Source organism: Aulonocara sp. 'chitande type north' Nkhata Bay, linkage group LG3 (genome assembly GCF_057382095.1).
Source record: "Aulonocara sp. 'chitande type north' Nkhata Bay isolate Kocher_YH1m ecotype deep benthic linkage group LG3, A_spYH_male_GT1.1, whole genome shotgun sequence".
NCBI classification, from domain to species: Eukaryota; Metazoa; Chordata; class Actinopteri; order Cichliformes; family Cichlidae; genus Aulonocara; species Aulonocara sp. 'chitande type north' Nkhata Bay.
The window spans coordinates 28,633,315-28,705,403 of NC_141346.1; the positions used below are offsets into that span (position 1 = coordinate 28,633,315).

Below are 72,089 nucleotides of genomic sequence, written 5' to 3' on the forward strand. Positions count from 1 at the left end.
TAGCACTTTGGTCATGCTAGCTGTTCTTAAATTTCACTTGGCTTTGCTTTTGACCTCCAATCATGGAATGTATTATGGTATCCAAAGAGTTCAGTTATGGTCTGATCTGACCAGACTATAAATGCTGTTTCCTTTCCTTTTTCCTCACTAATGGAGTCTTGCCTGGTGACCATGCATATAGGCTATGGGGGCATGAAACACCAGCTGATTCCAGTTCTTTCTGTAGCTCTCCACAACTGCTCCTTGACTCTTGGACAATTCTGGTAATTCTTTCCACCCCTCCATCTAAAATGTTCTTTACACTTCTGGATTATGGTTCAGGAGTTCTCACATGAACCTTCAGTAGTTTAGAAATTCTTCATTAACCAATGCCATCAGTATGTTTTATAGAACCAGATGATATTAATTTTCTTTAAGTGTCATGATTTCTTCCTGATTACCGACAGATTTCAGCTGCCGTCATGACTTTCTACCTTCTTTTCTTCATGTGTTCAACAATTTTACCTGTATTATTTCACATGTTTACATATAAATGTATGGAAATCTATGGTTTGATTTCTTTGTGTATGTGGATTGAATCGGTTGCTACTAGTGATAATTTCATCTTAATAAATATCTTTAGAAAGATATTTATTTTCAAAATTGGTAATGTGTTCAACATTTATTTATTTTGGTGTGTGTGTGTGTGTGTAATTGTGATTACTGTATTTTCAGCACTATAAGGCGCACTTAAAATCCTTTAATTTTCTTTAAAAATTGACAGTGCACATTATGTATGAATTCTGGTTGTGCTTATTGACCTCGAATCGATTTTATGTGGTACATGGCGCTCAGAAATCTGTCAAAAAATGTTTTAGTAAGACTTTGGTAAGCTACAAAGCCGCAGTACTTGATGGATAGACTGAGCATTACAGCTACTGAAGTCAGGAGCCTCGCGGAGTGATCTGGGTCTTATAACATGACAACATTAGTGAATCAATGGTACGGAAGTGGAGGAACCAAGAAGAATGGGTTGAGTAAAATTTGGCTTATCTGACTGTTTTGTTTCACTTAATGCGCTTTATAATCCGGTGCACCTTATGTGTGAAAACAGACCCTTTCATCGACAGTCCGGTGCGCTTTATGGTCCGAAAAATACAGTATATTAATATTATTGACAAGCTAACATCTCATTTTTTGATGTATGTCCCCTCTCTTTTGATTTTTCTCCTTCTCATATTTTATGTCTCCTTCTCTTCTTCCTCCTCTTTACTTTAAAGTTATGTCTGTCAACTCCTCATCCCAGTCTAACACCTCATCCGTCTTTGATTCTTCACTAGTTTGTTTTTTTAATAGACCTAGTACTATTACCTTCACTGCTTTCTGTATTAGTGACATCATCATCATCCTTCCTGTCTGCATCGTGGTCATCTACCTGGGTCTACAAAGATGGCAAAAGCAGCGCTCTGCCTCCAGAGCAGAAACCACAAGCCACTCTGACATCTTCACCTACCACATGGTTGCTGTTGAGATGATCTGCATTTGTGGTGGCGCAGTCGTCTGTGGTGGAGTCTTCTGCAATATTTTCTTCATGATAGTTGCTGGAATGCTTCTTGTCAATTCCATCTCAATTGGGCAGATTTTTATTCATACGCTCACCTGTGTTGAGCGGTACCTGGCTGTTGTTCATCCAATCACCTACATGGGCCTCAAAAACAGGAATGGGGTCAAAATCAGAAATATTTTACTCGTATTCACTTGGCTGCTTTTACCTGCAACAGTAGGTTTAAAATGTCTGCCTATTTCTTTAAACCTTCTCACAGAACTTTCCATCTTGGTTTTTGCTGCAGCTGCTGTCTCTTTCTGTAGCTTCTCTGTTCTTTGCACTCTGATTCGTCCAGGACCTGGAGATGGTAGCAAAGACAGAGAGCGAGCTGACAAGTCAAAGATAAGGGCATTTCACACCATTGTAGCCATAACGGCAACTTTGATGTTAAGGCTGAGTGGACATGTGCTTGTAATTTCAATTTACTTCTCCCCAGTGGTGAGCATGGGCATCCGGTGTACAGTGCTGATGTCAGGAATCTGGTTCTCTCTGCCAAGTAGCCTGGTGTTACCTCTGCTCTTTTTGCATAGAGCAGGCAAACTACTGTGTTGCAAGAGTAATGCAGGACCAGAATGAAAGTAGATTAGGAATGTTACAGCACTGAAAATTCCGCAGTCATTTTACAGTTTGACAGAAGATTATGTATATTTAAGCATTTCTTTCTTGCCCTTGCGAGTAGTTTATCCTTTAAGTTCGGGTACTCTAACAGAGGCCTGGGAGTTAAAGGCTTCTGTGCAGTATCATTGATAATACTAGGACTGCACTCTCCTGGAGAAAGATCTCGGATGTTGCTCCTAGGATCTGCTGGAGCCACTCATCTAGCTTGGGGGTCCCTGCACAGAGCACTCTGATTACTAAGGGGACCACTGTTACTTTCACCCTCTACATTTTCTCAAGTTCTTCTCTCAGCCCTTGGTGCATTTCCAGCTTTGCATGCTTCTCCTTGCTTTCATTCAGTATTGCTACATCTATTACTACGGCCGTCTTCCTCTGCTTGTCCTACAAGTACTATATCAGGTTGGTTGGCCTTCACCAGTTTGTCTGTCTGTATATGGAAGTCCAACCAGAACGGGTTACATGAAGAGGATGTGGGACCTTTGGATGTATAAATATATATATAATCAACCAAACCAACAACAACAAAAGAAGAACTGCACAAAACATGTGCTGACAGACATTTTGGATTTTTTCAGATTGTCATAACAGTAACCTGCCCTTGAGACTGTTATATTATCAAACATAGGCTAAAATGTCTATGAACCTGATACAAAATTTGCATCTCTCTGAATACCGAATAACAGTTGGTTATTGTGTACACTGGTTATATAACATGCAAACAGATGCGCGCACACACACACACACACACACACACACACACACACACACACACCCAAGTTGATGTATAAACTCCTTGAACGGTACACTTGTTTATATCCAGACTCACACAGGTCAGAAGACCAGAAACAGAAGACCTAGTGAGTAAATTCTGAAGGTTTTGCATGGTAAATCATGTCATGTATCATTATGTAAACACAGTTTATTACAGTAACTTTGCAGTTCCTAATTAATTTCTAATTTATTTTTAATGGTTGTTGTATTGTATAAATACAACTTGAAAGAAAATACACAAGAAGTAGTGTAGATCAAGCCATGGCTTTTTATCATCATCCCTTACAAAACTGTTTTATGTCGTTATTATACATAAGATATTTGAAATTTGTGGAATACATTTTCTTTGAGCAGTTTATATTTAAATTAATTTATATTCAGATTACTTGTGCTTTGTATAGAAGAACATTGATTCCTCATGTTGTATAAGATTTTTCCTTGTAAATAATGTTTTCTGTTGTCTTGAAATGTTTGTGCAGTTTGTGCTGTATGAATAATATTTGCTGTATATCTTAATTATAGATATACAGCTTAAAAAATGACCTTACACTGAATTAAGAATTCCCAAAAAGTTGTATATGACTATATACCTTGTTGAATCATTCCGGATAAATAAATTGGGATCAAATGTTTAAGGAGGGTTGGTTTATCTGCTTTATTAAAATGAGAAATCTCTATGATCGAGATTGACTAGTGTCATCAAAACCCTCCAAGCTAAAAATTGGAGGTGCTTAAGTGCTAAAGGTCAAAGGAAAAGACAAAAAGAAAAAAGACAAATTTAATAGCATAGATATGTTACTGTACATGGCACATGTAATACAAAGAATAGCCTTAGAATCACCTCGGCAATCACTGAAGTGTCACATTGAAATTGAGAAGTTGATTTGATTAACTATCAAATCTAAATTTTCTATTAAAATGAACATCTGACAACCAGGAATAAACTGACAGTGTCAACAACTCATGCTGTACATTCAAATTAATTTATGGCAACACCTGCCTTAGGCATTAAGACTCAGAAGCTTCAGCCTTTGCTTGTGTGCATAACATAAAAATTTCAGCCAGATACAGAACAAAAAAAGTGGAAAGTGGAAATGAGCTGATATCAAAAGGTGACTGTTTTACTGTTTTATGCAGTTTTCCTCCTCTGTTTAGAAAAGGCACAGGTATTTCTAATCTGTGAGTCATGCATAGCACTGGTTAAAGAAATGTTTTATCAAATCCTGAACAGCATCATTACCAGAGATGGGCAGTAACGCGTTACTTGTAACGCGTTACTGTAATCTGATTACTTTTTTCGAGTAACGAGTAAAGTAAGGGATTACTATTGCAAAAACGGTAATTAGATTACCGTTACTTTCCCGTAGGAACGCTGCGTTACTGCGTTACTAAAACCGTGATTTTTTGCGAGAATGTCTCACGACAGTGACGTAAGCGAGTGCGCCGTTAGTGACAACAGCTGTGTGCAGATCAACAATGGATCACATATCGATTGTGGGAGAGAGTATGAGCATGCAGCGTTTAAAGCGTGGAAGCACTGGGAAACTCACAGAGACACTGCCGTATCCTTCCACTGACCGCTGCACACCTGCACCAGGGTAAACCTCCGCCTACCGCAGTCCTGCTTTACAGGTGAAAATAGAGCAACAGGACCGCTGAGTCTTTGACTTTATTTATGTTCTGCTGTGTTTTACTTGCATCTATTTGAAAGAGTGAGTGTAAACAAAAAAAATATTTTATTTTATGTGCTGGAATGTGCAGAAAATAGGTTTAAATGTTAAACTCATTTATTCAACTCAGAGAATGTTGCATATAATTAAATTTTTGCTTGATGCATAAAGTTAAAAGATTAAAACTGATAAAACAAGTTAAAAAAAAGGGACTTTTCCATTTGATTACATTTTGTATGATGGATTATGTAGAAAAAGTAGAATTGGGCTGAAAGATCTATCACTTTATCACCTATTCAGGTTGTAAATCGTGTTTTTAAAAAGTAACTAAGTAACTAAGTAATTAATTACTTTTGAAAATAAGTAATCAGTAAAGTAACGGGATTACTTTTTGGGGGAAGTAATCAGTAATTAGTTACTGATTACTTTTTTCAAGTAACTTGACCAACACTGATCATTACTGTGTGATGCTAGAGTGCCCTCAAATTTACACCTGGCCCGGACCAATTAGAAAGCAGAAAACCAGCCAAACCAGGCAAAAGTTTGAGTTCTTATTTTAATGCCATTTAGAAATAGAGATGGCACGATACCACTTTTTTATGTCCGATACCGATATCATAAATTTGGATATCTGCCGATACCCATATGAATCCGATATAGTGTGTTTTTTAATCAATAAACTTTTTTTTAATATCTTGCTGCATTTTGTATAAGTTCATACTCAAGTTAAAAAAAACAAAAAACACTAAAGCTATTCTATTATACCTGTATGTAAAAAATACACTGGACCCAAAATATTTCATAGTTCAGCAATACTGATCAATCTAATAAACTTAAACCTACACCATCCTCCCTATTCTGGTATTTTAAAGAGTAAGCAACCTAACTAATAGGGTTCTAAAACTCCCAGCAAAAAAATAAAAAATACAATAAGGAACCACCCACCCTCCACCTCATGATGCTTAATCGACGTAATCAACTTTAATTTGATGCGGTGTGAAAAAAAAATGCACAGAAATCAATTATTTTTCAAGAATAATTAAATAGATTCAACATCTTTCTTCAACAGAATTGCAGACTGCACAGATGGTACCTTCCCAAAGGAAAAAGTACTATAGCTTACTAGGGTATATTAGACTTAATAGTTACTATATACAGTAATGGACTTCTATACATTTTGCATCAGATTAAAACTTTGGGTGTAAGAGTCAGATAATTATCTATTGAAAGCTTGACATTTTAAATGAGAATAAGAAAGAAAAGTATGTCTTTGTGCCCCCTTTTCCCTGTTAATGCCCTATCGGCCCCCTGCATAACTTTGCTAGATCCGCCCCTGCACAGTTACCAGCCGTCAGCTGCGTAGAAAAGGATCCTGGTGTAGAAAGTAATATTAAATAAATTCTAACAACAGCTTATCAAGCTTAAACCTGCTGCTGTTATTCAGCCGCTGGTTTCCTCTTTGGGGTGCGAAGTGGGCCAAAAACAAACAAGAGAGACGGACTCGCGACAGAAAAGCCGATCAGCTGATCATTGATCAGTTTCACGATTGAAGTAGCAGCAGGAGAGGGAGGGAGAGAGAGGCAGTCGCTCCATATATAGGTTGTTAAGCTTAACGTGGGAATGCTTTACAAACATTCAGAGATGAACTTACACACTTGCTTTGTCTGTGAAGGTTCTCAGTCATCCAGGTCATCGTAGGAGCTTTCTTTGCAAGCTCCTTTGATTACACACTTGCTTTACTTCTCTCTGGGATAACTTTCTTGGAGATGAAATGCCGGTTTGGTACCGAGGCTCCAAATGCTCAACCAGACTGCCCACAGGTCTGGCACGCCACAGCTGCTCTATCACATGATGCATACTGCTCCAACGTGCTACGGTTATGAGCCAAGTTACGCCATGTCGCAAGTTTTGTGAGGTGCTTGTTTGATACTTAATGGATCGGATTACATTTTTTATTTCTCTCAGATATCTGATCCAGTAATTTAGGTCAGTATTGGACCGATACCGATACTTAATATCAGACCGGTCCATCTCTATTTAGAAATAATAATAAGATGCCCTAACTTTGTTACCTTAGCTATGATTTACTTAGTTTTTTCTGAGGCAACTAGTTTGCACAATTTTTGCTTAGGTTTGGGGAACTAATTTGATTTTACAGTGTGTCCTCTGGCCCAGCTAAATGATAGAGAAGCAAATTAAACCTTGTGAAGTAATGTAAATGAATATATTTAACACATTTTTGGTAGTGTTCATATTATTATGCCAATGATATCACACAATTTAAGAGGAAATAACATATTTTATTAATGCAGTTTAAATAATTAGTATTATATCTATTTTGGCCTAACTGGCAACAACTTTGGCAGATATGATACAGGTGATAGTAATGATTGCAATGCAGATCATTACAAAGATAAGAAAACAAAACAAGAAATTAATTTGATAAAAATTACAAGATAAACCAAGAAAAACAAACATCTCATATCTTTCACAGCTAAATATGAAACTTACATACGACATGGAAGTGTGACCAGCAGGAGGCACTATTTAAACAGGAGACACACCGTAGACATGCAGTCAGTTTACAAGGTTTAATGTTTTTGTAAGAAAGACATTTCTATATACGTAAAAAGCAGCACCAGATAAGACAAGATACAAGAACAACTTCCTTATTAAACTGTAAAATAAATTGTGCTTCACTATATTAAGACAGGATAATTGCTTTTTTTTAAAAATATAAACACTATTTGTCACACATCAAATGCCCAGTGATCTAAACTTCAACTTGAAGGGAAAACAATACTTAACAAAAAACAACTAATTACTTGCACCTGTGCTTATAAATGGAAAAACAACCAAGCCCTGCCTACAAGGGGCGATTTCCAGACTAAGGTCTCACCTGTCATATTTGCATGCTGACCATGTTATTTAGCTCAAAACGCAGCTAGGTCTGAGAACAGCAGCTCTTCATATATGTATGCAAATCACCGCTGCTGGGTTTTTATCTGTGCAAGAAAGAGCATGTCACTCTAATTTTTGCTTCCCTTTGATTTCAGCCAGTTTGTTTACGATTCAATTTTAAAACCTGCTATTTATCTTTAAGTCTCCTAAAGGCTGTGCCCCATTTTATCTATTTTATTTTTATCTGAGTTGCTGCACCCTTATGTCCTGCCTCATTCTCACAGGTCAGCAGATGCTTTTGCTCGTTCCAGTGACACAACGTCAACTCGGAGGTGACAGTTCTTTTGTAGTTGCAGCTCCGAAATTGTGGACTGATTTTCCACCACACATCAGGCAGGCTCCTTCACACACTGTTTCTAAATTTGTTTGAAAACACAATTTTACTTCCTGACAGTCGACCCAGTTACTTTTATTTACTTGTTTAACTTGTACAGCTATTTTGTGTTTCCATATCTTTTACCTTCCGGGATGTCTTTTTCTTTTTATTTGGTGTTATTGTAAAGCATTTTGGTCAGCCCTGTTGTTGTTGTTTTTTTTTTGCATTTCTGCAAAATAGAAAAAAAAAACACTTTACTTAAAAGACCCTGAACCTCTTTGTATGATTTTCTTGCACCACAGCAGCTTCCCTGCCCTATGTAGAAACAGCAAGGGTAACACCAGACTGCTGGGAAGACTAAACCAGACTTCACATGTTATTAGCACACAAACATCACTTCTACCTGATGCATTCAGAAAAGCTCGAAAAATACTCCAACTAAACCTTAACACCAGCACTGCCAGTATGATTAGAATAGTGTAAAATGCCCTTAGCTTTGATTTGTCAACTCTTTCCCTGTTCCTTTCCCGTTCTCCTGGGCCTCGATGGGTCAATACGCGCAAAACAGAAAGGCTGCAGAAAGTGGTGATGATTAAAGACACTACCAACAGGAAAAAGTCCACAACAGTGGAAGCAAAATTTGTGATCATGGAAACAATTGCCACAAAGGAAAGTATCCAGACACAGAAAATGGTGACATTTCTTATTCTGACCCCTCTCTCATTTCTCAGACTTAGGTAAGTGGTGGGATGAACAACAGCCAGGTAGCGCGCCACACAGGTGAGGATGTCAAAGAAAATCTGTCCATACCAAGTGAAATAAAGACAGAGTGCCCCTGCTGCTATTATGCTTAGATTAACCCAGTAGATACCAAAACAGTCAAGGAAACACGCAAGGACACCAATCAGTTTTATGATCACTGCATGGTAGGTGAAGCTGTCACAGTGTGTCATTGTTGTTGCTGCTGAGGAGGTGGAGTGCCTTTGAGACCACTGTTGGAAACCATGGTAGAGGACAAGGATGCAGAGAGGAAGGAGGAGGATAATGTTGGTTAAGCTAAATGAGACAAAGACATAGGAGCTTGGTGTGATGAAGAGGCATTTCATGTTAGAATACAACTGAGGATTGATAGAGGAAAGGTTTGGATGATCAAATGAGCCATTGGATGCCATATCTGCAAAAGAAAAAAAATCAAATAGTTGAATTTTTATCACAAAAGGGGTTTTGCAGCTGATGTCTGCTTTTGAAAGGATAAAATGAGAAGATTACAATAAATCAAAAGTAAATATAGTTGCATTGAAATGCATACAGTACTGTGCAAACGTTTAGGCAGGTGTGGAAAAAAATGCAGTAAACAAAGAGTGCTTTCAGAAACATAAATTATTGTTTATTGGCCCCAAATGTATTCTGCAATAGGACAATGATCACAAACATACAGCCAAAGTCACTAAGAACTGTCTTTAGCCTAAAGTAGAACCAGACGTACTTGTAGTGATGGTATGGGCTCCACAGAGCCCTGATCTCAATATCATTGAGTGTTTCTGGGATTGCATGAAGAGACAGAAGGATGTGAGGAAGCCTACATCCACAGAAGATCTGTGGTTAGTTCTCCAAGATGTTTGGAACAACCTACCAGTCGAATTCCTTCAAAAACTGTGTGATCGATGAAAAAACAAAATTAACACTTCCATTAAAACATTCTTTGTTTACAGCATTTTTCTCACCTGTCTTAAAGTTTTCCACATTACTGTATATATATTTTTACCTGCATAAGTAGGTTGTTTAAAACAAAACATAATCTCAAGAAATATGACCCCTCATCTTTCAGATTTTTTGAGATTAGTTTATATATATATATATGTATTAGGGGTACAACGATACTCGTATCGATATTGAACTGTTCGATACAGTGCTTTCGGTTCGGTACGCATATGTATCGAACAATACAAAATTTTTAATTTATTTTATCAACTTTCCTTCTGACGATGCTGTCTGTATTGAGCGCTCAGTGGATCTGCGCTCGACAGTGCAGCCTAGGCAGAGTAGTCGAACGCGGATTCACTGAGCGCAGGGCAAGCTAGCGAGACAGAAGTTAAGCTCTCCTTGCAACATGGCAAATTGAACCTCCCCCACCCTCATTCAGATCTGGCGTTTGGAACTATTTTGGTTTTCATGTGACGTATGACCCTGAAGGTAAGCGCGTCATGGACTAAAGTAAAACAGTATGTTGGATGTGCCACTCAATGCTCAATTACATGGGTGGGAGGTAGTGTGTTAGCGCAGTTAGCTCGTTAACCTGTTGGCCGTCCAGCCCCATCCACGGGGCGATCCGCGGTAGCTCGTTAACGGAGATTTGCCGTGTTGTGGCGTTAACGTCATTTCAACGAGATTTACGCTGACAGCACTAGTGGGAACACAACGAATATGACTGCACATTTACTCTGACATCATCCTAGTGCAAAGACAAGTGGAAGCAGACAAAAACAACAAGCACGCATGCTACAAACTTTACCCGAGTCATTTAGACAGCCGTTAGCACATGATTCTCCTTATGGGGACCTGATATGTTTAATATGCTGCTGAGAATATAGCCCCGAAGAAGCAGATAGTATAGCTTTTATTTTGGAAAGAGCCATTTCTCTGTAATAAACTCTCTTTTCCAAAGATGAGTGATTCCTCAATCAGATACAGGGCTCGCAAAATCGCCTGCCCAACGTCCCGGGGCTAGCGATTTTTCCAGTCGGGCTACCAAAATCTATCTCTGCCCTGCCCGTCGGCCTATCATAGGAAGGAAAAATATATGTCAATGCTTTTGCATTCTTTCGGAAATGTAGCTGGGTAATTATGTCATTGGCATCGGTGAGCCACTGTCAATATGTGACATATTGAAATCGCGTTTGAATTTGCGCTTGTTTTTTGCTTTCACTTTGCAATCGCGCTAACTGTGTATAGAGAGCGACAGCACTGATTGGTGAGTGATGATAATTTGCGCACCAATTCCTCTGACATCGTCTTATCAATCATTAGCTTACTATGCAAACATGACAAGTGAAATCTCCCGGAGCAAGCTGGGCCAGCAGGGAAATTAATAATTAATAATATAATCTACAGCATTGATATTACATTCAGATGTTTAAACAGTGTGTGTCTTTCAGAAAGACTAAGTTGCAGGCTGACAGGAAATTGCAGGTTTGCAGAGTGTGCCTTTTGCAGTGAAACTAAAAGCAGAGTGTAAGTGCAGGTTATTCTGAGGAGCTGTTTGGATGATACTATTTGAGTAACCAGGTTGTTCATTATTATCTTTTATACTTTTCTATTCTTTTATTAAGCTTTTAGTAGAGGTTCTTGATTAGGACATTTATTCAATATATTACATATATAGGTTTGGTAAACTGCTGACACATTTGACAGTGGCTTCTGTTTGACTGCGAGCATTAGTAGGTGAGAGGTGACATAGAGTGCCAAGTGAGGTCGTGACATATCATGTTTGCTTGTAATTGTGGGCGTGCAGAAGTGCTAGCGCACTGCAAAACATGGTCTGCGGTTTTGGAGAAGCGGTAGTCAAAAGGTTGACAGGAAACATCTGCCATGAAGACAGAGATAATGTTCTTTTTTAAAACTTGTTAAAAGTCATTGTGGTTTTGATTTGATGTATGTATGAAATGTATCTGACGTTGAAGGGGCGTCATTAAATTCAAGCCCTGATGGTATAAAATATCTGCTTATGCTTTGATTAGTCGGAGATCAGCGCTGTCTGCGAACACCGCTGGTCCCCCCACGCGTGTATTTCATTAAAATCAATTGTTTGACCAAGCTCTTCTGGACCACCCATACGGAAAAGAAATAGTAAAAACTTATATGTGATTACTCATGAAAGTGGCCACTTTCATGAGTAAATCATATAAGGCTTACATGATTTACTCATGAAAGTGGCCACTTTCATGAGTAAATCATATAAGCCTTATATGATTTACTCATGAAAGTGGCCACTTTCTCATTACTTTCATACATTGTTTTAGTAAGTATCCAAAACATACAAGTTTCATTATATAATTTTTCAAGGGATCTTATATCTGTTTTCACTCTTATATGCTTTTCATACAAGTTTCACACAAGACAGATACAAACTTTATAAGATTTATATATATCTTTTCCATATGGGCATGGTTGTTTGTACTCTTTAGGAGTATATATATATAAACATGTAGGTACTTTAAACCACAATGTGGTGCAAATGTCTTTTTCTCAGACTTTACAGATCTTTTACAGAGACAGTGACATCATTACCATTTTTTGGTACTGACCATTACAAAAATAAGTTTTCATATGTAAAATCTCGTAATGCTCCCTTCTATAATGTTGTCTTTCTAAAACATTATGTTTTAAACATTTTAGTTGTCATCAGTTATTTGAGAGGATTCTGATTGAAATAAGTATTAAAACAAACCTTATTCTCAATGATTTCTGAGCTTCTTTCATCTGTCTGCGCTCTGTGGATCGTACTAGACTCATACTGCAGCCTCACTTCACTTTTGTCAGTCTCACTTTATTCAAATTTATTGTATTTACATAACTAAACATCAAGCACGTGATAACAAAATGCACTAAGCTCAGATTTTATTTTTGTGTATGTGTTCACCTTTTTGAGAGCAGTATGATCAAATTTCTAAATTTAACACCACATTTTTTAGTGTCCCTATAAATGCATATGGAGTTTATTTATTTGTTCATTTGGATGCACAGTGAAAGTAATCAAATCGTGTACAGCCAAAGCTGTATATTCAAATCAAACAAAGTCCCTAACACTGGGCTCTCTGGGTGTATCTCTGTGCGTGGCTGTGTTAAACTCAAGAATCCAAATTGATTGTGCTTTACATTTATACCACAATAATCAATTTCTTTCTAATCGGTGGAGTAAATGCAATGGCAGTTGTCTGAAAGAACACATAATTCTCAAAAGAAAGAAAAAATTTTCATTTTATAAACTGATATGAAGAATAGCAATGACATCATTTTTTTCAGATCCGCAACCCTGGCCAACCATCAAGGCTCAATATTAGGGTTTGGCTTGGAGTAGAGTTTGGATAATGTTATTTTCAATAAAAACACATTAAAAAACTTAAATAATCTACATTTTTGATAGCGGTTCTTATTTTAAAAAGGTTCCACCAACCTTCACAGGCAATTTCTTGTTGAACTTCCTCTGCGGACTCTTGTGGATATTTACTTCAAGTAAACTGCACTGGCTCTATAATGTGGTCCCATTTTATCCCTGTCGCTGTCTCTCTACATGTTTTATTTGCATAAAGACAAATGTTTATGTACTGACATAGAGATTAGTAATTGATTATATAACAAGTATAACTTAACATGGAGGCTTTCACAAACACTTATGACCACTGCACATCAAACAGACCACAAAATAATTGTGATGAAGTGTTCATAATATACATAATACGTTCTTTTATTTGCTTCTGTATACTCTATCAGCGTAGCACTAAAAGCACTTACACAGATTTATTTCTTAGTACACTGGATCAGAACATTTCATGTTTTATCAGTGCTGCATTTGAATAATTAACCTCCTAGGACCTGGCGTCCACATATGTGGACATCACATTTTGGGTTGTTTAGACCAAAATACTCAATTTTGCTCTACAAGGGCCTGATATCCACTTATAAGGACATTATACTGCTACTGTTCTATCAAAATATTAGACGAATATCCTCATATGTGGCTCTCATTTTTCTCAGAAACAAAAATCAGGTTTAAAAAATCTGGTAATTCTTTGTTTTTTACATTCATTGGGTCCCAATATGCCCAAATATCAAAGAGAAATTAAAAATGCATGCCATGGAAGAGTTTGGGTCTTAGGGGTAATAATTACTAATTACTATTACTATTACTAATAATAGTGTAAAATGCCCTTAGCTTTGATTTATCTAAAGGTTTTTGACATACTACTTAACAATACATCAAGTCACCTATAGTTCATCATTCTATTGAAATTATGTACATACAAGTTTTGTTTTGTTTTTTATTCAAATCATTTATTACCTGTGTGGCCTCAGAAAATTTGTGTGTGCCATTAGGCATTTATTGGAAAAGCCTTATTTTTCACAGTAAGTAAGACATAACACCTGCTAAATGTCAAATCAAGGATTGTAATGTTTGTTTCAGATCTTACAGAACTGCGAAAACAGAAAAACTGTTCTTTCATTGCAGAACAATTTGAGTTACTTATTGCTGCTGAGGAGTTAGAGCAGTTTTTCAACAATTCTTCAAGGCCATAGTTTAGGACAGTCTCTCCCAACCTTTAGGAGCCACAGCACATATTTTACATTATTGCCGAGTGATTAGAAAAATCACATGGCACACCACCAAACAAAACTGTCACAAAAAGCATATTGATAATTTTCCCCTGCGTACCAGGTATAGCAGAATTGGCCCAGTTTGTCCACAGTATACCTTTTTCGCTTTCTTCCTAGCACTACTCGTGCTAGGGCCTTCATCTGGGTCGGAATTTTCTCCAGGACCCAGGTTAGATTGACTACTTTTTCTTTTCTAATATTTATCTATTGCTATGTAGCTGCATCGCCTCACAGCATCACTATTATGTAATTTCTTCTCCATCATCTTCTGTTTTACTGCCAGTTAGCAACCCATTTAATTAGAGGTACTCCACTGGGTAAGGATCTGTTTATTTCGCCTATGCTGTCTATGACTTCATTAAAATTAGTCTCTACTACCCTGCAATTTGAAGTTGCATATCCAGTGGTTTTTGTGTACTTTTTTTTTTACTACAATAGCAACAGGAGTATCATCCCACATTGCAAAATTGGTATGGCCCCGATCTGGCCCACACAATGTGCTTACACATGGCCCGCATACCGCAAAGAATGACGGCCCTTTGGTGGCCCAGAGCTGGTTTGCCAGAGGTGGCCCACACACGTGCCAGCACCAGACACACTGCTGGCCCTGTGCTGGTCCAGATGTCAGCCTAATGTATATCTTAATCAAGCCATGTAATAACAACATGTGCCGGAACATAATAGTGAAAAAGTAACATGACGAAACTTTGGACTGATTCTTATATAGCACTTCTCTACTCTCCTGGATTACTCAAAGTGCTCTATACAACATGCCACATTCACCATATCACACACTTTCCCTAGACTGAGTGCTTTTTAACTACATTCACACACATTCATACTCTTGACATGCAGATCAGTAGGTGACGTGCTCTACCTCCTGAGCTGCAGCAACCCACTGGCACAGATGAGTAAACCCTCACTAGGATTTGGATGAAGTGTACACTCACAAACCTGTCAAATCTGCATTTGAAACGTGTGCTACCATAGCAGTATAATATTGCAACATGGCATTTGGGTCTTCTAACTAAAATAGGAAAATAGGAACATAACTAGTGCCATCATTGCCAGACCTGGCCCACGTCTGGTTGACTGACACCAGTCAGTCAGAAGTATCAGCTTGATGCCAGATCCAGGCCAGACCTGTTTTCTATGGGCCTGGGCCACATAACCCAAACCACAATCGAGCCAGATATGGCATGCCATCACATAGACAGTGCCATTTATGCCAGGCCTGGTCCATATCTGGATGACAGTTGTCTTATCATGCCAGAAGTCAACCAGCAGTGCCGGCTTGATACCAAATCTGGGCCAGACCTGCTTGCTATGTGGGATGTTGATGTGTGTAACAGGCACCCAAACGCACACTCCAAAGGCACCAAGTTACATTCAAAACAACTTTATTTCAGTACCAATAAAAATTAATATACAAAATAAAATATAACCCAGACAAGGCAGAAACCAGGAACTCATGAACTAGACTGACATGACAGAACATGGAACACACAGCACACATGACAAGAGAGAAACAACCTAGAGGGAGAACATGCCGAGGAGCAGACAGAGACTCAGACAATATATAGACACAAAGGATAAAAAGGAAGTAGCACACACTTAGAGCTTGACTGAGACACGTGAACATGACTGTTAGAATTCATTTTATGGTAAGAACCAATCAGCTAAGTAAAGAGAAATGACAGTCCATCACTACTTGTGGGCGATCGTGGCTCAAGAGTTGGGAGTTCGCCTTGTAATCGGAAGGTTGCCGGTTCGAGCCCCGGCTTGGACAGTCTTGGTCGTTGTGTCCTTGGGCAAGACACTTCACCCGTTGCCTACTGGTGGTGGTCAGAGGGCCCGGTGGCGCCAGTGTCCGGCAGCCTCGCCTCTGTCAGTGCGCCCCAGGGTGGCTGTGGCTACAATGTAGCTTACCATCACCAGTGTGTGTAAATGTGTGTGTGAATGGGTGGATGACAGGTTGTGTAAAGCGCTTTGGGGTCCTTAGGGACTAGAAAAGCGCTATACAAATACAGGCCATTTACCATTTTACTTTAAGAACTGAAGGTCCGTCAGTCTGGAAAACTGCTAAAACTTTGAACGTGTCCCTAATTGGTGTCGCAAAAACCATCAGAGAGTCAAAAATGACCCCACGGGTTGTTTTTCTTCAAAATCTTTAAAATGCAAAGTTGTAATATATTCTTATTCCAGGTTTTCCTCATAAAATATGTTTGTAACATGAGTACATTTGCATTTTTATTTCTTTTTTCATTAATTAAAAAAAAAAATGCAGTTTTTGTATCAATTCCCCACTCTTCCACAAGTGGGGTCAAAAATGAATTCATTTTTACACAGTAACATACATGATTTATAGACAGGGCTGCACATAAGTGGTCCGCAGGTGCACATTCACTGTCAAAATAAATGTATTCCGGGAAATTCCGAGAATGCGTGCTTCTTTTTGTTGTGGAGGAACACCAAAGTAATTGCTTACGGAGCTTGCTTCTTCAACATCTTTAGAGTTTTGAACAAATGTCTGTCCTCCTCCAGAATATTTAATGTACGCAAACCTGCCTTCCAACTTCTTATCTGGTATGTGTCTTTTATTTTGACCATTTATGTGCAGCCCTGTTGATAGTTTCCTGTGCATTTCAAACATTGTCTTTCTGATGTTTTTCTAAAGTAACATGGCTGCAATGAGGCCAGCTAGGATCCCTGTGGCCCTACAAATGATCCAGGACGGATGTGATGAAGAGCCCATCGGAGGCATTGACTCAGAATCGGACATCTCAGATATGGAGGACCCAGACTATTGTCCCCCCCACTGGACAAGGCCAGTCAGACACAGAGGAGTCCTCTGATGAGTCCTCTGAAGAGGAAATGGATATTGAGTCTAACAGAATGAGCCCCTCTTACTGCTCTAGCTACAATATTCTGAATTAGTCGGCCAGGGCTTGCACCTGGGTTTAGTACTTTCTCCCCAATAGATGTATGGAAGATGTTCATGTCTGATAATATAATAGAAGAGGTGCTGACATGCACAAACATGGAGGCACAAAAGTAGCCACAGACAGGGGAAAAGAGTGGAAAAATGTAATCAAACGTAAGCTCATGGCCTTTATTTGATTGACCATTCTTGCAGGAAGTGAAAAAATAAATAAAAATGCAAAGGGTCTCATGTCACAAACATGTTTTATGAGGAATAACTCAAATATGAAAATATTACAACTCTTCGTTTTAAAGATTTTGAAAAATAACAACCAAGCTTATAACAAAAAGCATTGATTTTGTTTGGGGTCATTTTTTACCCCACTCGTGGAAGAGTGTAGGTATTGGTAGGTTGTGCATCTGAGGGTTAAGGCATCACTCTCAATGTATACATTAATTGATCAGTTTTAACTAAAATGAAAAATGGAAAAAATGCATTTTAATGCATTCTTTAATAAACAGGAAGAAACTGTCACAATTACATAATTTTCTACAATAGGACCATCATTATTTTTACATAAATAAAGACTGCAAAGAAAGATAAAACTGCAAATAAGAAAGCAATTTATGAGTGTAGGTAGGACTGATGTTGATGTTACTTTTTTATGTGCGTATTATGTTCTATGTGGACTAGTCAGTCTTGTTCCTGCCCTCATCTTGTGGGCCTAGACAGATCAAACAAAGTAAATCGAAAAGCCACCAACTCATGTCTGCAAAGAAAAGCAATCACAAACAACCATTGATTATATTTTTGGTTCCTACCCCTTTTTCTTTTCTTTCAGGTTTCTGATTGGATGAACCTTTTTTCTTTTCTTTTTTTTACATACACAGATATTGCTCCACCTGTACTGTATTTGCTTTGTCCACTAGGATGAACAGTGGAATAAATGCAAACTATGCACATGTTTGTTTTGTTTGCCTCCAAATCAAAAGGTCATTAACTGTGTGGTTTGTCCGTGTTTCTATGTGTGCGTGTGTGATTAATGACACCTGTGACCTGCACTACAAATCAGGATTTCATCTTATGAAGTTAACTCAAGGATTAACTCAAGGTTTTATGTACAACCAAGGTGGTTCACTTCTTACTGGGGTACATGCACCAATTGCTGTGGAGTAGATTATGTTTGTGGTTACAGACAACGTTGGAAATCTCTGCCTACTGACCAATCAGCTCTCCAGAAAACTTTTTTTTTTTCTGTCAAGACAGTTTTCAATATCACACAATGTCTTTATTTTTTTTCTAATGATCAATGGGAAACGTAAATTCCTGGTAGCATTTTATATTACAGCTTAGTAATATAGGCAGAGACAAGAACATAATATTGCGGTAATTTCTAGGTTATTACTCATCAATTAAAATGTATTAACTAGTTAATATTCAAGTAATTTTAAGGTAGCAACAATGGTTAGATTTGAGTAATTAGACTGAAAAGTATGTAACTGGATAACATGAGCCCAAAAACGAGTTGGGAATAATTTGGAAATAAAGACATCCGCATGAGACAAAACCAATTAACAATATGATATCCTCATAACAATAACAAGGTAATGTTTGTGAGTTTGATCCATCCATCCTCCATCCATCTTCATCCGCTTTATCCGGGGCCGGGTCGCGGGGGCAGCAGCCTAACCTGTGAGTTTGAATTTTCATATTTTTATAAAGATTTTAAATTGTAATGATCTCATAATAATAAGGTAATATTGGCATATGTTTTAACTAGTGCTGTCAGCGCTCATCTCGTTAAAAATATTTTTTAATGACGCATTAACACGGCAAATCTCCGTTAGCAAGTTAATGCGGATCACCCCGTGCATAGGGCTGCATGGCGCCAGAAATATGGAAACTCAAAATAAAGAATATTACACATGAATGCATTAGATTTGAATGGATGTTTAGAGGATTATCTTTCAAAGCATATTTATCTGGATGACCATAGATAATATGGTAAAAACATTTTAGATAGAAAGTGGGCATGGAACACATACTTAAAATGTCCAGTATACAAAAATAAAATGTCATCCATTCTTTCGGGTTGTTAGGGGCTGCAACGCCTCTGTCCTGCACAACCTTCGTCACTGATTAACCTCCAACTGTCGAGATTATACTCATTCAATCTCTCCGATCCTTTTAATACTCAGCTGAAAAAAAAAAACACTTGACTCCAAAACACTTGTGATGCTACTTTATTTAAACCATGCGCATCAGAGATCATGCAATGTAAAAAGCAGATCTAAAGGGGGGCCTCATGAGTTTCACAACATGCTATAAAACCCCGGGAATTCTCTCATATGTTAACCAAAGCAACTCAGAGCCACAGTGCTATATGTGTGTGCAGTGCTGATATATGTGTGTGTAAGCACGTGCAAAGTGGATGTTGGGCGCGTGATCAGTAGTGAGAAAAAACATTCATCAAACTAACATCTTACTAAAACATTGCATGCGCATGACTTACGTCTGCTTTTACTCTGTTCTGTGCATACCTATACACCCCCAGCTGTAGTTTCATGTTTTGTTATATTCTACAGGGCCTCAACTCTCAAGGTCTTTTCTATCTTCTATCTTCATCTCACAGTTCTTTTTAAATACAAATCGTTGAGGGTTATCAGATTAAAATTGCCCTAATGAAAATGAAGGGACTCAAATACAGTACTCAGAAACTTACAACAGTTTATTGAACTTTAATACCGAGAAAAGATCACCAAATGATTGACTACAGGCAGGAATAACGGTTTTACTAAAGGTCTTCAGGAACCTGTGAGCTCTTTTGAATTCTAAGTGAGGGTCAGATATTTATCTCGACAATTAGAAAATGAAGTTTCTCACTTGCTTACAAGAACTATTGAGATATCTACCTAATCTTCAGATATGCTCAGAACTAATACAGAAGTAATGACTTGTAAATTTTAATCATAAATGAAACAATAACAATAAAGATGTACTGCAGGTCAGCAGGTGGTTTGTACACAAAACAAACAGTGCCAGATATCAGAGTGACTTTAAAGAACTGAAGAGGAAGAAGTTTACAAGGAATCATTTAGAAGAGTTTCAAACATCAACTGATTGAATCCATGAATCTGAAAACGTGTTTCTGAGTGAAAGAGACAGACATGTACAGACTGAACTATCTGTTCAACAGTCAGAGTGTTTCTCTAACAGGAGGACACTCTTTACACCAACTCAGCACAGGGACACTGAGGAATCAGGATAACAGACTGCAAATCCAGGATAAAGAGTTTGAGTGAAAGTGGTGTTGAGGGTGTGGAGGTGGATCAGAGTGTCAGAGGAGACTCTGTAGAAGGACAGAGTGCCAGCAGGACAGTCCACATACACTGCTGCTCTGTTAGAGACAGAGGAGGAGGAGGAGGAGGAGATGGATCCTTTCATGTTATTCTGCCTGACAAATTGTGGACCATCACCAGAGCAGTTCAGACTCCAGGACACATGATTGTATCCAAACACACAGTCATAACTGTCTCCTTTCCTTCTGATTTCTCTGTAACTCACTGTTATATCAACCCTTCCTTTCCACTCGATCTCCCAGTAACAGCGACCAGTCAGACCATTTCTACACAGCAGCTGAGGCCAAACATCAAATCTGTCTGGATGATCAGGATATGACTGAACCTCCTTCACATGTGTCACCTTCCTGTTGTTGTCAGACAGTTTAAGATCTGTGTGTACTGTGTTTGTGTCGATTGAGAGTTGACAGGAATCTGATGGAGAGAACAAACACAATCCAGCTGCAGTTATTGATCCATCATGTGTTCATTGATTGACACTTTGATGATGGTTGAATGTGTGCTGCTTTGTTTAATGAATCACATTAAAAACACACTTACACTTCCTCAAACCTGGTCTCAACCATCGGACTCCAGCAGGCTCCACCCTGAAAGGAAGAGGGGGATAAGACCAGCACAGTCTCTTTCAGCATGCAAACAAGGACGTAACATGGCTCTCATACACGGACTGTTAGACACTGATAAAGGAACAGTCCAACATTTTCACAAATACATTTCAATCCATACGTGGATCAAACTGCTGATGATTTGGACTGATCCTGGATCTGTCAGTACCACTGACACTAAATTTAATGAAATGTGACTCATTGGGTGAATGCCGTAGGCATCCAATCTATTGAGTTCCTGTTTCTTTTTAAACTTTATTCTTCTAACTTATTAGTGTGGATGCTGATTAAGCATGAGCTTGGCTCATCTCATTTATTGTGGACTTGATGAAGTAACTTTTTTTAAAAGAGAAAGATTTGAGCAAAAATTGGGAAATAATTGTAACTTAAAGTTGAAATTAAACAGGTTTATTGTCAAATTTAGCAAAGTTATATAACGAAAAGAGAAGGAGCTGGTAAGTCCTTTCCATACAAATGGGTGGCGGCAACCCCGGCGTGTGTGTGTGTCTTTGTATCTTTGTGCTCATTGTGTTTATTGCTCTATACCCTGGGTTTATCTTGCAGTTCTGTGTTCTCATGCTGTTTACATTACTCTGTTTCAAGAACTCTAGGGGATTTGTTTGGGTGGTTGGATTTTAATTGGATCTAAAAAGCTGAATATATAAATCACTGGCTAGATAACGTTCATTATATTGATCTTAAAATTGCAAGTTATTCAATTAAATTTTTTTGTATAGCACTTTTCACAGGATAAAAACGCCAAAGTGCTTCACAGCAATATAAAACAGAAATGCATAAAATACATCAAAAATCAAACATACAGCACAAATCTAATTAAAAGCCAATCTAAATAAATGAGACTAAAGCTGCTTTTTAAAAGAATAAATACAATCAAGGTAACGTAATGATGGAGGGAGAGCATTCCACAACCTGGGGTTCAAGGTTCAAGGTTCTTTATTTGTCACATGCATAGTTATACAAGTATAACACAGAGTGAAATGTAGCCTGACACGCTCCTCGACATGTGCAAAAATTTGGGGGGGGGTGTAGAGGAAGAACATTATATATATATATACATACATATAGTATATACACTGGGTGAATGTGCAGTAGTAGCAGCAAGCAGGTGAATTCTGTACATTAATATGAATAGACATCTGACTATTTTACAGGATAGACAATATAAACATATTTAAAATTAAAGGAATTGAAATGTACATTGTGCCTTGGTTTAGAGTGTCTGGAAGAGAGTCCTGTCTCAGGGGGCCTGGGGGCCACCGCTCTAAAAGATTTATCACCTCTGGTCTTATAACATGTTAGTGGGACTACCAACAGCCTTTGATTAGATGATCTCATGCTGTGAGAGGGAGCGTGGGGCTCTAAAAGATCAGAAATGTAGGCAAGGGCATCACAATTCAAAGCTTTAAAAGTCAGTACCAAGATTTTAAAATGAATTCTAAAATGTACCTGAAGCCTGTGTAATGAATGTAACGCTGGTGTAATGTGCTCTCTTTTTTGTGTCTTAGTTAAAAGCCTTGCAGCAGCATTCTGGGCTAACTGGAGACGGTCAAGATTCCTTTTGCTCAAACAAAGAAAAAGACTGTTACAATAATCTATGCAGGATCAAACAAAAGCATGAATAACCATTTCTAACTCAGATTTAGACACCAAAGTTTGTGGTTTGGAGATGTTTCTTAGCTGAAAAAGGCAATTCCTAATTAACTGGTGAGTGTGTTGTTCTAGGGACATGGCAGAATCAAATATCACACCAAGGTACCTGAGGCTCAGGTGTACAGATGAGCCAAGAGAACCAAGATGCTGTTTGATTAGAGATATCTGGCTGTCGGGGGCAATAATTAATGTTTCTGACTTCTCAGAGTTCAACTGTAAGTAGTTGTCACCAACCCACTGTTCAATGGAAGCTAAAGATTTAATTAAAGAGGACAGTTTATTGACTTCCATCGGCTTAAAAGAGCAATAGAGCTGAATATCATCAGCATAGAAGTGATAAGACACCTCAGGGAACTGCCTAATTGTAAGTCCTTGAGGTAACATGTAGAGGAGAAAAAGGATAGGACCCAGAACTGAACCCTGCGGTATCCCACATATCAGATCCTTAGAATGTGACATAAACTGATTTGCAAAAACACTAAAAGATCTGTTGGAGAGGTACGACTGAAACCACTTCAAAGCCAGACTACGTCCCGGAGCCTGTTAATCAGGATGGTATGGTCAATGGTGTCAAAGGCAGATGCCAAGTCCAACAAAACCATGACTGTGAATGCTCCAGAGTCAGATGACATCATAATATCACTAGAGACTTTAAGTAATGTGGTTTCTCTTGAGTGACCTTTTGTCATAAATTTCATGTTTTTCTAAAAAAGTGGTAAATTGATCTGTAACTACTTTTTCCAGAATTTTCGACAATAATGGAAGCTTAGAGATAGGCCTATAATTCTTAAGCTGAGTTGGATCCAAACTGCTCTTTTTTAATATGGGCTCAACAACAGCATGCTTACAGAACCTAGAGACGACACCTGTTAAAAGAGACGCATTGCATATCTCTACAATAGATGGGCCAATGGCAGAGAGAGCATTTTTAAACAGCCCAGCAGGTAGAATGTCATTTTAACCACTTTTACGTGGTCTTGGTTTTGTCTTGGTCTCGACGGACTTTTGTCTTGGTCTTGTCTTGGTCTTGACAGACTTTGGTCTCGGTCTTGGTCTCGGTCTTGCTCTGTCAGATCGACATAGTGTTCGGGGGGGATTTGGAGTCAACCATCGGCGGAGCGGGGGAATGGCTTAAGACCGGGTCATTTTTTTCAGAAGCGATTGAGCACAGCACTTATGCATGTGAGCGAGGGGAGAGAAGCTGCTGCCTGCAAGTTTGCTGCAGACAGAGGAGAGCTTAAGTTTGACCAGGAACCAAAGCAAATCATTCGTACTGTACAAATAATGTAAATATGATGGTGTATCACAAAAGATTGATATCAAACTGATCACTTGACCCATATTACGTTACTTGCTCTTCGAGTGAATCAACAAATGGCGAAATGAAAAGCCAAACAACAACAATGCTGTTTTTTAGAGAGTCTTAGCTTACATGTGTGTTTATTTCATATTTTCAGTTGTTACCCTCCACGGCTAAACAAAGCACTCTAAATCGGCTTCAGTTATGTACTAATGAACACAACAATGGACATAAGGAACTTCTTTCAAAGAAAAATCTCAGGTAGATGTTATTTTATATATGATGCTTTGTATGTTGTTCAGTATATTTCTATGCAAAACAAGAGGAATTTCAATACACAGCAGTATATTCACAGTTGAAACCGGATGTTTACATACACTTTAGGGAGAAAACATAAAAACATTTTTTCACTGTTAAATATGAATTTAGAGTAAACTTGTTTTGTTTTAGATAAATAAATATTGAAATATCTTTTCAATTAGTTAAATGTCAGAATAAAGCGAGAGAGAGCTGTCTATTTTGTATCACTTTCACCAAATTTAGGAGTACATGTATACTAAGTTTATTGTTAATTAATGAGAAAACTCCAGACCATTCCATTCTGAGCTTAAGAAGGTTCTGATTGGTTGGTAGAGTCCATGTGAGTAAATTGGTGGCACACCTGTGGATGCATATAAGGCACCCCCAAAACACAGAGCCTGTTTCTTTGACATGGGAAAATCAAGAGATATCAACCAAAACACCAGGGGCTCGCACACAAGAATTTCACTCCCATGTGCTGTGCCAGTGTGCCTGCACATGTGATGTGACAATAAAAAGTGATTTGATTTGATTTGAAAAGAACTTTGGACCTCCATAAGTGTGGCTCAATTTTGAATACAATTTGGTGCCATTTCAATTAAGAAATACAGATGATTTATGTCTGTTTTTACGATTTTACTCTTAAATTTAACAAATGTGTTTTTTATATTTATCAAACTAAAAAAATAAACATTTAGTCTGATTTGATGTTCCAATTAAAAAAGTGTTTGTGTTTTTAGCTGAAGAGTATGTAAATATCTGGTTACAACTGTATATTTGATGATGTTGGTGTTTGGTTTGATTGTCAGCACAGAGAGAGAGAGAGGAACAGAGAGGGAGATGGAGAGGAGAATGAGGACAGAACAGAGATGGAACAAGAGCCAGGTGAGACACACATGTTAGTCAAATGGTTGTTTCCCAAAACTCAGAACATGTATCTAGTACCTAGTGTTTCTTTTTAGATACCATTTGTTACTTTTCAAATTCTAGATTTATTAAGTTATGCAGGCTTGTTTGCACAACAAGGGTAAATAATTATATAAACTTTCCTGAATCTAAATAGTGTACTTTGGTAGAATTAAAAAATGAGTTTAGTGCAGGTCTATGATGATTTTTAGTGCAACTATCATGTAGTTTTGATTCTGGTTCTGTTTTGGTTAAGTCCTAAGTAGTCCTGATTTTGAACTGTTGTAGTCCTGTTTTAATTCTGGATCAGTTCTGGGTCTTGTTGAATTGGGCTTTAGTCCCTGTGTCTTAATACAGCCCCGACTTTGTTCTGCCTTGCTGCTTAATTAAAAAACTAGTTTAAGGTATCCTGCATATGTGATATATATAAACAGAGAGGGTGATGAACACGACAGTCAAGTGGAGCGTGCGTCTGTCCTCTCAGTAAGTGAGTGAGACAGTAGACAGCGGTGAGGAGGGCTGTGCGAAAGCAAAAACACATAAATATGCCTGACACTCGTAAATGAAGCAGCATCTGGCTGCAGTTTAAAGACTTTTTTGTCTTGGTCTTGGTCTCATCTCGACTTGGTCTCGGTCGTGGTCTCGTCTCGACTTGGTCTTGGTCTCGGTTTAGGTGGTCTTGACTACAAGTCTAGTCATTGGGTTAAACACTGACAGTAAATGACGGGGAGGTGGCCCAGAGGCACAAACAGATGGTATTGAAGAACCAATGCTCATACGGACATTATAAACAATAGAATTTATGGAGTCAAACAGTACCTTGGAATTTCTCTGCTTGATGAGATTAACTGAGAAAAATATCGTGATTTGGCTGTTTTTATAGTTTCATGTACAGAAACCCAAGGTTCCCTAAGGTGGAGCCTGTGAACTTCGAGTTTAGTTGATTTCCAAAGGCATTCTACTTTTCTACAGAGTCTTTTGACCTTCCTTACGTCATCATTTATCCATGGATGAGCTCTTTTTGAGGCAGCAATGACAGATCTCATAGGTGCCACTGAATTTAAAATCTCCAAGCAGTGATTGTTAAAACACTGTGTAGCAACATCAGCATCAGTGCAGCCACTGATCACATGAGGGTCCAACAAATTAGAAAACTTCAAAGCAACGTCCTGATTTATGAACCGCTTATGGAACATGAGATTAGAGGTTGGTGTGTACAGAGGGAAGCTAAGATTAAAAGTAACAGAGGAATGGTCACTCATTTGTATGTCCTTAATCCAGACATTAGTTATGTCTAAGCCAAGAGAAAACACAAGGTCCAAGGTGTGGCCTTTAACAGGGTGGGTCCAGAGACATGCTGAATAAAATTAAAAGAGTCTGTAATGGATAGAAAGTCACAGGCCATGCTACAGCCAAGATCATCCACATGCAGTTTGAAATCCCCAATCATTAAGATCTTCTCCAGTTTAATAATGGAAGATAAAAAGTCTGTAAAATCTTGAATAAAAACACCAGCAGGGCCTGGAGGGCAGTAAATTAAAACACAATAAAATATATCTGATAAGAAGTTGTGACTCAAAGGAAGGGAAAATCTCAGAGTCCATAACCCTGCAAGAAAAATTATCTTGGTGAACGGTGACCAGACCACCACCACGACGGTCCAAACGCGGAGTCCCGATGAAGCGACAGCCGACCAGGCAGAGCTCATTAAGGTGGATACATTCATTCTCCGGCTGCCAAGATTCCATGAGAAACATGAAGTCCAGACTATTACTGCTAAAAAAAAGTCATTCAGTACAAATGATTTATTGGCTGTAGAGCGAGCGTTTAGGAGAGCGATCTGAAGCAGAGGTGACAGTCTGACGTCATCAACAGCTGACTGATGGGGAATTGACAGCAGACACCTGGAATGAGGACGTAGTCTCCCGGTACCCCTAGCTGTGGAACTGTGGTCTTGTAGAATACCAGGCTAAGGTGAAAAAAATTCCGCATTTCCAGAATTGACGCCGATCGAGGTAATCGTTCTGTTCGCCCGTGGCGAAAACCCGGGTAGGTGATAACCGATCGGCATTATCAGCGTCCTGGAGGGGAACCAGTACCAGATACCGGAGATGTTCTCTACCATGGAGCGGAAGAAATCCTCTCTGTCGGGTCCATTTCCTTTTAGCCCGGACACCAGACCTACCAACCCTTCTAGACGATCTCCTTACCATTTGTTCTTGCTCCTGGGATTCTGCTTGGAGCGAAGAACAGGTACAGGTAGTCGGGAGAGGGAGGAGGGCAGACAAATGGAGGAGGGAAAGCCTTGTGGTAGCTCTACCAGCTGTCAAAAGTTTTTTCCATACATAGTTTGATACTCAACAATATATGTGAACTGTAGATCCGAGTAGCAAATAAACCTTCATAATATACAACAGATGAGATGACAAGATAAAAAACAATATACTGAAGCAGTTGACAAACACACTCAGCAGCAACAGCAGCCAAGCTGAACACAAGCGCCATGTTCATCAACCAAATCCTTGCAGTTATCATTATTGTCAGTCAAGAATACAGTGGGGCAAAAAAGTATTTAGTCAGCCACCGATTGTGCAAGTTCCCCCACCTAAAATGATGACAGAGGTCAGTAATTTGCACCAGAGGTACACTTCAACTGTGAGAGACAGAATGTGAAAAAAAAAATCCATGAATCCACATGGTAGGATTTGTAAAGAATTTATTCGTAAATCAGGGTGGAAAATAAGTATTTGGTCAATAACAAAAATACAACTCAATACTTGGTAACATAACCTTTGTTGGCAATAACAGAGGTCAAACGTTTACTATAGGTCTTTACCAGGTTTGCACACACAGTAGCTGGTATTTTGGCCCATTCCTCCATGCAGATCTTCTCGAGAGCAGTGATGTTTTGGGGCTGTCGCCGAGCAACACGGACTTTCAACTCCCGCCACAGATTTTCTATGGGGTTGAGGTCTGGAGACTGGCTAGGCCACTCCAGGACTTTCAAATGCTTCTTACGGAGCCACTCCTTTGTTGCCTGGGCGGTGTGTTTTGGATCATTGTCATGTTGGAAGACCCAGCCGCGTTTCATCTTCAAAGTTCTCACTGATGGAAGGAGGTTTTGGCTCAAAATCTCACGATACATGGCCCCATTCATTCTGTCCTTAACACGGATCAGTCGTCCTGTCCCCTTGGCAGAAAAACAGCCCCATAGCATGATGTTTCCACCCCCATGCTTCACAGTAGGTATGGTGTTCTTGGGATGCAACTCAGTATTTTTCTTCCTCCAAACACGACGAGTTGAGTTTATACCAAGAAGTTCTACTTTGGTTTCATCTGACCACATGACATTCTCCCAATCCTCTGCTGTATCATCCATGTGCTCTCTGGCAAACTTCAGACGGGCCTGGACATGCACTGGCTTCAGCAGCGGAACACGTCTGGCACTGCGGGATTTGATTCCCTGCCGTTGTAGTGTGTTACTGATGGTGACCTTTGTTACTTTGGTCCCAGCTCTCTGCAGGTCATTCACCAGGTCCCCCCGTGTGGTTCTGGGATCTTTGCTCACCGTTCTCATGATCATTTTGACCCCACGGGATGAGATCTTGCGTGGAGCCCCAGATCGAGGGAGATTATCAGTGGTCTTGTATGTCTTCCATTTTCTGATGATTGCTCCCACAGTTGATTTTTTCACACCAAGCTGCTTGCCTATTGTAGATTCACTCTTCCCAGTCTGGTGCAGGTCTACAATACTTTTCCTGGTGTCCTTCGAAAGCTCTTTGGTCTTGGCCATGGCGGAGTTTGGAGTCTGACTGTTTGAGGCTGTGGACAGGTGTCTCTTATACAGATGATGAGTTCAAACAGGTGCCATTTATACAGGTAACGAGTGGGGGACAGAAAAGCTTCTTACAGAAGACGTTACAGGTCTGTGAGAGCCAGAGATTTTCCTTGTTTGAGGTGACCAAATACTTATTTTCCACCCTAATTTACGAATAAATTCTTTACAAATCCTACCATGTGAATTCATGGATTTTTTTTTCACATTCTGTCTCTCACAGTTGAAGTGTACCTCTGGTGCAAATTACTGACCTCTGTCATCATTTTAAGTGGGGGAACTTGCACAATCGGTGGCTGACTAAATACTTTTTTGCCCCACTGTAAATATTTATTTCATATCTCATAAATATTTAAAGTAGAGTAGAGATGGTGTTCTAAGCAATAGAAAACTATTCCTGTGTTTGACTGTTCATGTCATGTTTGCATGAAATAAACGGGAGTTTAAGTGTTAAGGACACAGGGAATTTTCCCAGCTCTTCCTCCTCTATCAGACATTCTCACCATACCTGAGAGTGTCCAGTCTCCAGTGTGGATCCTTCAGTCCAGCCGATAGCAGCTTCATTCCTGAGTCGCCTGGATGATTGTAGCTCAGGTCCAGCTCTCTCAGATGGGAGCGGTTGGAGCTCAGAGCTGAGACCAGAGAACTACAGCCTTCCTCTGTGATTAGACAGCCTGACAGACTGAAGACAAACAAAAAATAATATGTAAGCTGAAGCACTGTTTTTTTTTTCTATCCACTGAGTTTATGTGAATAGTGAAGCCTTCTACTACTTGAAATTTGATTTTGAACCAAGTACCACCCACATATCTGTACCGGTGGTTGAGTGATTTTCTTTTCTGACAGTCTACACTGCCTCGGTTATATACAAGAGAAAAGTCAAATCAAATCAAAAGATAACATGGTTTTGTCTGAACCCAGTGTTTTTGACCTATGTTGGTGAATTCAGAGTTATCAAATTGATAGGGTCTATCCCCCAAAAAAAACAGTGGCAAGGTCCTTTGAGAAAGTCAATCATAGCAAGATAGCAACAAGAGTGAAAGGGAAGGTTCACAAGATGGCAGTGAAATCTGTTTTAATGTATGATTTACAGACAGGGTAGCTGAAGAGGATAATGAGGTGGAAGATTTATTTTCTGCTGTATTGATCACTTTAGTAATAGTGATATCACTTTCTTACTTACTTATATGCATGCAGGATAGCACCACAGATGCTCCTTATGCTCTATCACACATACTTTAAGCAAATAGTGGGGCTTCTTCTGAAAAAGACATGTCAACCAGGCCTAACTAAAACATGACTGTAATTGAATTACTTAATCCATTTTCTAAACTGATTATCAATTCAGGTTGAAAGCAGGGCTGGAGTGCTCCCCCAGGTTTTAGTGGGTAAGAGACAGGATACAATTTATATAATAATACATAATAAGAATAACGCAATTCTTGAAAAAAACCTCCATACCTAAAAATAGAAACAAAACTTTAAGGATTTTGTCAACTGAATTACTGCTGAAGTAATGATCTCGCAGAGGACAAAAATGACTGCTTAAAAATAAATGATTGAGCAATGAAAGGAAATGGCCATGCACAATCAATACAATATACAGGAAAATCTCGAGATTGAACAGTGCAAAGTTATTTTAAAAAAATGAGACAAAGAAAAAGAACAAACACATTTACATGTGTTTATTTAACCAATTTCACTGTCTGTTCAATAATGAAATTTCAAGACATTCAATTAAGACATCCAATGATCACATCAAATATCAAAGTCTGAATTCTGACCTTAGAGTTTCTAGTACACAGCATGGATTCTTGAGTCCATCAGACAAAAGTTTCACTCCTGAATCATACAGGTCATTGTTACTCAGGTCCACCTGTCTGAGACTAAAAGACTGGGAACTGAGAACTGAGGACAGAGCTTCACAGCTTCTCTCTGAGAGGTTACTGCCATTTAGACTGCAAGTAAAATAAGCAAAAACAATAATATCAGCAATCATATGAAGTAACCCTAACCCTAACACAAAAATGGCTCTTCTCACATTTGCCAAAAAAAGCTTGATGATTTCCAAGACTTTGTTGCCAAAATTTCTCCACAAGTATGTGAAAGACCAATTCCAAGTTATAGCAAGCACTTCACCACAGATGACTGACAAACTGAAGGTAATTCAGATCAATATATTTCTTTACAATTTATATATGCAAATCACAACAACAGTTGCCTCAAGGTGCTCAAGGTAATCTGTCATGTGTAGGCTGAGAAGGAAATTGTTATCAGAGAAGCACCTGAGTGAGATTTTTCTTTTCTTAGGAAACCATAACATAACAAATATGAATCAGTTCATTAGCAGCTGCGGAGCCTAGGTATAAGATATGGACTGGTAGTACTGGCGAGGTGATTTCTGCTGCTAAAAACCTATTCCAAGTATCATATATCTCACTCTGAGGACTGATAAGGATTTAATTTAATGGTCAAATGGCATACATTTTCATTAATTCAGATTTTTACAGTAAAAGGATGAGGACATATTTACTCACACAGCTGTGTTTGAGGCTTTGACCACTGGCAACAGCATCAGAAGAGCCTCCTCTGAAGCAGAGTATTTCTTCAGGTCAAACACTTCCAGATCTTTTTCTGATGACAGTAATATGAAGACCAGAGCTGACCACTGAGCAGGAGACAGTTTATCTGTGGAGAAACTTCCTGATCTCAGGGACTGTTGGATCTCCTCCACTAGAGAATGATCATTCAGTTCATTGAGACAGTGTAACAGATTGATGCTTTTTTCTGCAGACAGATTCTCACTGAGCTTCTTCTTGATATACTGGACTGTTCCCTGATTGGTCTGTGAGCTACTTCCCATCTGTGTCAGCAGGCCTTGTAGGAGAGTCTGATTGGTCTGAAGTGAAAGACCCAGGAGGAAGCGTAGGAACAAGTCCAGGTGTCCATTTGGACTCTGTAAGGCTTTGTTCACAGCACTTTGATAAGTATTTTGCTTTGCAGATTCTATTGTTTCAGCTTTCAGAGAGGTTGTTGGTTCTTCCAGTAAATTGAGTCCAGCGTTGATGATGGTCAGATGGACATGAAGAGCAGCCAGAAACTCCTGAACACTCAGATGGATGAAGCAGAACACCTTATCCTGGTACAGTCCTCTCTCCTCTTTAAAGATCTGTGTGAACACTCCTGAGTACACTGAGGCTGCTGTGATATCGATGCCACACTCTGTCAGGTCTGATTCATAGAAGATCAGGTTTCCTTTCTGCAGCTGATCAAAAGCCAGTTTTCCCAGAGACTCAATCATCTTCCTGCTCTCTGGACTCCAGTGTGGATCTGTCTCAGCTCCTTCATCATACTTGACTTTCTTCACTTTGGCCTGAACCACCAGGAAGTGGATGTACATCTCAGTCAGGGTCTTGGGCAGCTGTCCTCCCTCTCTGGTTTTCAGCACATCCTCCAGAACTGTAGCAGTGATCCAGCAGAAGACTGGGATGTGGCACATGATGTGGAGGCTTTGTGATGTCTTGATGTGGGAGATGATCCTGCTGGCCTGCTCCTTATCTCTGAATCTCTTCCTGAAGTACTCTTCCTTCTGTGGGTCAGTGAACCCTCTGACCTCTGTCACCATGTCAACACAGTTAGAAGGGATCTGATTGGCTGCTGCAGGTCGTGTGGTTATCCAGAGGCGAGCAGAGGGAAGCAGTTTCCCCCTGATGAGGTTTATCAGCAGCACATCCACTGAGGTGGACTTTCTAGGGTCAGTTAGGTTTGTAGTTTTGTGGAAGTCCAGAGGAAGTCGACACTCATCCAGACCATCAAAGATGAACACAACCTGGAAGTCTTCAAAGCTGCAGATTCCTGCTTCTTTGGTTTCAGTAAAGAAGTGATGAACAAGTCCCACCAAGCTGAACTTCTCCTCTTTCAGCACATTCAGCTCTCTGAAAGTGAATGGAAATATGAACTGGATGTCCTGGTTGGCTTTGTCTTCAGCCCAGTCCAGGGTGTATTTCTGTGTTAAGACTGTTTTCCCAATGCCAGCCACTCCCTTTGTCAGCACTGTTCTGATTGGTTCATATCTTCCAGGTGAGGCTTTAAAGATGTCTTCTTGTCTGATTGTTGTTTCTGGTCTGTCTGGTTTCCTCGATGCTGTTTCAATCTGTCTGACCTCATGTTCATCATTGACCTCTGCAGTCCCTCCCTCTGTGATGTAGAGCTCTGTGTAGATCTGATTCAGAAGGGTTGGGTTTCCTGCTTTAGCGATCCCCTCAAACACACACTGGAACTTCTTCTTCAGTGTAGATTTAAATTCATGCTGATGCCACTGCAAGTTCCTAGTGCAAGTTCCTGAGTGATACACACACACAAATCAAGGATTCATCAAGTGCACATCTTTTGCATGTATTCTTGGCCATTTCTTGAGACATTGTTGAATGTTTTATCACCATAAAAATTTAGAGAATAATTCTCACTTCTCAGCAAACACTCAGTGAACTTATTCTGCTTCATTCTCTTCAGGAAGTCCACTGTAATCGTCACAAATGCTTCTCTGCTGCTCTTACTCGGTTCTTCATCCACACTTTGTAATACATTATCATCCTCACAATGACTCTTAAAACATTGTAGGTCATCTGGACTCAGATCTGTCTGGATCTTCTTCAGCTCGGTCTTCACAAAAGCGATGATTTTTTCCCCCAGTATCTGGAACGGTTTTTGGGAATCAGTTTAATTAGCTCGTTATACACGATCCCTCAATGAAAGTCAAACCTTGGCTCTCTAAATGAAGTGGGAAAAGGTAACAATCCACATTTCCACATCTAATTCTTTCTATTGCTCTTAAATCTAAATGTTGTCACAAAGTTATCACTCATATTGTTCATAAGAACACATCACACACAAACACACAACTGTAAGGATGCTCTATCTGCAGCGAAATCTGGATATTATGGAAAATTTATCAGATTTGTGGTAGCAAACAGCAGAGCTCTTTTCTCTACTATAATCGTGTCTTTCAGCCACCTCAGTGTTACCGCACTGCGCAGTGTAATACTTGTATGGCTCTTTTCAGTACTATAATTTTTATGATCAATCAACAGCTGGCTGTAGGTAGTCCATATAGTACATTGTATGACCATACATTGTTATTCAGAGCTGAAGAGCCTAGGTGTTTCTCTTGATAGCGCCCTAAAGTTTGACATACTTATCAGTATTATTACTTGGGCATCATATTTCTACATAATATTACTTAACATCAGTGTTGGGACTAACGCGTTATTGAGTAACGCGTTACAGTAAATACGTTATTATTGTGGTAACGAGCACGGTAACTAGTTATTATGCCAAAACCAGGAACGCGTTACTCGAGTTTCTATACAGCTGGGTGGGTGCTATGTTACTGATGTTGAACTTTATTTTGTTCATAAGGTTAATTATTAGAGTTGCCAACCGTCCAGTAAAAAACGGAATCGTCTCGTATTCCGAGAAAATATTATGCGTTTCGTATTTAGGTGAAAAGAAACACAGTTTGTCCCGGACTTCAGCTACAATGAAAAAGACACAAAGCTGGAGTTACTCTGTGTCTTTGCTGCACAGCTGCCTCTTCTTCTCTCATCCTCTTACCCTCCCTCTCCTGTTTCTACTTCAATCATGAAACTGATCAATGATCAGCTGATTGGCTTTTCTCTCTTGTTTGTTTATCGCCCACTTTGCGCCAGAAAGAGGAAACCAGCCGATGTCGCGCTAAACAACAGCAGCACGTTTAAGCTTGAACAGCTGTTGTTAGAATTTATTTAATATTAATTTCTAGTATCAGCTGATGTTGGCTGGAGCCACAGCTGTAAACCTGCTGGTCTTGATGTCGGTTTGGTTATGTGGTGAGAGGGAAACATGAAGATGAAACCAGGAGCTGTCCTTCCTGAATCATCAGAGCTGATGGAGAAACAGGTTTACCTTTTAGGTGACATGAATGAGTTGAAGGGAAGTTAGGAACTGTTTCTGAGAGACAAATAACACCAGGATCCTTTTCTAAGTAGCTGACAGCTGGTAACTGTGCAGGGGCGGGTCTAGCAAAGTGTTGCCAGGGGGGCATGTAGGGCATTAACAGGGGGAAAGGGGGGCACAAGGAAATACTTTCTTATTCTCATTTAAAATGTCTCACTTTTAAAAAAAATAATTATCTGCGTCTTACAACAAACAATTGATAGATTGATACATATATACCATCAGAACAGTGTACATCACTGTCACAACAGTGTTTATTTTCATTCAAAGGCTTTATGATTTTTCCTATAATGGTGGGCCGGTCTCTAGTCAAAATGCCTGGGATGATTTTTTAGTCCCAGTCCAGCCCTGTATGCAGCTCATCTGCAGTCTGGTGTTGCCTACATCTTCCTATTCAGAAGGCAGAATTTCCGAGTTCTGAGTACAATCAAAAGCACCATGACTGCAGTTTTTGTGTTGGATGTAAAAAGCGAGGATAGAATGGCTAGGATAGAATCAGGCGTGGGATTTCTCTCGTGGAAATGTGCACATTTTTTCCTTTCTATTGGTAGGTGGCACAGTGCACTTGTGGCAAGTAAGCAAGCTAGAAAACTGTCAATCTTGCTGGGTATCCAGTTACGGAAGCAACACATTAACACGAGAATTCTGAGTTCAACCAAAGTTACTTTCCCTAGTAACTAGTTACTCTGAAAGTAACGAGTAACTTGAAGTAACTGAGTTACTTTTAATAGAAGTAACTAGTAATGTAACTAAATTACTAATTTAAAGTAACTTACCCAACACTGCTTATCATTCACCTAAGACTACTGCTATTCTTGTACAAGCTCTGGTTATATTCCATATGGATTATTATATTTTATCCTTTCTAGATTACCATAAAAATGTCTCCATAGACTTTAGCCAAAATTCAGCTGCTTGTGCCATTAATAGAGCCCATTACTACTGCCCTTCAACCACTTCACTGGCTTTCTGTGAAATATCACATTGATTGTAGATTCAGCTTCTTTCTCCAAAGTCTCCCCATAAAGTCACACATCCATATCTGATCTTCTGCACATCACCACTCTGTCCTCTACTCTCAGATCCTCCTCCTCTGCTACTGTTATTTTCCCATCTGCTCACATTACCCTCCAGTGCTTTCAGCTGAATGGCCACGAGAACTTTCTTCAACACCATTCACAACATTAATTCTCTCACTACCTTTAAAGTAGCCTTAAAACACATCTTTTTAAACTTTTCTGATTCATTTTATGCAGTGTTCACTACAATACTACTTAATACTATGTAGTATTGTGTATGTTCTCCTTTAAACCTCACAAGCCATTCTGTGATTGTGTTATTTAATTGCTTGTGAGGTTTACTTGATTTTTAAATAAAATGTTATTTTATTCCATTTATTATTTTTGGCCTGCCCAGCTGCCAAAGCATGTCTTCTGAACCAGAACCAGGCATGGAGATGACTGTGAACAGAATAGATGTAAAAGTAGTTGTTGTACATGTACAGACCATAAATATGGAGTCCAGGTGTGCTTGATGCTGCTGGGCAGACTGCCCACTGGGAACCTCTAAGCTCTCCTTGTCCACTCTGTGGAGGAATCATGAAAAATTAGAATAATACAACAAAACATTACAACCTTAAATTCAACCTGCTGTTCCTCTGTATGTGGCAGCAAGTTTTTCACACCAGCCTATTAATCAACGAAAGACCAAGACAGACTTTTAATTTATTTGAAAGCCTGATGCTTAGCCTTGTCCACCCCAGCTGTAGAACTCAGAAACCAGTCTTACTTGTAGAAATGTGTCGGTTACAAACGAAACTGCTCTTAGAGCCGGATCTTTGAAGTGAACGACACAAGCTTATTTTGTTTTCATATTTTAATTTATATTTTATTGTGTTGTGGTTTGCAGTGTTTTATGTTGTTTCACTTTAAATTTGTTTAAAAGGAGAAAGCTGAAAATTTAAATAGTTTAAAGTTGAAATGTAAATAGTTGGTTTTTCTATTATATTATATTATTTATTATGTTTTCTGTGGAGTGAATAAATAAAAGTACATTTACGGTGGCCCCTAGAGACAAAGCGCGAACCAACTCCAAAATTATATATAAACATATATAAATAAACCCCTTTTTTGACATTAGTATTTCCTTTTGTTCATAATTTTATATTATTGTTAATAATAAATTAATTAAAGCAAGAAAACAACCTGAAGAGCCGGTTGGGAGCCGAAAGAGCCGCATCTTTTTAGTGAGCCAAGCCGAAAGAGCCAGTTCTCCAAAAAGAGCCGGAAATCCCATCACTACTTACTTGTTATCATCTATCGTCCATCTGGGCCTTACTAGTGATGTGTCGGTCGCGAACGAAGCGGCTCTTAGATCCAACTCTTTGAAGTGAACATTGCCATCCGGCTCCTTATTGGGAGCCGTGGTTTTTGTTTTGTTATTTCTTTCTCTCACCCTCTCTCTCGCACTTTTGTTCCACTTTACTCCACACACGAGCCTTGTGATAGCTCTGGGCAGAGGGGGAGGGGCGGTAGTTACACTCACAGTAGCACAGGAACAGAGCGGGAGGGAGAGAGAGAGAAAGAGAGCCAGGGACAACAATGTCACATTAGAAAAATATAGTAATCATCCACAACTTTTTTCAGTTGCGGACGATAAAGGATTCAGAAAGTTTATTCATGCAGGCCTATATGACAGAGAATGTGCATCTTCTTTTTGTTTTGCATAATTTAATTTATATTTAATTGTGTTGTGGTTTGCAGTGTTTTGTTGTTTCACTTTAAATTGATTTAAAAGGAAAAAGCTGAAAATTTAAATAGTTAAGAGTTGAAATGTAAATACTTGGTTTTTCTATTATAATATTTACTTATTACATTTTATGTGGAGTGAATAAATAAAAGTACATTTACGGTGGCCCCTAGAGTTAAAGCACGTACCAACTCAAAAAAATGTACGATCTCCAAAACACGTAAAAAAACAACAGAAGTGTTCCAGGATGCTAGGGGCATTGTTGAGGTCTTGTTTCCTAGTGGCTACACAAGTCAGGAAGTACCAAAGACTGGAATTGGTGTGTGGTAGTAACAAGTATTTGCGACCAAATTGGTCGCACTCTAGAGCCCTGCTACCACACACCAAATCCGGTTGTTGGTACTTCCTGGCTTGTGAAGATACTAGGTAAAAAAAGCTCAACACTGCCGGAGCACTTCTGTGTGTTTTGGGGTTTTTACGTGTTTTGGAGTTTTTACGTGTTTTGGAGTTTGTACGTGCTTTGGTGTTTGTACGTGCTTTGGTGTTTGTACGTGCTTTGGGGTTTGTACGTGCTTTGGGGTTTTTACGTGTTTTGGAATTTGTACGTGTTTAGTCTCAAGGGGCCAACGTAAATATATGTCTGTGAAGGTTCTCAGTCATCCAGGTCATCATAGTCTAAGGAGCTTGGAAAGAAAAGTGTCTGGACTTCTTTGAGTTGCTTGAAGACGTTTCACCTCTCATCCAAGAAGCTTCTTCAGTTCTAAGGGTCAATAGTGGAGACTCCCAGATTTAAACCTAGTGGGAGTTTCCCCCCAAAGAGGGACAAAGGACCCCCTGATGATCCTCTACCTAATCACATGAGCCAAGGTGTGAAAGCGGGTGTGGGTCCTAATCAGCCAGGGATTCAGGTGAGCTCATTGTGAAACCTGGCCCCACCCTATCATGTGATTTCCTGAGGTCAGATGGCCCAGGATGTGCGTGGGCGTTAAGGCATCTGGGAAGGGATCTCAAAACTGGATTATAGATGGCAGAGAGTTGGTGTCGTAAACCACCGCCTCTGTTCAAAGATGGTCGCTCACAGTGGACATAGATGGCTTCTTTCACTCCTCTTTCAAACCATCTGTCCTCTCTGTCCAAAATGTGAACGTTGGCATCCTTGAAAGAGTGACCTGTGACCTTTAGATGCAGATGGACAGCTGAGTCTTGTCCCGTGGAGGTGGCTCTTCTATGTTGTGCCATGCGCTTGTGAAGTAGCTGTTTGGTCTCTCTGATGTAGAGGTCTGGGCATTCCTCGCTGCACTGTACAGCATACACCACATTACTAAGTTTGTGTTTAGGAGTTTTGTCTTTCGGGTGAACCTTAGTGTTCTCCTTTTTTTTTAAAAAGAATCGATAAGAGAATCGATAAAGAATCGAATCATTAAACAGAATCGAAAATGGAATCGGAATCGTGAAAATCTTATCAATACCCATCCCTACCCGGGTGTCACGGAGCCACAGATGACCAAAACAGACGTGGAGACGGTCATTCATTGAGGACCTTAAAGCGGTTGAGCTTTCATGGGACAAGGCGGAAGATTTAGCTGTAAACTGAGCTCGTTGGCGATTCCTTGCTGCCCAATGCACCATTCAGCTCAGGAGGAACTAAGTCTAAAGTAAGTAAACATTTACTATGCAGATGACATATGTCACATGTCTAGCTTTGGTCCATTAAATATACAGTATCTCAGAATTGAATTCAAAGATAAAGTTAATATCCAAAGAGAAATCAAGAAAAAGCATGGGTAGATTACATAATTGGTTGTTGCATTAATATTTTACAGAGAAATATTTGAAGTTGGGATTTTTCAGGGTCCAATCTTGCCCATTTGAGAGATATCTAAAAAAATATATATCCGCCAAAGATCTGAATATTATATACATCTCATATTATATATCTTCTGAAAACTATTATTCAGAGTTTAATTCAATTCAATTCAATTCAATTTTATTTATATAGCGCCAAATCACAACAAAAGTCGCCTCAAGGTGCTTCATAGATACAGAGAAAAACCCAACAATCATATGACCCCCTATGAGCAAGCACTTTGGCGACAGTGGGAAGGAAAAACTCCCTTTTAACAGGAAGAAACCTCCGGCAGAACCAGGCTCAGGGAGGGGCGGCCATCTGCTGCGACCGGTTGGGGTGAGAGAAGGAAGACAGGATAAAGACATGCTGTGGAAGAGAGACAGAGGTTAATAACAGATATGATTCAATGCAGAGAGGTCTATTAATACATAGTGAGTGAGAAAGGTGACTGGAAAGGAAAAACTCAATGCATCATGGGAATCCCCCGGCAGCCTACATCTATTGCAGCATAACTAAGGGAGGATTCAGGGTCACCTGGTCCAGCCCTAACTATATGCTTTAGCAAAAAGGAAAGTTTTAAGCCTAATCTTAAAAGTAGAGATAGTGTCTGTCTCCCGAATCCAAACTGGAAGCTGGTTCCACAGAAGAGGGGCCTGAAAACTGAAGGCTCTCCCTCCCATTCTACTTTTAAATACTCTAGGAACAACAAGTAGGCCTGCAGAGCGAGAGCGAAGTGCTCTAATAGGGTGATATGGTACTACAAGGTCATTAAGATAAGATGGGGCCTGATTATTTAAGACCTTCTATGTGAGGAGCAGGATTTTGAATTCAATTCTGGATTTAACAGGAAGCCAATGAAGGGAAGCCAAAACAGGAGAAATATGCTCTCTCTTTCTAGTCCCTGTCAGGACTCTTGCTGCAGCATTTTGGATTAGTTGAAGGCTTTTCAGCGAGTTTTTTGGACATCCTGATAATAATGAATTACAGTAGTCCAGCCTGGAAGTAATAAATGCATGAACTAGTTTTTCAGCGTCACTCTGAGACAGGATATTTCTAATTTTAGAGATGTTGCGCAAATGGAAGAAAGCAGTCTTACATATTTGTTTAATATGTGCGTTGAAGGACATGTCCTGGTCAAAAATGACTCCAAGGTTCCTCACCGCGTTATGAAGAAAATATAATCTGATCAAACATTATTCAGCTTTAAATATTGTTCAACTTTAAAGTTACTGTGCAACTGTGTAATAAAAATGTGCTCACGACTTTGGCCTTGAGAGCGATAAGAAGCGATCGCCTCATCCTGCAGGTGCAAGATATCTGCAAGCGAAGAGACTAGAACACCCAAGGCCGATTTCCTTTTATGGAGTTGTTTTTCTGCTAATGCAGCACTTTCCTCACAACCCCCTCCTGTAAGTTTTAGAGAATATATACCCATCCTCACAGCAAATATTAGGAATCTCCTGATGTGAGCTGTGTTGAGAGGTTGTCTCTGTCTCAATAAAAGTTCACTGATTCCCCATCTGCCGCAGGTGTCCGGTTGTCTTCATTCTCCGCCAGCCTGGTTAAGTCAATTCCTCCTTAACATCTAAAAGAACCTATTTAATGAAGGATGACGGGTTCACTTTGTGTTTAATATTATTCTATTGCTGTTGTTGTTTTTTTGTATCCTTCAATTGGCGTCACGAACAGGATCCGCTCCAGGTCAACTGGAACGGATGGGAGGACTTCGGCCGTGGTCTGAGTGAACGGAGTTTGGACAAAAGCTGTGTGCACACAAAAACAAGGTAAGCAGACCTTTTATTTCTGCTATATTGAACATTATAAAAATACTTAGTGTCCAAACTCCTAGTAATTCATAACCAAAATTGTCTGGCTTACTTAAGGCTTGTTGAGAATCAGACAAGTGAATAAGAAATAAGTGAATAAGAGATAAGTGAATAAGAAATAAGTGAATAAGTGAATAAAGATAAGAGTGAACTGAGGTCTGACCACGGTTGCAGCCGACGGGTTGCTCTCCGGTGTCGGATACATACCTCAGTGCAGGTCTGGGACCTTGAAAGGGTTTATTAGTAACGCCTTTCTAAACAAATTAAAAGGTTAAAGGCCTTGAGAATATTTTTTAGTAATATTCTCTAAACTACAGAAGGGTTAGGAAGGCCCAGAGGACTTTATTAGAAAAGATCCTCTAAAACTTAAAAAGGAGAAGTACTGGTTGGAGTCCAAAGGAGGGGTCCCTTTGATCAATAGGAGAAAACGGATCTCTTCTTAAAACCCCGATGATTTTAGTGTTTTAAATGTTTTGATGTTCTGTTTGATATTGGACACACATAAATACACGCTGAATGCTTGCTGTGGAACACTGGGCAGGACAGTTTGGTTCTCCGTTGTTCACAGATTACACAATTAAAGGAACTAGGTTCCTCTTTTGGTTAAAATAATACACCACACATAGAATTTTTTTTTTTTTACACATTTATTACATACATAAGGAGGGTAATGAGTGACTGCAGGTAATGTATGAAGTGTGAATGAGACGTGTGAACAAGGTGACAACCAACTAGCACCCCTATCAGGAAGCTCTAGGCAAGGTTACCCGCCAGACTCCGGTTTGGTAGAAGCCTGGTAACACCTGAAGGGATATTTCAGTGCTGACTCACCTTTAAAGCAGCGCCCCAGCTGTTAGTGCCTAACAGAGGCAGAAACCCAGCTGGCCCAAATTCTCCTTTAAAATCAATAAAAGAACACTCCTCCATTGACAGTAAAATGGATGGAGAATTAGATCGAGAAACTAATGATGATGGTTGGGGTCCCGGTGTTATTCTTAGCACATTGGGAGAACAATTAACATGTGTTGAGACAGTCATCAACTCCACACACCAGCCTAAAGAAGCAAAAAAGCAGAAAGAGTCATTGAGGAAAACAGCTGAAAGGTTAATGAAAGAAAAGGGAAAGGACGAGGGGAGTAGTGGTAACTGGGGAATAATTTGGCAGAATAAGGCTATGCAGGCAAAAGAGAAAGAGGAAGAAGCCAACTCAGCAGCAGCAGGTGCAGGTGTGATGAGCGGGGTGAGACACAGAAAGGAAGCAGATAAGCACGCAGGCCGCAAAGCTAAATTTAATCACTGGGTGTGTTTATGGGAAACTGCAAAACCACACATGAAGAAAAATAGGTCTCAGCCACCTCCCTATTCTGCCTCAACTCCTCCCTCAGCAGGCATATATCCGGTACTTAATATCTCTGGTGGAATAATGACTATTGGAGAAGAACCGCCCGTAGCTCCAACTCCCATAGATACCAAGCATTTTTGCCCTCTCCCCAGGACTGTTTAATCAGTGTTTGAAAGAACTTTTACAAACCAGCCCACTACCATCTGACTGTATGTTAATACAATATGTGGATGACCTTTTGCTGTCTGCCCCCACGGCTGACATCTGTTTGGAGGCCACCAGAGTGGTACTTCACCACCTGGCCAACACAGGTTTTAAAGTGAGCAAAAACAAACTACAGATTGCAAGAAAACAGGTTTCTTTTCTAGGCCGCATGGTCTCACAGACCGGTATTTCCTTGTCCCCAGAACACAGGAACTCCATTTTGCACCATCCAAAACCTCTAACTGTAAAAGACATGTTGTCATTTTTGGGCCTGACTGGTTACAGCAGGACCTATGTCCCAGACTATGTTGGCCTTACTTCCCCTTTGCGCGTTTTGGTAAATGAACAAGGCATGAGAAACCTCTCTGCTCCCCTCTCATGGACTACAGAAACAGAACAGGCGTTTATAAAGTTAAAACAACAGCTTTCTGTCGCCTCTGACCTTGCTGTGCCAGATTATGCTTTGCCTTTTCATCTTGATGTTTCTGGAACTGGAACCCATATCAATGGTATCCTGTTCCAGAAAAAAGGGGGAGAGAGAAAAGTGTTGACATATGTAAGCGTAATGCTTGACAACACTGAAAAACGCCACCCACCGTGCACACAACACGTTTCTGGACTTGCAAAAATCATTCAGAAAACAGCACACATAGTGATGAACCACCCACTAAAAATTTTGACATCACACAGTGTGGTGGCCTACGTCTCCTCACAGGCCTTCACACTCACTTCACTCAGGCAGAGACGCCTCAGTACCATTTTGGAAGCACCACACATCACCTACTCACATGAAGGCATAAACATGGCTGATCACATGGGATCAGGGGAACCACATATGTGTGAAGAGGTTGTGCAGGTACAGGAGAAAATCAGGCCAGATTTGCAGGCAGAACCTCTAATGGATGCAGAAAAAGATTGGTTCACAGATGGATGTTGTTTCAGAACTGAAAGTGGAATGTTGAAGGCTGCATGGGCAATAGTGGAACAGACAGACATGAGATGGAAAACAGTGAAAGCAGAGCAGTTGACAGGACAACAGTCTGCACAGAGAGCTGAACTGAGAGCGGTGATTGAAGCCTTAAGGATGGGAAAGGGACAGAAAGTGAATATATACAGTGATTCAGCTTATGCTGTGGGAGCAGTGCATGTGGAGCTCAAGCAGTGGCTAAGAGCTGGTTTTTTGACAGCCAGCGGAAAGCCTATTAAACATGAGATAGAAATGAGGGAATTAGCGGAAGCACTGTTGTTACCTGTTAAGGTGGCAGTGGTAAAATGCAAAGGACACAGTGCCGGATTGGACTTAGTGGCATTAGGTAACAAACAGGCCGACTTAGTAGCTAAGCAGACAGCTGGTTACTTACCCTCCCTGATTATGGTAATGGACCCAGAAGCCACACCCCCTCCAGAAAGACCACCCATACAACTAGGCCTAGCCACAATCAGAGAGTTACAGGACAAAGCCAGCCCCCAGGAAAAATCATTATGGGTAACAAGAGGGGCCACAAACACAGATGTTTGGCGTGGCCCAGATGGAAGGCCCATTCTACCGCCAGGGGTCAGACAGACAGCAATGGAAGAGGCACATGGAGTGGGGCATGTGGGACCTGCACAAATGATGAGGAACTTAGCCGCCTGGTGGCACCCTTATCTAAAAGACATGACAAAATACATGGTTAAAACCTGTAAGGAGTGCAACCAATTTGGAATCAAGCCCGCCTTCAAGCCAATAGCAGGGTACTTCCCCATCCCACTTTGCCCAGGGAAAGAAATAATCATTGATTACACAGACATGGTGGACAGAGTAGGTAGTTACAGGTACCTGCTGGTGGCTGTGGATGCATTTTCAGGTTGGCCAGAAGCCTGGCCGACAGCAAGTGAAAACAGTAGAACTGTGGTGAAGTGTCTGATTAATCATTATATACCACAGCATGGGTTTCCCGAGGTCATAAGGTCGGACAATGGTTCACATTTCAGGAACCACGATCTGCAGAGGGTTGAAGCCGCATTAGGTTTGAAACATAAGTTTGGCTCAGTTTACCACCCCCAATCCCAGGGGAAAGTGGAAAGGATGAATCAAACTCTAAAAACTAAATTGGCTAAAATCTGTGCACAGACCAAATTAGATTGGGTTAAGGCATTGCCTCTTGCATTAATGTCCATAAGATGCTCAGTAAATCAAACCTCTGGTTACACTCCATTTGAGTTGGAGCATGGCAGGCCTTTTCCTGGCCCCTCCTCTCGCCTGTTAATGTCGGATGAAGCTGATTCAGACCTCGATCCGAGGACATATTATAACATGCTCCGCAGTTTTGTTGCCCAGTATTCCTCACAGGTCGCTGAAAGAAACCAGCAAGAGCTGAAAGAGGCGGCTACACCTGGAATGGACTACGTCCTCCTGAAAGTCACAAAGAGAAAGTGGGCTGAGCCTCGCTGGACAGGCCCTTACCGCATAACAGAGCGGACCTCCCACGCTGTCAGGCTCGAAGGGAAAGGTGACACCTGGTTTCATTACACACAGTGCGCTGCTGCCACCGAACCAGGAAGAACCTTGAGAGAGGTGCAGAAGGACCTGTCAGAAGGAGCTGCAACAGCATCACCAACCACTTGAGGGAGCCAAAACTCAACCTACAAGCCGGCTGGTTACAAAAGGGGGTGTTCTTCATACTGAACTAAACATTTTTATTTTTCTATTTTTAACATCTTTTATGACTTTGCTTTTATATTGGCTTGAGTTTTGAAGATTTACATTTTACATTGCAATAGCTTTAACCGCTGAAAGCTCATTTAAAGTTGTGTCACTGATACTTTTTGTTGCTCTTTAACTCCTAGAACACGCCCTTGGCGAGGTGGGGGGAACTGGACCACCTTTCTCTGCACCATCATCCTCTATTAGAAGACATCCAAGCTAAGTAAACATGTCTTGGCCCTTTCCCCCTGAAATGACAGGCAGGCAAAGATGTTGCGTCTTTGTTTGCTTCCTGGCCCTGGGTCTCATTCCCATTGGCATAATCCTGATCTGTGAAGGGCCCCCGACACTTCTGACACCTTCAAGTTCAAAAGCTTCGCCCCCTTCTGACAGTCCCAATCTGACAAATGTAGCCCCTAGGGTCTTGCCCACCACTTCCTCTCCAGTTTTGCCCACGCCCGATCGATTTAGAAAGAAACGAGACACGGTTACCTCCTGTACCCCAAGTACGACTAGAATGATTACTCTCTGTGTCCCCAACAATAAAAGTTGGGTAGTCGAAATAGATTTCGCTAGCTTCCCAGTCACTCCCGTCACCAAAGACCAAGGGGGGGATCTTTTTAACCTTGCAGTACATCTCTCCTCCTCAGTGTGGTATATAACCCTGGGAGGTTGGCATCAGTGGAAGTGGTCCAGTTTAGTGTCAGAAACGGACCTCGATTGGTCCAAGCACTCTAGGGGTCAGGCTTTGCACTGGAGAAACCAAAATATGCTCAGAATAGCAAAAAAACCGGATCTTTCAGGCTTAATTTTTACCCTAAAGGATCTGGCCTTGACCTCCTGTCAACAATTTATACTTGCCCCTTGGACTGATCGCACCGCCCTGTATTGGCAAATGGAAATATGCCCTAGCGTTGGTGCAGCTCCAAGCTCTGTAGTTAAAGATGATAACCCCACCTTTAATGGCCCTCCGGTGACATATACAAACGGGGGGAGAAACGGCCGAATACGCATTGTAGACACAAATAAAATGTCTAAAGATGACCTCTTCCAAATTCTAACCGGTATTTCTGGAGCAACAAACAACTGGTTACTACTAGCTGAACAAGCTGCTGACAAGACGGCTTCCGACTGCATAGTGTGTATGGGAGCCCGCCCCACTTTAAGAGTTGTACCGGCGCCAGTCAATAGTGCATGCCTCCTGCATCTTATGAACAATACAAAACGAGGTCATTGCTCATATCTGGAAAACCACTTTCCTAAAACTCAACGCTCGGTCTCTAATAAACCACCTTTCTTTTCTTCAGATGTAGCTGTGAACAATTTCACTTGTATTAACCTGACTGGCAATGCAGTAAAACTAGGTAGCTTGAACTCTTCTTGGTGCACTGAGATGACGGTTATGAAACCAAACTTCCGACCTACGGCTAGGGCTGATTTGTGGTGGTGGTGTGGCAATAACAAGTTATATGATGGTTTCCCTCGGGATGCGTCAGGTCTTTGCGCTCTCATAACTCTTATTTTACCTGTTTTAGTCACTCCAGTAGATCTCTCTATAGAAGTACACGAAGTTGGCCTCCCATCCTCCTCTGAACGCCGCTCTAAACGTTCTCTAATCCCAGGTTCAGCTCATAATCCAACCTATATTGATGCTGTAGGTATACCCCGTGGGGTCCCCGATGAATATAAACTGCGAGACCAGGTTAAAGCAGGATGGGCCTCGATACTTTGGATGGTTGAAATAAATGCGAATGTAGACAGAATTAACTACATTCACTTTAATGTGCAACTGTTGGCTAATTACACTCGAGATGGTTTTGAAGCTGTGCATGCACAGTTATCTGCCACTTCCCTAATGGCTTTCCAAAACAGGGTCGCAACGGATTTTCTCCTCGCAGAAAGAGGCGGAGTCTGCAGCCTTTTTGGTCAGGAGTGCTGTACCTATATCCCCAATAACACAGCTCCTGATGGTTCCCTCACTAAAGCTATTACTGGTCTCACAGCTCTTACTGTTAAAATGAAGGAACACTCGGGCGTTGATACTGCCATGTGGGACTCTTGGCTTAACATGTTTGGCAAATATAAGGCCCTTGTAGCTTCCATCCTAGTTTCCATCTCAGTTTTTGTTGCTGTCCTAGTCACCTGCGGTTGCTGTTGTATTCCATGCATTCGATCCCTCTTCCAGAGACTGATTGTTACAGCTCTCACTCCTGAGGATAAGGATCTCGCCCGGCAGATGCCTTTATTGGCTAGTCAACTTCCCACCTCCTCGCCAACGGATGATGAAAACTCTGATCGTGAGGGTGACGACCATTATCGTCTTTCTCTTGTTTAAATGCTTCTAGAATGGTTGTTTCTCTGTGGTGTTTTGTATTAGGCTTGTTATTAATTGTTTCCCTCACCCACTTCCTCTTGAAGGATATATCTGGTTGAACTGTGTCTGGTCGGGTTGTGAGGGTTAAGCGATGTTCTCAGGGTCTCCGGACTTAAGCCTGAGCGAATGTGTACTCCCACCACTGGATATAAATTGTTTTTTTCCACACCCCTTCCTCACGTTTTACCATATTCACTTTTGAATGTCCTTAGCAGTTACCGTTCTGGGTTTATTTTACGGTTGATTTATTCTTTCACATTTTCACGTTTATATCTCTCATTATTATAATATACTCTGTACTCTCCACATTTTTATCATTACTTATACTTTTTGGTTGCTGAGTTACAGGAACTGTTAATTTTGTGTCACTACCCTGGTTGCACTGACTCGTTGTATCCTTGTGTGCAGGACAGCTGTTACTGCTTTCGTCGGGAACCGAGACTGCTTGCAGCCGACCCCTGGGCAGGGTGGTGCCTGGACTCTTTTCTCCTCATCTGCAATGACAGATAAAGACAAATGATAAGACCCGAGGAGTTTTTCGAGCCAGGCTTCGACACGTCTCTGTGTTCCTTTGAATGTTACTTATTTTTGTGTGTTGACCCATTTAAGATGGGTCAAAAGGGGGATTTGAAGAAAATATAATCTGATCAAACATTATTCAGCTTTAAATATTGTTCAACTTTAAAGTTACTGTGCAACTGTGTAATAAAAATGTGCTCACGACTTTGGCCTTGAGAGCGATAAGAAGCGATCGCCTCATCCTGCAGGTGCAAGATATCTGCAAGCGAAGAGACTAGAACACCCAAGGCCGATTTCCTTTTATGGAGTTGTTTTTCTGCTAATGCAGCACTTTCCTCACAACCCCCTCCTGTAAGTTTTAGAGAATATATACCCATCCTCACAGCAAATATTAGGAATCTCCTGATGTGAGCTGTGTTGAGAGGTTGTCTCTGTCTCAATAAAAGTTCACTGATTCCCCATCTGCCGCAGGTGTCCGGTTGTCTTCATTCTCCGCCAGCCTGGTTAAGTCAATTCCTCCTTAACATCTAAAAGAACCTATTTAATGAAGGATGACGGGTTCACTTTGTGTTTAATATTATTCTATTGCTGTTGTTGTTTTTTTGTATCCTTCAGTTACTGGAGGCCAAGGTAATGCCATCCAGAGTAAGAATCTGGTTAGATACCATATTTCTAAGATTTTCAGGGCCGAGTACAATAACCTCAGTTTTATCTGAATTAAGAAGCAGAAAGTTAGCGGCCATCCAGGTCTTTATGTCTTTAAGACATTCCTGCAGTTTAACTAATTGGTGTGTGTCATCTGGCTTCATGGACAGATAGAGCTGGGTGTAGGGATGGGTATCGTTTAGGTTTTATCCGATACCGGTGCCAAATCGGTACTTTTGAAACGGTGCCGGTGCTCAAACGGTGCTCAAACCGGTGCTTAAAGAATGGAGAACACAAAATTGGTCCAAAAACCTCTCATGTTCAGCTGTTTTTTGTAAAAATATAACAATGTTAGCCTTTTCTGCAGCTATGGGGCATATATGGTATCACTCTTGGCTGGAAGCAGTGCTTAAACAATGGAAAAAACACAAACTTTGTCCTAAACCTCTCATGTTTAACTGTTTTCCACTTTTTCTTTGGTCATTTTAGCCTTTTTAGCCAGGGTGAAGGGAGTATCTGCCATCAAACAAGAGGACAGCATGTAGCTATGATGATGTTTGCTAGTTCACCTTACATGCATTAATGTAATAACGTGGTTAGCCTACTCAACGTAAATTAGCTACTCACGCAGAAAAGAACGGCTGCTGCTGCCACCATCATCCGTCATCATTTCTGCTACACTGGCAGGGCTAGGGGCCAGGACTCTCCTCTTCGTGTTTTTGGGGGATGTTGCATAACAGGCAACCCACCCGCAGTAGATGTGCTCGGTGTGAGGTCTCGCAGCAAGCTATCAAATACGGCGCATTTCTGGGCTTTTAAAAAAAACGCTACGCGTCGCCAGGTGTTTCATCGGATTTGAGGTGTTACCTCCTTTGACAGTATCACAGTATCAGCTTAAAGCACTTGTTGCAGGCTGCTGAGTTTGCATATTTTGCTATGAAGTACAGCCAGACTTTTGACCGCTTCGCCTTGGACATTTTTAATCTGTAGCTCTGCTCTAACAGAACGTACGTACCTGGCCCCGCCTACGATCCTCGGAAACGTAAAATGATTGGCTAGAATCTAAAGTGTATCACAGCTCAGGAAAAAAAAGCACCGAAATAAAGCACCGAAATGTGCGCTGCTTTTCGGTCTGGTTACTACCGTTTATGTCAGAACCGGTGCCATCATGGCACCGGACACCGGTACCCATCCCTAGCTGGGTGTCATCAGCATAGCAGTGAAAATGTATGCTATGTCTTCTAATGATACTGCCTAAGGGAAGCATGTATAATGTAAACAGAATTGGTCCTAGCACTGAACCCTGTGGAACTCCATAATTAACCTCAGTGTGTGAAGAGGACTCTCCATTTACATGCACAAACTGGAGTCTATTAGATAGATATGATACAAACCACTGCAGCGCAGTACCTGTAATACCTACAGCATGTTCTAATGCAATATTGTCCATTTACTGAGAAATCTCAAAAGTGTGTCCATCAAAAATTCAGAGCACATTCTTCCAGATGCTCTCTGTATCTGTGATTCATGCAAAGGTATTACTGCCTTGGATATTTTATTCCTAAAAATATTTGTACAGTTTATAATCTCATCTACGAAAATCAAAGTCAAAAATGAAACTCAAACTCAAAGTCAAAGAAAAGATAAATGTATAAAATTAAAAAGCAATGAGGAATCACTGGAGGACAGTGCAGGGGAGACTACAACAATAAATACAAGAGGTAATGAGGAAAAAGGGAACAGGAGTGCAACATTTTTGAAACGACTCGTGAAAAATGAGAGAAGTAAACTGAATAACAAACACACGTGACAACAGGTTACCAAAATAAAACAGGAAATACCTATACAAACCGATCGAGACTTGAAATGAGATGACAGACCACTGGGCAAAATACAATTGATGGAAAAGTATTCCTAACAAAATCATTACAATAAAATTTATAATGGGATAGCTCTTTCCATGGGGATTCCATGGGGACTGAGGACACAAACATTTAAAACAATGTAAAGCAGTCAGTGTACAACTTGTATAACAGTGTAAATTTTTGTCCCCTCAAAATAACTCAACATACAGCCATTAATATCTAAACTATTGGCAACAAATTTGATTACACCTCTCAGTGAAAATGTCCAAACTGCCCGAAGTGTCAATATTTCGTGCCTTAACTCTGTGGGGCATGGAGTTCACTAGAGCTCCACAGCGTGCCACTGGAATCCTTTTCCACCCCTCCATGATTACAGCATAGAGCTGGTGGATGTTAGAGACCTTGTGCTCCTCCATCTTCCGTTTGAGCATACCCCACAAATGCTCAATAGGGTTTAACTCTGGAAACATGTTTGGCCAGTCAAGTACCTTTACCCTCCGCTTTTCTAGCAAGGCACTGGTCTTTTCAGAGGTGTGTTTAGGGTCATTATCATGTTGGAATCCTGTCCTGTGGCCCAGTTTCTGAAGGGAGGGGATCATGCTCTGCTTCAGTATGTCACAGTACGTTAGCATTCACGTTTCCCTCGATGAACTGTAGTTCCCCAATCCCGGGATGAACTGTAGCTCCGCAATGCCAGCAGCACTCATGCACTCTCAAACAATGACATCCCACCACCATGCATGGCTGTAGGCACGACACATCTGTCTTTGTACTCCTCACCTGGTTGCTGCCACACACCCCTGACACCATCTGAGCCAAATAAGTTTATCTGGGTCTCATCAGACCATAGGTAATCCATGTCCTTAATCTGCTTGTCTTCAACAAACTGTTTGAGGGCGTTCTTGTGCATTATCTTTAGAAGAGGCTTCCTTCTGGGATGACAGCCATGTGATGCAGTGTGCGGTGTATGGTCTGAGCACTGAGAGGCTGACCCTCCACAACTCCGGTGGACTCACTTTTGTTGCCATTGGTTAAGACGTTAATGGCTGTGTGATGAGTTATTTTGAGGGGACAGCAAAAGGTGACACTGTTATACAAGCTGTACACTGACTACTTTACATTGTATCTTCTCTTTGGCTCTTGACGAAGGCGGTCACACTTTTCTCCTCTCCCTTTCCCTTATCTTCCCTGCTTGGCTTCTTGTGTCCTTGCATAGTCTCGTCTACTTTTCTGCTCTTGCTCTGGAACACTCTCTCACAGTCTGTTCTCTAAAACCTAAAAGAGGAATCATGGATTTGATCAACTGGTCCCTGAATGCAATTGACACCCTTTTCTCAACGAGAACTCTGGGCTCGGGTGAGCCTGAGTGCTGAAGATATCTACCTATTCGGAACCATGATAACAGGTTCTGGCTGATCGGAGCTGGCTTGGCCCTGGCTTATCGAAGATTAAAGAAAGCAGAATCGGTTGTTCATAACTGCACAAGGCCGCACGCTGGGATTGAAGCGATGGCATGAGTTGTGACTTCTCAAAATAGGCTCATTGAATGCAGCATGGATAAGCTCGAGGCTGCCGTGAACACTCAAACTAAGATTTCTAAGCAAAAATTGGATAACATCTCAGAGAACCTCACGGCTCTCCAACGGGAGATTGAGAGACCAGTGTCGGACTGCTAGATCGGCTGTGAAATTGACATGCAGTCGTTTGCACTAAAGGAAAATTCAGTATCGTTTCATGCGGCTACCATATCGGCCCCAGCTGTGGTGTCAAGGCTGGAGCTGAACATCACCCTGATAACGACTGTGTTTAGACTGTTCCTCTCCCTACGCAAGACCACCTGGGTTGGCTGGAAGACTGTTTACTTAGCCTGGCAGGGCAAAGGAAACTCTCTCAGCTAAACTCAGAAGACACGCATGCGTACACATACACTGATACACACTCATGCCCCCTCCCTTTCCAAACGCCTTCGATGCTTGTCCCCTCCCGGGGAAGATGGTGGTCGACTGGACCAGCGCAGACATGCCGTAGTACCGGATGTGCTGTCTATACCGGCTCTCTCTTACCCTTTACCTATCCCTGTTGCTTGTCTTGTGTTTCTATGGTGTATTGACAGTCATGTGCTTTTTGTGCTGAGGTGTTTTTTCTGTTATCAAACTGTTCTCCCACTAGGAGCTCAGTCTGAGTGGAGTTTTTTTTCTCCTCCTCTTACCCCATGTTATGTATTTTCGTTGTTTTTTTCCTATCAGCCGACCTCTCTCCCCAATGTGATGTTTGTGTAAAGTTGGTCAGAAGGTTCCTTTGTAAGTGCGTATGCGCCATTAGCGTGCTGCCTGCTGTGACCTAATTTCCTTCGGGATTAATAAAGTATTTCTGATTCTGATCAAAGTGTCATATTTTCAGTGTTTCCCCATGGAAACATATCATAAAATATTTACAAAAATGTGAGGGTCTTTGTGAGATACTGTAGATGTAAATCAGCTGACCTTACATCCACACAGGCTGAAATTGAGATGTTCACTAGTGATGTGCGATACCACTGATTTCCTTTCCGATCTGATACCAAGTAATATTCAGGGTGGTATCGACGATACTGATCCGATACCGATACTTTGTACAAAAACTTATTTTATTTATTGTATCTCAAATTATAGCATCATAATGATTGCAGGACATCAGATTACTTGTTCTTATCACTTAATAATGCAGAGTTCATCATATAGAAATAAAAAAACTGAAGTTGTGGCTATCTGAACTCCTTGCCTGCCTCCAGCACTAAAGGACTCCGTGAGAGACGTCTGTCTCGCCCTAGCAGCACCTGTCCCTCTCCTCCTCTTCAGTTCGCCTCAAAATACGCTCGTCATATTCTGTGATATGATTTACTCTGAGGTGTTTGACAAGGTTAGTGATGTTGCCATCACTAACGGCGGCAGCTACTTACACTCAACAAAAATATAAACGCAACACATTTGTTACTGCTCCCATTCCCCATGGGATGGACGTAGAGACCTAAAATTCATTCCAGATACACAATATAACCATCCCTCCCAAACAGTGGTCACAAATCAGTCCAAATGTGTGGTAGTGGGCACATCTGCTATATTGAGATAATCCATCCCACCTCACAGGTGTGCCACATCAGGATGCTGATCTGACATCATGAGTAGTGCACAGGTGTACCTCAGACTGCCCACAACAAAAGGCCACCCTGGAATGTGCAGTTTTGTCTCACAGCAAAATGCCACAGATGCCACAAGCAATGAGGGAGCATGCAATTGGCATGCTGACAGCAGGAATGTCAACCAGATCTGTCGACCGTGCATTGAATGTTCATTTCTCAACCATAAGCCGTCTCCACAGGCGTTTCAGAGAATATGGCAGCACATCCAACCGGCCTCACAACCGCAGACCTTGTGTAACCACACCAGCCCAGGACCTCCACATCCAGCAGGTTCACCTCCAAGATCGTCTGAGACCAGCCACCCAGACAGCTGCTGGAACAATTGGTTTGCACAACCAAACAATTTCTGCACAAACTGTCAGAAACCGTCTCAGGGACGCTCAACTGCATGCCCGTCGTCCTCATCGGGGTCTTGACCTGACTCCAGCTCGTCGCCGTAACAGACTTGTGTGGGCAAATGCTCACATTCGATGGCGTCTGGCACGTTGGAGAGGTGTGCGCTTCACGGATGAATCATGGTTCACATTGTTCAGGGCAGATGGCAGCTGAGAATGTCTCAGTTCTTGCATGGCCAGCATACTCACCGGACATGTCACCCATTGAGCATGTTCGGGATGTGCTTGACCGGCGTATACGACAGCGTGTACCAATTCCCACGAATATCCAACAACCTCGCACAGCCATTGAAGTGGAGTGGACCAACATTCCACAGGCCACAATTGACAATCTGATAGACTCCATGCGACGATGTGTTGCACTGCATGAGGCAAATGGTGGTCACACCAGATACTGACCGGTTCTGGGTCCCCAGACCCCCAATAGCGCAAAAAACTGCACATTCCAGGGTGGCCTTTTGTTGTGGGCAGTCTGAGGTACACCTGTGCACTACTCATGATGTCAGATCAGCATCCTGATGTGGCACACCTGTGAGGTGGGATGGATTATCTCAATATAGCAGATGTGCCCACTAACACACTTTTGGACTGATTTGTGACCACTGTTTGGGAGGGATGGTTATATTGTGTATCTGGAATGAATTTTAGGTCTCTACGTCCATCCCATGGGGAATGGGAGCAGTAACAAAGGTGTTGCGTTTATATTTTTGTTGAGTGTACTTTTAATATTACTCTTATTTCTCTTTCTGGGTCGCAAAAAACCTTTTAACATATTTTCAGGTGAGAATGTAGCTGTGTAAACTTCAAATATCTGAGCCAACTGACACATCGTTTTCAATCCCCCGCGGGCTTTCGCTACTCAGGTTAAACATGATATATAAGTCACTTTGATAACTTAAAAATGTTATTGTTTGGCTTTTTCAGTGTTTTATTTGTTCGTGAGCAAATCGGTTTGGCTGATATTAAAATTATTAGATTAGATTAAATTAAATTTAACTTTATTAATCCATCGGGTGGGTTCCTCCAGGGTTTTCACAAAGCTGAATAAACATCAAACAGAAAACTAATTAAACAGAAGAGTTTACGCCAGTGCCCGGTTATATTTTAGATAGCAAGGAGCAGACGGCAGAGTTTCACTCCACCGATGGAGCCTGTGACGTACTACCCGGTAGGGCTGGGCGATATATCGAGTTTTTTAAAAATATCGATATATTTTCATACGAGATATAAGATGTGGCAATATCGTTTATATCGATATAGTCTATGTTACGTTATAATTATACTTGTGGAGCCGCAGGTTTGCCTCTCTTTCGTCCACTTTTGTCTCTACGCAACGTTACTCTGCCTCGCCTCTCCTTCACTGAACACAACTCCGCCTCCCCCATAGCTTCACCTGCAGGCAATGACAAGATGAAAGCGGAAAATCTCCGTTAGCGAGTTACCGCGGATGGCCCCGTGCATGGGGCTGGACGGCGTCAACGTGTTAGCGAGCTAACCACGCTAACGAGCTAACCGCGCTAACGACATGCAGCCAGGAGGGGCTGCACGGCCTAAAATCCTTTCATTTTCTCAAAACTCGACAGTGCGCCTTATGTATGAATTCTGGTTGTGCTTACTGACCGTGAACCGATTTTATGTGGTACACAGCGCTCAGCAATCTGTCAACAAAAGTTTTAATATGACTTTGCTAAGCTACGGAGCTGCACGGCTTGATGTCGGAGGATTACGGCTACCGGGGAGGAGCCTCGCGGAGTGATACGTACTGTGTGTGTATAAGGACCACAAATGGCACTTGTTCAGAGACGTGGTGCAGCTGTGAAATCTGTCTCTTTGTTATTACGCTCAGCGTCTATTAGTTTACATTTTGACTGCACAATTGTGAGCTTTTTGTTATGCACAAAAACAACATTGTTTTCTTTTATTTATGGACCATGATTATTTAATAAATGCTGATAATTTTTTTTGAGTAATTTCTTCATATACATCTACGCTGTATGTAAATAAAAGTGCCCGTGTGACATCTGGGACACAGTGTGACTAAGAACTCTCTTTTTGTTCTTAACTTATGGCTTTAAAAAAAAAAAATCGAGATATATATCTTATATCGCCATCCAGCTAAAAAATATCGAGATATGAATTTTGGGTCATATCGCCCAGCCCTACTACCCGGCTTTCTTTAGACCACGAAGGCCGGGTCCTCAGGTGGAAGCAGCCTCTGAATTTGGACACCCCCGCTGTTTCCGGGCCGGCCAATAATAATGGTGATATTTAGCATATTTTATCCGATAAATAAACCCTGTAAAATGTACAGAAATGCCCCCCCCAAACAGCCCTCTTGAATGTCTCCCTAGTATGGCCACAACACCTCACTCTTGGAGCACTTTTTTGCCACATGTATAGCAAACCACGTCTCAGCTGTTTGTGGAGGTAAAATACGTCCGCACAATTACGCTCAGCCATTGTTGTGAGTGCGCGCCAGGGGGCGGCCAGACATTTATACAGCCGTATTTCACACATGACTATGAAAGGCGGAAGAGGAAGTAGTTCCTTTGAATGTAGACAATCCGGATGTTATAGTTTCTTTCCACTGTGTTCCTGTTAATGATAAACTACAAATTTACGCTAAATTACTAAAATATCGATATTTTAATTTGAGAATCGATTCTAGAACATAAATGATTGGTATCGGAGGAATCGATATTTCAGGATCACTAATGTTCACTCTACAACAGTGTGGAAGTTCCTCCCTACACTGTGTTTGAAGCAAAGCACAAAGGAGACACCTGGTGGAGCAGCTGGAATCCTGCAGGCACTCAGCCTCTTCACTACAGAAAAACTACAGAAACACCTCCTACAACATCCATTCATCCATTCTTTACACCAGGGGTCCCCAATCCCAGTCCACGAGGGCTGGTGTCCCTGCAGGTTTTAGATGTCCTTGATCCATCACAGCTGATTTAAATGGATAAATTACCTTCTCAACATGTCTTGAAGTTCTTCAGAGGCCTGGGAATGAACTAATCATATGATTCAGGTGTGTTGACACAGGGTGAGATCTAAAACCTGCAGGACACCGGCCCTCGTGGACTGGGATTGGGGACCCCTGCTTTACACACTGACTGCTGTGTTTGTGGAAACACTCCAACACACACTACTTCACATATGAACATAGAAATGTGTGTGAAAAAGAGCTGAGCTGACTTTAAACATGATGGAGGATTTATTCACAAACACTGAGTCACAACAACATTTACACACATTACCTCTTTGCAGGGGAATACACGCCAGATATAAACTCAACACATTTCTTTGAGTGGTGTTTAAATACAAAGCAAACTTTGTTTTTATTCTTAAAGTTATTAATATTTGTGATTTGAAGCATTTTCTCATCTAATAAACCTTGTTTTGTATTCACCCCTTTGGGGGACATCAACAAAGATGCCTTTCAGTTGGTTACTTACTGCTTTAGTTCATGTTATAATTTTACATGTTTCGCTTCCTGTTTGCTGAAGTGGATCTTCAGTTGTTCAGTAACCAAAGGCTTGTTTTTAAGAGACAGTTTAAATGGGACTGAGGGAATGATGTGTTTGCAAGGCAGTTTATATCCAACAACATCAAGCAGTTAAATCAAAGAGTTCATGTTACTAACAGCTCACCTCTCTGCAGCAGAGGGTTGTTCTTTGAATTCAATCAAGCGTTTTTTAGACCGGTCACTCTGTAAGGACACAGAGCTGGGTGGAGGTCCAGGTTGGTTCCTGTGAATAGTGATGGAGCAGTGATGTGAGTGCTGAGCTGTGACATGGAGAAGAGTCATGGACAGTTAGAGATGGCCATCTCACCTCTGAGCTTTGGTCTGGCTCTCATGTTCCCCACACAGAGTGGTTTTAGAGGGAGGGACTCCCTCCTCTCTGTCCTCACACTGATCCATGCTGCTCAATTCACATCAGCTCACACACACTTTCTACCTTCACCTGCAGAGGAAACACAAATCATTCATGTGCATTCATGAACTCAGTAGAGTTAAAAGCTTCACACTAATTATCTCTAAGTTCATGATTAATGTGAAAGCCAACTAGAGCTGTTACTAAATATCACTGAATCGCTGAATACAGTGTCATCAGTCTGAAAATATTCAGTTTAGTGTTAAGAGGAAACAAATAAAGCAATTAAATTGTCAAAGCAAATATTTGCTTCAAAGCACAAATTATTCTCATAAAGACAAACTGTTAAAGGAGGAAACAAAGCAAACTTACAGTTTCTTCAAACACACACCAACAACAAGCTCCACTCCACTCCTGGAAACTAAACACGGACACACCAGTGAGCTGTTGCCTGGAAGGAGGCGGGGACAGGGGAGCGGAGCTCAGCAGAAGCAGCAGTCACCTTCATTTAACTACACCCTTCAAATTCCTGAACAACAGAGTTTAATATAAAAAGTGAAGCTAACCTCTGGTCTCCTTTCACCATTTCTCCCCTTCTTTCCATTTAGCATAAACTCACGGAAACATGGAGTAATTCATTAAGTCTGCCATTTGACTTCTCACAAACCAGCAGGTTGAGGAAGCAGAAACAACTTGACTTCACAAAGCCTCCTCTGACCTCAGACATGATCCCATAAAGAAACAGATCAGACTGTCAGACTGACACCGATCTTTATCTAAACATGGTTATATAGGAGTGATAAGAAGCATGATTTTATGTTATAAAACTGACTTCAAGTTGAACTCTGATTTTTTTCAGGTTTTCAGGTAGGTTTTCATTGAGGTACGTCACCTATGTTGCAGACTGTGAATAAGGCTTGACTTGATCTCAACTTGACTTGAATCAGAGTTCATGACTGACAGTTCGTGACTGCTCTGACTGTCCTTCCGCTGTGCTGTGTAAACAAACAAACTGTGAAAAAGCTCTCAGTTTGTTTCCGCTCCAGGATCCGACTGTAAACACTGAAACCTGATGTTCCAGTTTGAGGGTCATTCTTTCATTTTTTAAACCATTTTTCTCCCAGATACAAAGACTTATCTCCAAGCTAACGTTCTTCTGCAGTTACTAATAGTTTTGCAATGAAAGAAAACAATACTTCATTCATATGTATTTCTATCTGTTCCTGCTCTCAGCTTGAAGCCACTGTACAATCTCAATGCCCTCTAAGTTTTTCCCATGTTGCAGACACGTCTTTTTCTCCTCAGCCTGTATTACAGACACGTTTTCTAACATAAACAACCAGAGAGTGAAGAAGTCACCTGAATAAGTGAAGAAACCCTTCTTCCACTGAAAACACTGCATCCACGTGAACAGATTCAACTTTCTAAGGTGCAACCAGAGTCCAGTTGCGATGAATCTCCTGGTCCTTTTTCTTGGTCCTTGTGGTTTGTGTAGAGCGTGAGAGGTGAGGAAACACATCTGTTGTTTTAAATTTTCTGTCTTTCTCAGGCAAACATTGTTTTTTAGTTTCATTTGGATTGAACTCATTAATCAATTTGACTTTTAGACATTTCACCGATTCTTTTCTTGCTCACACACATAAGAAAAACAAAGAAAAGAAAAAAAACAAAGGTCATCTGTAGGGATGGGTATCGTTTAGGTTTTATCCGATACCGGTGCCAAATCGGTACTTTTGAAACGGTGCCGGTGCTTAAACGGTGCTCGAACCGGTGCTTAAAGAATGGAGAACACAAAATTGGTCCAAAAACCTCTCATGTTCAGCTGTTTTTTTTTTTTGTAAAAAGATAACAATGTTAGCCTTTTCTGCAGCTATGGGGCATATATGGCATCACTCTTGGCTGGAAGCAGTGCTTAAACAATGGAAAAAACACAAACTTAAACCCTCTCATGTTTAACTGTTTCCCACTTTTTCTTTGGTCATTTTAGCCTTTTTGGACAGGGTGAAGGGAGTATCTGCCATCAAACAAGAAGACAGCCGCATGTAGCTATGATGATGTTTGCTAGTTCACCTTACATGCATTAATGTAATAACGTGGTTAGCCTACTCAACATAAATTACACACGAACAACATGAAGCTACTCACGCAGAGAAGAACGGCTGCTGCTGCCATCATCATCAGTCATCATTTCTGCTACACTGGCAGGGCTAGGAGCCAGGACTCTATTCTTCGGGTTTTTGGGGGATGTTGCTCCGGGTCCGATAACTGGCAACCCACCCGACGTGCACGGTGTGAGGTCTCGCAGCAAGCTATCAAATACGGCGCATTTCTCGGCTTTTAAAAAAAACGCTATGCGTCGCCAGCTGTTTAATCGGATTCGAGGTGTTACCTCCTTTGACAGTATCACAGTATCAGCTTAAAGCACTTGTTGCAGGCTGCGGAGTTTGCATATTTTGCTGTGAAGTACAGCCAGACTTTTGACCACTTCGCCTTGGACATTTTTAATCTGTAGCTCTGCTCTAACAGAACGTACGTACCTGGCCCCGCCTACTATCCTCGGAAACGTAAAATGATTGGCTAGAAGTGTATAACAGCTCAGGAAAAAAAAGCACCGAAATAAAGCACCGAAATGTGCGCTGCTTTTCGGTCTGGTTACTACCGATTATGTCAGAACCGGTGCCATCATGGCACCGGACACCGGTACCCATCCCTAGTCATCTGTATTCCACCTCATGATTCAAAAACCACAAACACTGCATTAAGTTATGACTCATAATCAGTTTCTCCACCAAAAATAAATCATTGTATCACAAGATTTATGGTAACTAGAAAAATATTATGCAACAAATGAAAAAATTAGTCGAGTTCATTTAACAACATCCTTCAAGTTGATGAACAACACTTGCCCTCTTCTTCTCAGTTCCTAGGGACACAAAATCATTTCTTTAAACTCTCTTGCTTCATTTCCATTACAGTTGCCATCCTCCTCTGACCTCCTCTCTAAATAACACAGATATTATCCCATAAAGAAGGAAAGAATGTTTCTGTCACTCAAAACAAATAGAAAGCATTTATTTGGACACATAACTGCCGGTATGAAAGTGACAGGAGTTGACTTCAGGTTTAACTCTGGTTTATTTCAGGTTTTTGAAGCGGGTTTATTTTTCACCTTGATAGATCACCATGGCAACCCATAATGCAGACTGTGAATTATTGAGGAGTCAAAGCATGAGACTGTCCTCTTAATTCTGATGTCCTTCAGCTGTGTTGTGTAAACAAAGCAACTGAACTGACTTGTTTCTGCTACAGCTGAGAGATCTGACTGTACACACTGAAACCTCATGTTCCAGTTTGGAGATCATGAACCCTGAAGATCAGCGTTTTTATTACTTTTTCACATCCAGATCACAAAGAATTATCCACATGTAAACACTTCAATTTGAATAGTTTTTGTACTGAAAGAATAGGGTGAGTCACTGGGTTAGGGTTATAATTTAATGTTAATCATATTGCAGCTTCTGAATCTCATCAGTGTGTTTGACCTCAGACCAGTTTAATGTAAAATTCAATTGTTAATATGAAACCTTGTAGCTGCCAGTGTGAACAGACATCTATTACATCTAATACAGCCACACCCAGACTTATTACTTTGTTTAAAATATAAATCTTTATACTGCAAACATTCACAGTGAGTTTCTGTTTCCAGTCTATGGATCCAGTCACACTTTCTACCTTCACCTTTGCAGTAAAGACTGAGAGCAGAGCTGAAACCAACCGAAACCAACCTAAAATGAGAGAAATTTACAGTTTGAACATTTGATCTGGTGAGACTGAACTATTTTCATTAAATATGAATAAAAATAAGTGTTCAGACTTTCTGTACATGCAGGAGGAGAAGCAGGGAACAGCTGTGCTGATGGAGGAGGGGTCGGGTGACTGGAAACAGTGGGAACACACTCAGGCCACCTACAGGGCAGCTGGGGAACAGCAGGGACCTGAAATCATATGAGATGTTACTGGAGAAGGAGGAACATTTACTGTCAGCACGTTTCCGTGTCTGTATCCCAATTCAGGGTCTGCAGCCTTAAAGGCCGCATTTTAAGGCAGATTACGTCACAGCGACGCGACGAAGGCTGTCCCAATTCAAAGGCTGCTGCTGTCACTGTCACTACCCGATTCCGTACCGGAAACCCGATCGGTACCCTATCGAAAGGTGTCTACCGGTCGAAGCATTTTACGATAGTTACAGGTCAGAGTATCTGTTAAGATGTTAACAATAATAAGTATCCCTTAAAATGTTTCCGATAATGAAACATTTCAATATAATGTAGACAAAAACGAAAAATAAAAAGATAGTTACGGATCAAGACTCCCAATCCTTACTGGGCATGTGCAAAGTCTGACCGTACAAATCGGGTCTATCCGATCCGTACCGTGCATGTGCAGGGGTTTTCTTCTTCTTCTGTTCGTTTAATTGCAGTTTACTCCCCAGAGGATACTGCCACCTGCTGACCGAGCGAATGAACCCTATTGTAAACTGAATTAGTGTCATTACAAACGTGTGTTAAATTTGATTTAGTGATAGTCGAGTGTGTTTATGCTTGTCTGTGTGGAGAGGATTGACTGGAATAGTGATGATGATGTCCGCTATCACTGTCAATTGTCAGTAAACACTTAATCTGGCTGATGAATCTTCACGTGACCTATTACAAAGTCAGTATTATTAACTCTGTAATTAGGCGCCATTCTTCTTATTTTACGGCGCTGTTGTTGAATCAGGGGACGCTCTCTGTTGAGGAGAATAGCATGAATTTGTTTGTATACGGATTATCCATTGTCTAAATGTCCCGGTAGTCGAAAAGGAGGCAGAGCTGCTGAGAAATGCTAAGAGCTAACTGGGCGCTTGTCACTTGTTATTTCTGGGATGAATTTAGTAGCCTGAACAGCTGCTCAAAGGAAAGGTTATTATTATTATTATTATTATTTAATTATTAATTAAATAATTGCAAGAGCTGTTTGCACAAAGAATAATACTCAGACTTTTAGGTTTTATCATTTTACACAAGGTTTAAAAGTGAATGTCCACAATGGAATTGCAGAAATTATTATTGAGCTATTACTGATGTAGTTGTTATCTTTGGTAAGGAGAGGTTGGAGGAAGGATGAGCACAGTCAGGCCTAAAGATGCTCTTAATAATAATAATGGATTGCATTTACAGTGGGGCAAAAAAGTATTTAGTCAGCCACCGATTGTGCAAGTTCCCCCACCTAAAATGATGACAGAGGTCAGTAATTTGCACCAGAAAAAAATCCATGAATCCACATGGTAGGATTTGTAAAGAATTTATTCGTAAATCAGGGTGGAAAATAAGTATTTGGTCAATAACAAAAATACAACTCAATACTTTGTAACATAACCTTTGTTGGCAATAACAGAGGTCAAACGTTTACTATAGGTCTTTACCAAGTTTGCACACACAGTAGCTGGTATTTTGGCCCATTCCTCCATGCAGATCTTCTCGAGAGCAGTGATATTTTGGGGGCTGTCGCCGAGCAACACGGACTTTCAACTCCCGCCACAGATTTTCTATGGGGTTGAGGTCTGGAGACTGGCTAGGCCACTCCAGGACTTTCAAATGTTTCTTACGGAGCCACTCCTTTGTTGCCCGGTGTGTTTTGGATCATTGTCATGTTGGAAGACCCAGCCTCGTTTCATCTTCAAAGTTCTCACTGATGGAAGGAGGTTTTGGCTCAAAATCTCACGATACATGGCCCCATTCATTCTGTCCTTAACACGGATCAGTCGTCCTGTCCCCTTGGCAGAGAAACAGCCCCATAGCATGATGTTTCCACCCACATGCTTCACAGTAGGTATGATGTTCTTGGGATGTAACTCAGTATTCTTCTTCCTCCAAATGAGTTTATACCAAAAAGTTCTACTTTGGTTTCATCTGACCACATGACATTCTCCCAATCCTCTGCTGTATCATCCATGTGCTCTCTGGCAAACTTCAGACGGGCCTGGACATGCACTGGCTTCAGCAGCGGAACACGTCTGGCACTGCGGGATTTGATTCCCTGCCGTTGTAGTGTGTTACTGATGGTGACCTTTGTTACTTTGGTCCCAGCTCTCTGCAGGTCATTCACCAGGTCCCCCCGTGTGGTTCTGGGATCTTTGCTCACCGTTCTCATGATCATTTTGACCCCACGGGATGAGATCTTGCGTGGAGCCCCAGATCGAGGGAGGTTATCAGTGGTCTTGTATGTCTTCCATTTTCTGATGATTGCTCCCACAGTTGATTTTTTCACACCAAGCTGCTTGCCTATTGTAGATTCACTCTTCCCAGTCTGGTGCAGGTCTACAGTACTTTTCCTGGTGTCCTTCGAAAGCTCTTTGGTCTTGGCCATGGCGGAGTTTGGAGTCTGACTGTTTGAGGCTGTGGACAGGTGTCTTTTATACAGATGATGAGTTCAAACAGGTGCCATTCATACAGGTAACGAGTGGGGGACAGAAAAGCTTCTTACAGAAGACGTTACAGGTCTGTGAGAGCCAGAGATTTTCCTTGTTTGAGGTGACCAAATACTTATTTTCCACCCTAATTTACGAATAAATTCTTTACAAATCCTACCATGTGAATTCATGGATTTTTTTTTTCACATTCTGTCTCTCACAGTTGAAGTGTACCTCTGGCGCAAATTACTGACCTCTGTCATCATTTTAAGTGGGGGAACTTGCACAATCGGTGGCTGACTAAATACTTTTTTGCCCCACTGTATATAGCACTTTTCAAACCCTCAAAGACCCTTTACAATTCCACTATTCATTCACTCTCACATTCACACACTGGTGGGGGCAGCTACAGTTGTAGCCACAGCTGCCCTGCGGCAGACTGACAGAAGCGAGGCTGCCATATCGCGCCATCGGCGCCTCTGTCCAACACCAATAGGCGGTAGGTGAAGTGTCTTGCCCAAGGACACAACGACCAGGACAGAGAGAGCTGGCTCATCAGACAGACAAGCTCATCTTGTAACCTACTGGTTCGCTGGTCAGCACACCAGCTGACTAGCGAACCGGTTAACTAGCACACTGGTTAACTAGCAGACCAGCTAACTGCAGCCACAAGCTGAAGGACAATTAAATGGCTTTACTAGTCCCTAAGGACCCCAAAGCGCTTTACATATCCAGTCATCCACCCATTCACACACACATTCACACACTGGTGATGGCAAGCTACATTGTAGCCATAGCCACCCTGGGGCGCACTGACAGAGGCGAGGCTGCCGGACACTGGCGCCACCGGGCCCTCTGACCACCACCAGTAGGCAACGGGTGAAGTGTCTTGCCCAAGGACACAACGACCGAGACTGTCCAAGCCGGGGCTTGAACCAGCAACCTTCCGATTACAAGGCGAACTCCCAACTCTTGAGCCACGATCGCCAATTAAATGTAGTGGAGATTTCAGGGATGACACTGGTGTGTCCGATTTAGTCTTTAACACTCCGGTCACTCCGGTGTGTCAGCCAGAATACCACTGAAGGCCAAATGATCCCAGCGTGTGGAATAAGGAGCTTAAGGTTCGGTTTGAGGCACTTTATTCTTTATTCTTGATTGATTCTTGTGGCTGTGTGGCTTGTGTGTGTGGGGTTTCTTACAAAAAGGAAGTACACAATACAAATACATGACATGCCTATGTTGGACTTGGTGTGGAAGCAGCTCCCAGTTTGAGTTCAGGAGACAGACACCCTCTCTACATTGAAGATCAGCTTCAAACTTTCCTTTTTGATAAAGCATATAGTTAGAGCTGGATCAGGTGACCCTGAACCATCCCTTAGTTATGCTGCCATAGAGATGGATAACAGACGGATTGTTGTTTTGTGTGTCTGCAGTCTGTCAGGCTGTCTGATCACACAGGAAGGCAGTACTTCTCTGGCCTCAGCCCTGAGCTCCAACCCCTCCCAGCTGAAAGAGCTGGACCTGAGATACAATTATCCAGGACACTCAGGAATGAAGCTGCTGTCGGCTCGACTGAAGGATCCAGGCCTGAGACTGGACACTCTCAGGTATGGAGAGTATGGCTGTATCCCAATTCAGGGTCTGCAGCCTTAAAGTACACAGCCTCAACGGTCCTGAAGGGCGGCGTACTCAAAGAGCGCTAAGGCCGGAAGTGTGAGGCTTGTGAAATGGGACGGTCTACCCTCCGTCGCGCTGCCCAGGTTGCCTAGCAACCATGATAGCTGGAAACACGTGTTTGACAGAAATGAAGGAGAACATATTTTGTTCATTTGTTTGTTTGTTTCTACACGAGCTTTGTGTGATTTAATCAGAATCAGAATCAGAAAGGGTTTTATTGCCAAATGTTGAGCGGGTTTACAACATTAGGAAATTGCTGCGGTGCTTCAGTGCAAACATACTGTTATAAATACTGTTATAAATTAAGCTTAAATAGACATGAAAATAAAAATGAGAATAAGAATTAAAAGTGCTAAGTAGATAGATAGATATATACATGATATATACATGAGTGCAGGTGGTGATCAGTGCCAAACATGGAATGATGCAGTGAACACAGCGTAGGGTCATGTGTTAGTGGTGGGAACAGTCATACGGTTATTGTTCATGTGTTCAACAGCAGAGGGGAAAAAACTGTTCTTATGGCGAGAGGTTCTGGTGCGAATGGACCGGAGCCTCCTGCCTGAGGGGAGCAGGTCAAACCGACTGTGTCCAGGGTGAGAAGAGTCAGCTGAGATCCGAGCTGCACGCCCCAGTGTCCTGGGGGTGTACAGGTCCTGCAGAGATGGGAGTCTGCAGCCAATCACCTTCTCAGCAGAGCGCACAACACGCTGCAGTCTCTGTTTGTCCCTGATAGTGGCTCCAGCGTACCACACGGTGACGGAGGAGGTGAGGATGGACTCGATGATTGCAGTGTAGAATTGCATCATTGTCCGTGTTGGCAGGTGGAATTTCTTCAGCTGCCTCAGGAAGTACATGCTCTGCTGGGCTTTCTTAATGACGGAGGTGATGGTGGGCTCCCACTTCAGGTCCTGGGTGATGGTGGTACCCAGGAAGCGGAATGAGTCCACAGAGGTGATGGGGGTGTCAGTCAGGATGATGGGGGGGAGTGGAGCTGTGTGCTTCCTGAAGTCCACAATAATAAGTATCTGGGGCTGAGACCACAGGACTGTAAAACATGATTGTTGGGCTTCATATCTGTACTGAACAGTCATTTAAGATTAGCTAGTAAATAACAATTAGTTAATGTTGTTCATGAGACTAAAGTCAGTGTAAATATGATATGGCCAATATTATCGTTATTATATTAATCATTATAAGTTATTACAGCAGTGAGTTTGAACTCTCAAATCAAATCACTTCTATTGTCACATCACATGTGCAGGTACACTGGTACAGCACATGTGAGTGAACTCTGTGTCAAACACTGAGCTTCAGTAAAGATTCAAGTTGCAGTTATTTATATGTCCTATCACCTTAAATCTTCACTCAAAGACACTCAAGTATCTTTGACAGTGTATATATAGATGTATTATATATAAGAGACAAATGTTGTTCCTTCAGTATGTTGGCATTACTAAATGTGGCTCAATGCTTACATATATGTGTAAAAAGAAAATGTACGAGCTGTGATAACTGTTTCTGATGGAATGAAGAGTAGACTGATATTGTCATGATCCTGGGTCTGTTGACCCAGCGTTTTGAGTTTTAGTTTATGTAAGCCCGTCAGGTTTCCTAAGTTCATTTGTTATCATGCCTAGGTGTTTCTAGTTCTTATTATTTCCCCCTCGTGTTTCCAACTATGTTAAATCTCCCCTGCTCTTCATGCGTTTCATGTCTGTGTCTTACGTTGTCAAGTTCGGGTTGTCATGTCTATGTCTCTTTATGTTTCCTGTTTTATTGTGAAGAGGTCTGGTGTTTCTGTGTTCATCGTGTTCAGTTTTACTCTCCCACGGTGACGTCATTATGTTCATGTGTGCCAGCTGTTTCCCCATGTGTTCCCACTTCCCTCATCATCCTGTGTGTATTTAGTCCGTGTGCTTTCAGTCATTTGTTGTCAGGTCGTCTGCTCATCCATGTCTCATCCCCAGGTACCCATGTCAGTTCACTATGGTTAAGGTTTTTCATGTTTTGTTATTAGTTCACCCAGTTTAGGTTATTGTTTAGTTTTCACCGATGCCCGATTATTTTTACCCTCATTGCTAGCCTCAATAAACTAGAGATGGACCGATCGGATATTACGTATCGGTATCGGTCCGATACTGACCTAAATTACTGGATCGGATATCGGAGAAAAATAAAAAATGTAATCCGATCCATTAAATATCACGAAAGCACCTCACAAAACTTGCAACACGCCGTAACTCACCTCAGAACGTTAGCACGTCGGAGCAGTATGCATCACGTGATAGAGCGGCTGTGGCATGCGGGACCTGTCGGTGGTCTGGATAGCATTTGGAGCTTCGCTAGCAACCTGGCATTTCATCTCCGACAAAGTTATCCCGAGAGAAGTAAAGCAAGTGTGTAAGTCCATCTCTGAATGTTTGTAAAGCATTCCTGCGTTAAGCTTAACAAGCGACTGCCTCTCCTGCTGCTACTTCAATCATGAAACTGCTTAACGATCAGCTGATCGGCTTTTCTGTCGCGAGTCCGTCTCTCTTGTTTGCTTTTGGCCCACTTTGCACCAGAAAGAGGAAACCAGCGGCTGAACAACAGCAGCACGTTTAAGCTTGATCAGCTGTTGTTAGAATTTATTTAATATTACTTTCTACTCCAGGATCTTTTTCTACGTAGCTGACGCTGGTAACTGTGCAGGGGCGGATCTAGCAAAGTTTAGCCAGGGGGGCCGATAGGGTATTAACAGGGAAAAGGGGGCACAAAGACATACTTTTCTTTCTTATTCTCATTTAAAATATCTAGCTTTTAATAAATAATTATCTGACACCCAAAGTTTTAATTTGATGTAAAATGAATAGAAGTCCATTACTGTATATAGTAACTATTAAGTCTAATATATACACCCTAGTAAGCTATAGTACTTTTTCCTTTGGGAAGGTACCATCTGTGCAGTCTGCAATTTTGTTGAAGAAAGATGTTGAATCTATTTAATATTTCTTGAAAAATAATTGATTTCTGTGCATTTTTTTTCACACTGCATCAAATTAAAGTTGATTACGTCGATTAAGCATCATGAGGTGGAGCGTGAGGGGTGGTTCCCTATTTTTTATTTATTTATTTTTGTTGTTGCTGGGAGTTGGAACCCTATTAGTTAGGTTGCTTAATATTTATGCTAAGTACTCTTTAAAATACCAGAATAGGGAGGATGGTCTAGGTTTAAGTTTATTAGATTGATCAGTATTGCTGAACTATGAAATATTTTTTTTGCATACAGGTATAACAGAATAGCTTTAGTGTAGTTGTTGTTTTAAACTTGAGTATGAACTTATACAAAATGCAGCAAGATATTTAAAAAACAGTTTTGTTGATTAAAAAAAACACTATATCGGATTCATATCGGTATCGGCAGATATCCAAATTTATGATATCGGTATCGGACATAAAAAAGTGGTATCGTGCCATCTCTACAATAAACGGCTTGTTTTGTTTATCCACACTACGTTTTGGTCTGAGTTTGAGTCCTCCTCTGCAACACATATGGTCTGCCCCAGCCAGACCGTGACAGATATATGAAATATTCCTTTATTGGGTGAGAAAATCAGACCATGTCATAACTGCTTTAAGTCATACAGAATAGATATCAGAGCCTTAAACAGGCTGACTTCTGCTAAATGGGTCAAACTGGGCAGAAAGTATACAAACACATAACATCCTTATAGAATATGATGTAACACTATAGATCAACTTACCTCAGAATATATAAAGCATATAAACAGTTACAGCAATATGATGCAACAAACACAGCAGTGCTACTAATCCAAAATACTCAAAGCTTCATAGAACTAAAACAAACATTTATTTTTAGCTCCATTCTGCTGCTGATACATACTTCAGGTTTCTGAATGTTAAACTTGTTGCTGCCGTTCATAGTGTGTAACTTGAAGGCCCTGAGTACTTTCTCCCACACTGAAAACACTGGAATGATCACATTATTTGAACATTACCTAATAAGACTGATTCAGGACAGACAGTTATGTTAAACTATTCTAGCAGTCCTTCACAAACAGGGAACAGTCTGTCTATTCTCTCCATCTGTCAGCTGCTGCTGGCTCTTCCTCTTCCTCACACACTCCTGAGTTTGTCCTGGTGGATCATCAGGGGTGCAAAGCCTCACAGATGACGTGCAGCAGTGGGTCCCTCAGTCTGTCCTCACTCTGGACACTTGCAGTTGTCACACATGGAAATCAAATGTGTGATAAGCTGCAGGATTCAACCACAAGTGTAACTTATAAATACACGTTCATACTTTTATTCCACAATCAGAGAGAAAGAAACAGAGAGAGAGTGCAGGACAGACAGACAGGTGACAGTCTCAGGTGTACACACTGCTACACAACAGCACCAGAGAAGGAGGATTTAGTGTTTGTGTTATTACGAGTGCTAAACAAGAAGAGTTCCCAGATGGTGCAGTGGACACATGTGTGACTCCTGTGATTAAAGCATCTTTCTTTCAGCTTAACGAGTAAACCGTCAGCTCGTTCAAACACACGTTAAAGTCCGTTTGGCTCGACACCACCGAACAGAGGCAGCAATGTAACATAGCTAACATTAACAGTGCAGTGAATCCTGCTTGTGCCGTGATATTCAGGACTGCAAACCGAGCAGCATCACTGACTTTCAGCTTGTTGTGTTTGTGGATATATGACTGACTTTAATTATCCATAAAATCATCACATTCTGTGTAAGATTAAGGTCAACTATTGTATTATTATATTTGAAAGGCTTTAAAAGCAAGTAAAAGCTGAACATCGCTAATAGCAAATAACTTTGCCGACATGTGGCCAACAGTAATGTTTTAATGTTCGTCCTTATTGAACATTTGCACATAAATAAGTGACATCATATTCAGTACTTACTTTTCACAGTTTACTCTTCGGCCGCTCCGCTTCTGCCGTCTGCGGCAAAATTATCCACACCGACTGCCGCGCTATGAATTGTGGGATATGTTGGGCCACGAAGTCTACACTGCCACAGCCTTAAAATTCAGGAAAATGAAGGACGCATTTGAGGGCTGCATTTCGAGCAGCCTTTGAATTGGGACAGCCTTCGGCGCGCCGCTGTGACGTAATCGGCCTTAAAATGCAGCCTTTAAGGCTGCAGACCCTGAATTGGGATACAGCCTCTGGCTCCAAAAAAGCAAGATGGCAGCCTCCACAAGCGGGATATTTTGGCTTCATTTTTGCACAATGGAAGGAGGCGGGGT

At 41.1% G+C, this 72,089-nt stretch overlaps 3 protein-coding genes across 3 annotated transcripts; 1 reads left to right on the plus strand and 2 right to left on the minus strand.

The window, feature by feature from the left end:
• Positions 1–1,261: 1,261 nt before the first annotated feature.
• On the plus strand, positions 1,262–2,161 carry LOC147335041 (uncharacterized). The gene has a single exon (XM_086286038.1). The coding sequence runs from the start codon at positions 1,262–1,264 to the stop codon at positions 2,159–2,161; it is 900 nt and encodes a 299-aa protein (XP_086142164.1).
• Positions 2,162–8,118: 5,957 nt separating this feature from the next.
• On the minus strand, positions 8,119–9,093 carry LOC147335042 (uncharacterized). The gene has a single exon (XM_086287437.1). It carries the CDS (start codon positions 9,091–9,093, stop codon positions 8,176–8,178), a length of 918 nt encoding a protein of 305 aa, XP_086143563.1. The 3' UTR covers positions 8,119–8,175.
• Positions 9,094–19,970: 10,877 nt separating this feature from the next.
• LOC147335043 (protein NLRC3-like) lies at positions 19,971–59,106 on the minus strand. The gene is made up of 10 exons (XM_086286851.1): positions 59,071–59,106; positions 58,657–58,788; positions 58,474–58,572; positions 36,693–36,771; positions 33,659–33,887; positions 31,730–33,533; positions 30,977–31,150; positions 29,701–29,874; positions 21,116–21,162; positions 19,971–20,989 (listed from the first exon to the last, which is right to left on the minus strand). The coding sequence occupies exons 2-10, from the start codon at positions 58,743–58,745 to the stop codon at positions 20,454–20,456; spliced, it is 3,231 nt and encodes a 1,076-aa protein (XP_086142977.1). The 5' UTR covers positions 58,746–58,788; positions 59,071–59,106; the 3' UTR covers positions 19,971–20,453.
• Positions 59,107–72,089: the final 12,983 nt, after the last annotated feature.

Coding starts and splice junctions, on each gene's coding strand:
- LOC147335041 (XM_086286038.1), top strand. CDS start 1,262: ATGTCTGTCAACTCCTCATCCCAGTCTAACACCTCATCCGTCTTTGAT.
- LOC147335042 (XM_086287437.1), bottom strand. CDS start 9,093: ATGGCATCCAATGGCTCATTTGATCATCCAAACCTTTCCTCTATCAAT.
- LOC147335043 (XM_086286851.1), bottom strand. CDS start 58,745: ATGGATCAGTGTGAGGACAGAGAGGAGGGAGTCCCTCCCTCTAAAACC. Junction 33,888..36,692: donor ACCTGGACTCCATATTTATG/GTCTGTACATGT, acceptor AAACCGTTCCAG/ATACTGGGGGAAAAAATCAT. Junction 31,151..31,729: donor AAAGCCTCAAACACAGCTGT/GTGAGTAAATAT, acceptor TTTTACTTGCAG/TCTAAATGGCAGTAACCTCT.